The sequence below is a fragment of the Chelonoidis abingdonii genome, chromosome 2 (assembly GCF_003597395.2).
Source record: "Chelonoidis abingdonii isolate Lonesome George chromosome 2, CheloAbing_2.0, whole genome shotgun sequence".
Lineage (NCBI taxonomy): Eukaryota > Metazoa > Chordata > Testudines > Testudinidae > Chelonoidis > Chelonoidis abingdonii.
This window is the reverse complement of record NC_133770.1, coordinates 237,482,335-237,554,423: the sequence shown is the minus strand read 5'-3', so window position 1 is coordinate 237,554,423 and position 72,089 is coordinate 237,482,335. Positions and strand designations below refer to the sequence as shown.

The window sequence follows — 72,089 nt, the reverse complement described above, 5'->3', positions numbered from 1 at the left end:
CTAGAGATCATCCACTCTGGTTACACAATCAAGCTTCTCACTCCCCAAGAAAAAAACTCCTTTCTTGGTCCCTTTTCAGGACCACTCTTATGAGGAGATCCTTCATCAGGAGGTGAACTCTTGTCCTCCAGCGAGGGGCCATAGAGCAAGAGCCCTCCCAACATCAAGGGAAGTGGTTCTACTCTCCATATTTCATGATTTTCCAAAAATAAGAAAAGAAAATGGAGACATCTTTATATGCGATTAAATTTTGAATGGTAACAGTGGTATCAATAATCCCTCCTTGAAGGATAACACATGGTTTCGGCCCTTGACATGAAAAAACGCTTACTTTCATGTGGATATTGACCATCCCACTGAAGATTTCTCAAATTCGTGGTTGGACAAGAGCACTGCCACTTCAGAGTATTCCCATTTGGCTGTCAACTGCACGCAGAGTCTTCACAAAAGTCCTCTCTGTAGTGCTGGCCCATACGTGAGACAATGGCTGCATCATCTTCCCCATATCTGGATGACTTGCTACTAATGTGTAGATCAAGCCAGGAGGTCCAGTCAGCAACAATATTCTACTCACTTTCTGATGACATTGGGGGTGGGGGTGGGGGGTCTGTGTAAACAAAGAAAAGTCCACACTGATTCCCACAAAGTATAGATTTCATAGGACAACCTCTAGACATGTGCTCAGGAAGGCAAGTCCCTACAGACAAATTTCAGACTATGGCAGCCAGATAAAATCGAGTCACCCTCAGATCTTGCACCACAATCAGGGTCTGTCTTTCTCTACTAGGTCACATGGCTATAGGTACATATGTAAAGCATATTGCCAGTCTGTCTTCGATCTGTTTATTTCTGGACAAGGACAACATGAATAAACAGGGTAACAATCCCACAAAAGATCAGAGCCTCTCTCATATGCTCCTGGTGCAAGCAGGAGTCCCTTCTTTCACATATCAGTGCAACCATAATCAAGGATGCATCCCTCAGAAGGTGGGGGACCTGATGGACAATCATACTGCACAAGTCCCCATGGGAGGCTAGAATGCATATCTATCTGCTGGAGATGATGGCAGTTCTCCTACGCTGGCAATGCATTCCTCCCCTCATATGATTCTGTCACATCCAGATTGTCAGACAACATGACAACCGTCTTTTATATAAACAATAGGGTGGAGCAAGATTGCTTCCTCCACACAGAGGTAGTGAATTTGTGGGACTGGTGAACCAGGAACTACATCACACTCTCAGCAACATACCTACCAGATGTCAGAATACTCTGATGACAATCTCACAGGCACTTCTTCGCAGGCCAAGAGTGAGAAATTAACAATGCTGTCTTGACCAAATTCTTCACCTAGTGTGGAAAACTATCTTGTGACCTGTTCACCTCCCAAACAGAAAATAAATTCAATCTTTATTCCCCAAGATCAGCATTAGGCTGAGACTCCAGGGGCAATGCTGTTCTGTTCTATATTAGATAGTCTGTCCAGGGTACCTTGCCCCCCACATTCTCCTGCTACCCCAGGTTCTCTGGAAAATTCACCACTACAGAACCAGGGTTATCCTCATCACATCCAGTTGGTCCAGACAACTTTGGTTTCCAGACCTTCTATGAGTGTCATCCCATCCTCCCTTCTATATTTGCCCTTTTTTGGATCTGTTCACCCAGGATAAGGGCAGGATCAGGTACTCCAGCCTACACCTGCTTTGTCTCATGACTAGTATTTAGATGGGTGTCATACCTGGAACCTTTGTGTTCAGAGGCTGTCTGAAATATTCTCTGTCACAGCACATACAATCTCCATTAGAAAATGCTATCTAGCTAAATGGAGGCATTTGTCTACCTGCTATCTCCAGTCCCTCAAAATGTAATGACTTTCCATTAGCTCATTGAAGGGCTACCAGGTAGTAATCAGTATCTTCCGTGCTCCAGGGAAAGGCCAATGTGTCTTTACTCATCCTACCATAATTCAATTCCTGAATGGTCCTCTTTAGGACCTTCCCATGTCACACCTTTCCATGTAGGTTGCTTTCTCAGTTGTTATCACATCAGCCTGATGGGTGAGAGAACTGGGAGCACTCATGGCTGACTCATTGTACAACATATTTCATAGAGAGACAGTCTCCCTTCATCTCCACCCAAAATTCATCCCCAACCTAACTGCAAAGTTTCATGTGAACCAACCTATTTGCTTACTGGTAGTCATCTCAAAACCTCATGCTTCTACTGGAGAAAAGAGGCTACACTCTCTCAATGTCAGTCAGACCTTGGCCACCTCTCTGCACAGAACAAAACCAATTAGGAAGACACCAAGACACTTTGTTGTTATAGCAGAGTGATCATGACGACTAGCTTTATCAGCCCAGAGACTCTGTAAGTGGATCTTTGGATGCGTCATTCAATTATATCAGTTGGCACATATTCCTCCCTGAGACAGAGTAAGGGCCCAAGCACAAGCAATCTCAGTGGCTTCTCTTTGAGATGTATCCATAATGGACATCTGCAAGGTGGCCACTTGGAGATGTGTCCAGACATTTACAAAGCCTATTGCAGTCATCTTCGGCAGATGCAGCTGTGGGATCAAGAGCATTAAAGACATCCATACCAATTGCATCCTCACACCCTGTTTGAATACTACTCTCCAATCATCCATATGTGGAATGCGCACAAGGACCAGCACTCATGGAAGAAATAGAGATTATTTAACTGTAACTCAAGGTTCTTCCAGATGTATGGTCCCTATTTCAGTACCTGCTCTCCTTCCCCTCTACTTTGGATATGATTCATGGTAAGAGAAGGAACTGGAAAGGCATTGGTCTGTGCCACATTTTATGCCCTTGGTACAGAGCACTAGGAGAGCAACTGCACATGTGCAGACAAACAGACATTACTCACTACAAATCTCAGTCTCAGTCATATGGAGTGCATGTGTATTCATGTGTGGAATACAGATAGGGACCACGTATCTTGAAGAACCTCCAGTTACAGGTAAGTAACCTCCATTTTCTTAACCTGGTCAGTTCAGATTAATGAGATCACTTGCAGAGTAAAGTGATACTCACTGTAAGTGACAGTGTAAGATTCTGGTCATTAGTCTGAAGCTATGTCTGGTACGTTTTCTTTTCAATCAGCAGTGCAGCCTTAGGTGCAATCCAGAGGATGAGTTAGTATAAGATAAAAGTAATTTAGCTGTGAATTTAGGTGGCCTATAGGTGTCAGCAAACTTTCACTGTTACTCCAAACTGTTATACTTAATCTGTAACATGTTGTTTAAGTACTGTTAACTGTGCTTTTTGTACTCAAAAGCAGTTGAAATGGTGTGCTCAAATTTTACCAAAGAAATTGCACCTTTGGGTAGAGAAAAAGAATGGAAAATTTCACTTGAAAGGGAGAATCTGAAGAGTTCACAGTGAAAACAGAGAAGTAGAATGGAAAATGGGTGATATGCAGCCTTAAGCATAGTGCCTGCTATCGGTATAACATAGCATATGTTTCCTGGTAAAAAATTAAATATGCATTTTGTAAAGACTAATAAATTAAACTAGATTACTTCCATAATTCTGAACTACTGTATTTCTGGTGAGAGAGTGTCATAGACAAGAATCAGAGGGGTAGCCATGTTAGTCTGGATCTGTAAAAGCAGCAGAGAATCCTGTGGCACCTTATAGACTAACAGACGTTTTGGAGCGTGAGCTTTTCTGGGTGGATACCCACTTCGTCGACGCGGTGTGGAATTTCCGAGGGCAGGTATATATAATGCTAGCAGCAAGCTAGAGATAACGAGGTTAGTTTCCATCAGGGAGTTGGGCCCTGTCTCTGCAGTAGAGGTGTGAAAAACAAGGAGGGAGAAACTGTTGCTGTATGGCAAGCCATCACAGTCTTTGTTAGTCGCAGAGCTTGGATGGGTGTTCAATTTGCAAGATGAACTTGAAGCTCAGCAGTTTCTCTTTGAGTCTGTCCTGAAGTTTTTTTGTTGCAGGATGGACTTAAGGTCTGGCTATAGTGTGCCAGGAGGTTGAAGTGCTTCCTACAGGTTTTTATATATTGCCATTCCTGATATCCTGTTTGTGTCCATTTATCCTTTTCCGTATGACTGTCCATTTGGCGATGTACATCGAGGCAGGGGCATTGCTGGCATATGATGGCGTATATTACATTGGTGGACGTGGCAAGGTGAGATGAACCAGTGATGGTCTGGCATGATTGGTATGAGGTCCTGTGATGGTGTCGCTGGGTAGATATTGGGCAGGAAGTTGGCTCGAGGCTTGTTTGGCATGGAATGGTTCCTGAGCTGGTTTACTATGGTTACGGTGTGCGGTTGCTGGTGCGATACGTTCAGTTGGCAGGCTGTCTGTGGCAAAGGATCGGCCTGCACCCAAGACCGTGAAAGTGTGGGCTATTGTCCAGGATGGGTTGTAGTCCTTATGATGCCTTGGAGACGGTTTGCTGGGGCTGTAATGTGATGGCCAGTGGAGTCCTGTTGGTTCTTTCTTGGGTTTGTCTTGCAGTAGGAGGTTCTGGGTACACGTCTGGCTCTGTTGATCTGTTCGCTAATTTCTGCCGTTGCGGGTATTGTAGTTTTGAAAAAATTGCCTTGGTGGAGATTTGTGTAGGTGTGGTCTTCTGTCTGAGGGGTTAGAGCAGAATGCGGTGTACACTATGCCTGCTGCTGTGGAGCACAACTGGATCTGTGATGTGCCCGCGGGATGGAAGTGGAGGCATGACAGGTAAGGCGTAGCGGTCGGTGGGTTTTCGTATAGGGGTGTGTTAATGTGACCATCCTTAGTTTGCACGCGTAGTGTCTAGAAAGTGGACGCTCCGTGTAGATTGGTCCAGGGCTGAGGTTGATGGTGGGTGGATAGTGTTGAGATCGTGGTGGAATTTTTCTAGAGTCTCTTCCCATGGGTCCAGATGATGAGATGTCACTAATGTGCGTAGGTCAGAGAAGGGGCGTGACGTTGGCGAGATGCTGAGGAAGCGTTGTTTCCAGGTTCAGCCTAAAAATATTGGCATATTTGGGGCCTGGGTGCCCATAGCGTGCCACTGATCTGGAGGTATATATTGTTCATCAACTTGAAATATATGTTGTGTGAAGGTAAAGGCAGCAGAGCTCGAGCAGCCAGTTGTGATGTGCCTCATCAGGGATACTGTTCCTACAGCTTGTATTCCATCTGTGTTGATGAGGATGTTTTGTTAGAGAGCCTCTTCATCCATGGTGGCTAGGATGGGTCGTTTTTGGGAGGTGACCAATCGTTGTTACGTTTCTCAGGAATCAGTGGTGTCACGGATGATAGCTGGGAGTGCTGGTGGCATGGGTCCTGAGTAAGAGTCCACATATCCAGACAGTCCTTGCAGTAGTGCCAATGCCCGCAAGATGATGGGCCGTCAGGATTTACCGGGTTTGTGAATCTTGGGTAGAGAGAATGAACACCTGGTCGGGGCTTCTAAGGTCTATGCTGATTTGTTCGGGTTAGTTGTATGGGAGTGTCCTGAGTAGATATCCGTTTCTGTAGTTGTATTCTCAGTGGGTCTGAGGAAGTGGCCTGTTAGAATTTGGTATGCAGAGTTGTCTGGCGGCCTCCTTTTGTAGTCGGACCTGTTCATGATGACACACGCACCTCCTTTATCGCCTCTTCATGATATGTCAGCGGTGGTTCTGAGGCTGTGGATGGGCATTGCGTTCTGCACGACTTAGGTTTAGGCAGCGTGTTGTTTTTCACGATTCTGCCTTGCCATGGTCTGGCGAAGCATTCAATGTATAGGTTTCCAGGATGTATCTTCGCCCCTCAGGGAGGAGTCCATGTGGAGTTCTTTCTTCTTGTGCTGTTGGTGGGTGGGTAACCTGTGTATCGGCTTGCCTGTTCAGTGTTGTCCTGGAAGATTCTTTTGAGTCGCAGACGGCGAAAGTAGGCTTCGCAATACACCAGAACTGTATGCAATGTTGGTCGCGAAAAAAAGGTGGCGAGGGAAAGTAGAGTCCCGAGATAGGAAGACTTTCTTCTGTTAGGCTGAGTGTGCTAGTTGGATAGACTTGACGATATTGCTGGGTGGGTTAGCGAGGGTACCATCGCTTGTGCCCATGTGTAGGTAGGAGTTTAGACAGCTTACAGTCCTTTCTTCTTCTTGTCAGAGAGTGTGAGTGAGTGCTGTATGATTCCATGTCTTATTTTAGTGAGTCCGTTTTTTATGAAGTTTGGTTATTAATGAGGTCTCAGGTGAGAGCTCTTTTTTGATGTTTCCCTGTTTGCCTGTATAGGGATGCTGATCAGAGTGGTTCCTCAGTTCTTTGACAGTGTATGGCATAATCTCTCACTGTGTCTGCTTGTAGTATGTAGATAGCAGTGGATATTTTACCTTTAGTCCATTTGGTTGATGTCCATCCGTTTGCATTTGAAAGGAAGATGATATCGTTCTGTATTTGTGCAAGTTTCTTCATGGGTGATATCCACTCCATACGGCAATGCAGTGCCTTGGCATGGTGTCAAGTATCAAGGGGTAGCCGTGTTAGTCTGATCTGTAAAGCAGCAGAGAATCCTGTGGCACCTTATAGACCTTATAGCAGACCTATAGGTGGCCATCCTGCAACAAAAAACTTCAAACCAACTTCAAAGAGAAACTGCTGAGCTCTCAGTTCATCTGCATTTGACACCATCAGCTCTGGACTAAACAAGACTGTGAATGGCTTGCAATTACAGAACCAGTTTCTCCTCCTTGGTTTCACACCTCTACTGCTAGAACAGGGCCTCACCCTCCCTGATTGAACTAACCTCGTTATCTCTAGCTTGCTTGCTAGCATTATATACCTGCTCCCTGGAAATTTCCACTACCTGCGTCTGACGAAGTGGGTATTCACCCACGAAAGCTCACGCTCCAAAACGTCTGTTAGTCTATAAGGTGCCACAGGATTCTCTGCTGCTTTCATAGACAAGAGTGTCTCTAAAACACACTTCTATATTTTGCCTGAAATAGATATTAGTGGGGCTAATCTTAAATTACTAGTGATCTGAAAGCTGCTAGATTTCATCCAGTTGCTATGGAAAGAAACAAAGTGGGTTCCACGGAAATCATCCCTGGTTTTAAACCTCAATTAAAAAACAAACAGAACACTCAAAATTAAAAGTGAGGGACCTTTAGTTAATTATCTAAAAGTAGCAGATATCTTGAAGGAATAAACTCTATCAAATGCCCATGTAACACTTGTTCAATGGAAATAATGTTGTCCCCATTATAAGTAAAACCTATATATCAGTAGGTGACATTTGTAACATTCATTATCTGGACTTACACATAAATACTAAAAGAATTACTCTTAACTGGGAAATTAATGACTAGGTAAGTACCTGCAAAACAGCTGGAGTTACAGTAATAGACAATATGCAGCAAAGGAAACTCCAGTACTTGGTGTCAGGAATTTGTCATGCTAGATCCCTGTAGAATATGTGTGTACAGATGTATATACCAGGAAAGGATACATGATGGTATGGTTTAGACTGGAGGATTTATCGGCATGAGTCTGGGAGGGCTGCATTATTCACAAGTACTTGTTTCTTATGAAAACTGATTTTTAAGATTCTGTTGCTTAGGTATAGACTTTGATTATACTCTTGGTCATATCTTTGTCATCTCTTTTACATTGTGTACCTTTGGATCTGTTTCAGAAGATTTGTTTATGTATTTCTCAAAATAAGATTTCTGTGTACTCGCATTTCTTGCTTAGTCCCATGGTTACCAATTTAAGGGACCTAGGTGCATAGAACTTTCTGGCATCAGGTAGTCCCCAGCTCCATCAATGACTTTATAAACAAAGGGAGCCTTTTGCTTCTACCATCTCTCTAACCTCTGAGACAAGAGACTAGGGTGGGGTGTAGCAACAGCAGGCACCAGTGTTCAGAGGAGCAGTGGGGACAAGGACACTGGAATATTACCTCACCACAGTGAAAGTAAAGTACTCACTGCTTCGGTTAATGTTGACAGGGGAAAGAGAAGAGAGATGTCAGATGCTGTTGTAAGATCTACAGCATGATGGGACATGAAGGAGGATTGCCAGCCAGAAAGGTTTACAAGCCACTGACTCAAAATGTCCTTTGTGGGATACTCTTCCTTTTCAGATTTTTTTAAATGGGTTGTGTGGGTGTACATGAGGGCAGAATGTTAGCTCCCAATGTACTTGTTACGGGGTGTAACCACCACATTAGTTCTGAGAGCCCAATTAACCCACCTACTGGCATTCATTAAGTAGGTCAGTTAGCAGGCCCACCTGGAAAGCAGTCAGGTTTCCTCAGAAGGACTGAGAAATTTCAGTTAAGAGAGAGAGAGACTCAGGAGAGAGGAGGTTGAGAATGCTTGCTTTCTGAGAACAGTAGTCAGAAGAGAAGTGGGAAAGCCAACAGAAAGGGAGTTAGCTCCTGTGATGGGTCTCAGAACAGAGTGAGACTCCACGAAGGCAGCTCTGGGGTGTTGTCATAGCCAGCTGAGGAACAGAGAAGGTTCGTGAAAGACTGAAGTTCAAGCTCAGGAAGGTACAGAGGCTGGCTCTGGTCCCTGGAAGGGGCAGGTCCTTGGGTGGAAGGGGCGGGGCTGGGGGGGTCAGCCTCCCTCTGCCAGCCCGCCCACACTGCCCAGGGCTCTAGTGGCAATTTAAATGGGCCCAGGCTTCCTGCTGCTGCTGCAGTAGCAGCAGCTGGGAGCCCCAGGCCCTTTCAAATCATAGGTCCTGGGGCAGCTGCCCTTTTGTTGATAGCCCGGGAGGCCGGGGGGGCTGTTAATGTCCCTGACCCTTTTGCCTCCCCTGTCAGTGGCCCTGCCGGTAGGGTCCCTACCAGCAGGGCTGCCAACGGGTGGGGGAAGGGGCAGCAACGTTAAAACACTGCTGCAGCAGTGCTTTAAGGAGGTTTCTTTGCCACATCAGTGCTTTAATGTGAGCTGCGTATTCGCCAGTACCAGCTTCTTACCAATATGCTGTACTGGCTCATTTTCACCCCTGGGTGCAAGTGATGTAAGTTTGCACTCTTGGTCTGGGACTTGGAGAATTCCAGAGGGGAATCCTGTGAGCTGCAGCGCTGAAGGTCAAAGCCTGAGATCTTAGGGAGCCTGAGAGGAACATAGGTGCATGGTGTGCCCAGGAAAGGGCTCGTGGGAAAGGCCTGCAGACAGGCTCAGATAGGAATAAGCCTAGGGAGGAAGCATGGGGCCTAAATAGACAGGTTTTGCCTACTTATTACAGGGTACATGGGCTGGAACCTAGAGAAGCAGGAGGGCCTGAGTTCCCCTGCCAGTTACTGGAAAAGGTGATGCAAAGATCCCAGAGACTGGAGTAGAAGGACTATTGAGTCAGGACTCAGGCCATAGACTCGGCTGGAGGCAATGGGACTACTGGTTGTTGGCGGTAGTGTAGCTAATGGGGTTCAGGGGAAGCAAACACTTCCCCTCAGCACGTTTTCAAAAAGTGGCACCTGCTGGGCCAGCGCTGGCGGCAGCACGGCTGGAGTAGCCATGCGGGGTGGTGGCAGGCGTGGAAGCGGCACCTGCCTGCTGGAGGAGCCATGGGGGCAGCAGGCACGGCCAGAGGAGCGAGGGGGACGGCTCCTCTGCCATCGTGCCCCACGCACAGCATGGCCCCAACATCACCGCAGCCACCTTCTGTGGTGGCGGCTCAGGGCTTGGTGGTCAAGAGCTTCCTGCTCCTTGCTAATGCGGTGGGCGGGGGGAGGCGAAAGGGCCCCTGCGCCTTTAAGGCCTCCTGGTTGTTGAGCCCCGTGTGGAGTGCACTGAGCGCCGGGAGCAGGCCGGGGACAGGCAGCGGCGCAGGACGGAAGGTGAGCGGCAGGGGTCTGGTGCCTTGCATTGAGGGAGTCCGGCCAAGGGGCTATCCGGGACCAGGCCATCAGGGCAGGGGCACAGGCCATGCTGTCTGGACGGGGGGCCCTGGCGCGGCGCAGTAGCCTGGAGCATGGGGCGGTGGGGATGGAATCCTGCTGGTGGGACCATGCGGCACAGCCCTGCAGGGGAAATCTGCAGAGCATGCTGGGCAGGAGAGACTTTCCCGGGGACGGTGGCAGGGGGTGGTATCCACACCCCTGGGAAGCCCACAGGAGTCCTGAGCCAACCCTGGAGTTAATCTGGTGGGGAAACGGGATGAGTCGGGGAGGGTGGCCAGAGAAGGAGCCAAGGGGGCATGGCCAGAGGAGGAGCCAAGGGAGGCGCCTTTTTTCTGTTTGTTCCCCCTACACTTAGAACCTGGCTATGCCACTGGTTGTTGGACTTTTGGTGTCCCTGGAATAGGAGAGATTTTAAAGTGACCAGGCTGGAGGGCCAGAGTGAGTGTCGGTAGGGGCTGGTAGACAATGAGAGTCTGTGGGGGCATGCAGGCCAGTGAGTCACTCTTCTACAGTACATCTGTAGAGTGCAGCAATAGCAAAAAATGTGTACAGGTTAGAGAAGCTTCTGCACATTGAATAGATGGGCCTATATACAATACCAATTAATAATCATGGTTTACAGATGGGGTAGGAAAAGAAAACAGAACCTGCATTCTCAGCTCTTTGTAGTGAGCCTCCCGTGAGCTGAGTTAAATTAACTTCCTTTGCAAGCTTAGCTAGAAGATCTGGGCCTGTATCTCATTTACACTAAAGACCCTTTTATACTAACAGAGAGGTTTTAAATGGCCAATAGTGTAAATGAGAATCAGGCCATCTATTCGTATAGTCCCATAAGCTCCTTCAGATCTGCTGTGATAAGTGATGCAGTATCATTGTCAAGCAAGAATTGGAGGAAATGTGCCTTTGGAACTTTTGGGGAGAGGAGGAGATACCATCTGCTTTACTTGTCACTATTCTTGTTTGTTTAAGACACGTATTGCCAGAAATGTGGAAAGATGGTGAACAACGACAAGTGAGAGAGTAATTTTCACACTGGACTTATCGGAAGCATGTGTTGCCCATCTGTGTAATTCTCATTTTATGCAAATTTAGGAAATATAGTCTTATTGTCCCAGGGTAGTTCTGAACATAAGGGAGTGCAGCGCACCTCATGCCATGTTACCAGAAGGCCTTCCTTTGGCTGTGTAATATGCCAGTGAAGAAATGCTGCTTGCCTGAAGTTACAAATCATAATAAATATTTATATTTGGGACCAAAGTAAGATGCTGTTTCAGAACGCCACCGAACACTCTAATAGATACTTATGTGTTACTGGAAGTGTAACAGGATGCCAGAGTTCTTCTGATCCACTCTAACAGGTGACATAACCCTGCATGCAAGGTTTTCCTGCTAATTCATTGTGGTAGGCAGTTTGCTAATTCCACCCTAGATATAAAAGAAGTAGGAATGACTTTCTGTCCAGAGAATCCACCCTTTGGGACAAACAAGTCTTTTAAGAAAATGGCCAAGTCTCTGGAGACGGTTTGGGTTGGAATACATGCTGTCTTTTACCTTCTTAATAAAGTCACGCTCCAGGGAGGGGGTGAGTTTGGGCTTTTACACAGTGTTTCCTCTTTTACACAGCAGGATGAAAATGCTATTGGTTTCTAGAAATTGTGATGTCTGCTATCAATACCTTGGCTTAAGCAGTAATTATTAGAGGTCGGGAAAAGTTCCCAACAAATTTGTTTTTAATTAACTTTGTTATTTCCCTGTTCATGACTTGTCTGTGTACTGCAACTAGCTTAAAAAAATCCTGGCATCTATTATTTGTTCATAAATTTGCCCAACAAATAATTGTTAATCTGAAGATCATTTTCCAGCAGATAACCACAAATTCTGCATTCTAACTTAAAATGCCCTTTAAGTTAATGTCTGTGGCTAGTGATGCTGAAGTGCTGGAATGTTTGTGGTAAGGAAGTCAAAAGGTTCCAAATGCAATGAAATGGAGATTCACTTTGAAATTTGGAACAAACATATACAGAAAATGTGTTTGTGCTCTTTGCTCAGTCCCTAAAATGATAACTAGGACACCAGCAACTTCCCAGCATGGTCAGTGTTGAAAAATGAGTTGAACATAGTGTCCTTTCCTGGAGTCCCTTGCCAAAAGTCTGTGGCTTTACAATCACAGTTTCATATTTTTAAAAATGGTGACTGCTTTACCTTGTGGTGTGAAAGACTTTAAGGGGAACTCCCCTTTGTGCCTTTGAAATCTCTCGCAATATACACGGTGAACGGCAAATGTGCTGTCAACTACACAGACTGAAAAAGAAAGTAATATTTTTCCTCCTCTTTTAGTTATAATGGCTCTAAGCATTACCTGTCACAATAGGTTAAAAAAAAAATCAGAGAGAAGTGTAACTATTACTATGTTGATAATGACCATATGAGCTTTAGGGCATTTTCATGATTTGGCTGGGACAGCCCTGGGGCATTGCTGTCTCAGCTTATCCAGCACTGTTAAGAGCAAGTCTTGAGAAACCTTTATGGGTGAAGAGGTGAGCAAAGTGGAAATGTTGCCTGGGTGGATGTGCTGGGGAAATAGTCTCTCTCACTGTGGAGGAGAGTGGAGAGGGATTGTGTTTCTCTCTGTGCACGTACGCAGGGTCTGAATGAGTTCTGCCAGGACAATGAATTGGTGGAAAAATGACTTCGGGAACAGCTTGTATTTGCATAGACACACCTACTCTGCTTAGGTGCTCAGCAGATGGAGCTGCTTTGCTTTGATCAATTTTGGCTGATTTTTGGGTTACAATTCACTTTAGGATTGAATGAAGGGAAAATGAAATGTCATTATCCTTATCATATGAATTATAGGCACTGACTATCCATGGGTGCTGACTAACCAAGGAAAAAAATAGTGGGTGCTCAGCACCCACTGGCAGCCCCACAGATCCCACCCACCAGTGATCAGCTGTTGAGCAGTGTGCAGGAGGCGCTGGAGGGGGGCAGTGGGGTCAGGAAGAGGCGGGGTGGGGTGGGAGCTTGAGGAAAGAAGTGGAGTGGGGGTGGGGCCTGGGGCAGAGTGAGGGTCGAGCATCTCCTGGGAATTCAGGAAGTCAGTTCCTCTGGTATGAGTACAGGACAGCAAAACTGTACGTAACATGCCCTGGTTGAGGGGATCATCCTAAGCTGAACCTCACTTGTTAAACAGGGGTAGGGATGACAAATCCTAGTGAAAGATGAGGTGGGTGTGGGTGTTTGTGTTCCTATACATATATAGAGTTTACCCTGAGTCCTACACCCCTTGTGGCTCTCCCATCTCCGGTGTTTAAAGGTGGAGCTGATTGGACTCAATTGAGAGTCTTTGTTTCTGTTCAGTGATTACTAGAGCTGAAATCACTGGTGAGTAGGTCTAGTGCAGGAGTAGGCAACCTATGGCACACGTGCCAAAGGTGGCACACGAGCTGATTTTCAGTGGTACTCACACTGGCCAGGTCCTGGCCACCAGTCCAGGGGACTCTGCATTTTAATTTAATTTTAAATGAAGCTTCTTAAACATTTTAAAAACCTTATTTACTTTACATACAGCAATAGTTTAGTTATATATTATAGACTTACAGAAAGAGACCTTCTAAAAACATTAAAATGTATTACTGGCATCCGAAACCTTAAATCAGAGTGAATAAAATGAAGACTCGGCACAGCACTTCTGAAAGGTTGCCGACCCCTGGTCTGTCTAGTGGCTAAGCCTTAGACCTGATATGGTGACAGTGTTGCAGTAAAAGACAACAAAGATGTAGTAGCAAAAAGGTTCCTCACTGCATAGTGAAATCTATAAGAGTCGAAATCACTAAGAGCTGGGCTAAGTGGAAGAACCTTAGAACACAGCACAGATGTGGCAGTGAACAGCAGCAAAGATGAGCGGTGGCAGAGGTAGCAGACCTAACAGCAGCACCAGTGAGCCAGAGGCAAAGGCAGCAGTGAAGGCATTGCTCCGTAACCCCTCAACCCCTTTTCTGGGTGGGAGGTGGTCCTATCTGAATGCATTTTTGAACCCTGGATCTTAACTGATTAAGGACAATTAACCAACTATGAGTGGGGAGCAACAGAGGAAAAGAAGAGTGGCATGTTAAAAGGGACATTTGTTCATTGAACTTTCACATCACAAGGTGGGAAACTGAGCAAAAGGACACAGCCCAACATACTGTGGGGTGAGTGTTTGCTTACGGTTACATGCTTTCAATCTAGGTTGTGGTGTTTTACCAAATTAATACCGGGTTCCGTTTCCCTTTTAATAAAAGTTTTCTTTTGTTATACACTGGCTCAGTGCTGGTAGGTGGGGAAGTATTACCTTTTAGAGGCGCCAACAGTGGTGTTTAGTTTTCCCAGAATTACTGGGTGGGGGCTGAAGCAGGATCTGTTTTGGATTGTTAAGAGGAACCCCTAAATATTGAACCTGGCCCTCATTGAATGCCTCAGATATCCCTGTTACTAGAAGACAGTTCTTAGGGTCAATATTCATTCATTCTCTTGCACCAATTCTCTAATGGCTGTATACGTATTACAAACGTAGTTTCCCAAAAATATAACAAAATGTTTCCCCAAATTAATGGTTTACTCAAGATATGCTTGTGTGGTGTGCTGAACCAGGCATCCCAGATGATCTTACAAAAAATGTAACTCTTCTGTCAGGTGGGGTTGGCAACAACAAAGGTTGGGTTCAATATCTAGGGGTTTCTCTCAACAATACAAAACAGACTCCCACTATGACCTCAATTAAGTGTGTCTCTGTGCCTCAGTTTCCATCGGTAAATTGGAAAGAAGAGTACTTCCCTACCTCACAGGTGTTATGAGGATAAATCCACTAAAGATTATGAGCTGCTCACATGTTACAGCAATGAGAGCCATAAAAGCACTTTAGATAGCATGCAGGCAAGTAAATAAAAATAACAAATGGGGCAATGAAGCATATTCTATATAAAGGGAGTATGCAGAACGCCTGGTGGAAGTAACATTTCTGCATAGCAGGTTCCCAGAGATTTTCTATTATCTATTGGTGCAAAACATATAAAATGCAATTGCACTGCATAAAATGTGATTTTCTATAGCATCTCATATGTTCCCAGTTTCCTAAAGTGCTTTCCTAAGTAATGGTAATGATGTCTGTATGCAAATGTGTCAGCCATTCTGCACTCAGCAATAGCTCAAAAACAGTCTTGGACATTCAAACTTCTATTCTTTGACAGAAAAAATGTGGACTAGGGCTTTCTGTCTATTCTGTACTCTCTTCGCAATGTGCTACGGGGAAGAGCTGTGCAAAGTACCAACTTTTCAGTTTCAGGTTGACCCAAACTGAAAAGTTCTTGACTCTTTTATTGAACTAAAGAAGTAACTGTGATGCTGGCAGACGAGTTGCCAGCTCATGTGAAGGCCCCTGGGCTTCACTGAATGTTGACAAATGCAAAGCCGGAAACCAGTCTGGCTCGCCTGTGTGTTAGTATTGTTAAATAGATATTAGAGTTATAAGAATGTGTTTAGACTTTATGAAATGCTTGTAGGATGCTGCATGTAATGATCCTACTTATAATATCTATCCCATGTTATAAGGTAATATTTAAGTATTTTCTCTGTAACTATAAAAATGTTTGCTAAGGCTGTAAACCCCACAGTCAGAAGAGAAACATTACTAAGTGTGAAATACAAGTTTACCACAAGAGGTGTCATATCCTCCTCAACAAAGAATGTCCATAGACATCAGACAAACCATTGCGGAATATCAGTGGACAAAAGACTCTGTAGATTGCTTCCCCCACACCCATGAAGATGGTAGATGCACAAGCACATCTTAAATGCTGCAGGAAGGGAATAAAAATCCCTGTTAAGGAGAAATTATCGTCACTATGCTGCTTGAAATTTGGGAAGGGCAATATTTCTAAGCATAAGCAAGGGATCTCCATGCTGCTTAGTTTGGGTTAGCCCTAAAGGACAAATAGAGCTTGCATATATAGCAGCTACTGTCAGTTTTTAGAACCTGAGACTGTAACTCATTTATGTGTGTATGGTTACCTGCTTTAACCTTGTAAACAACTCTCATTGCTTTTTTGAGAGCAGGTCTGTACTTAAGATGATGCATAGGCATTGCTGTAGTGCTTAAATGAAGACGTTCTCTGCCTATGGGAGAGTGCTGTCCTGCTAGCATAGTTAATCCACCTATGTGAGAGGCAGTAGCTGTGTCAGTGGGAGAAGCTGTCCAGCTGACTTAGCGCTGTCTACACCAGGGTAAGTTAGGTCAGTATAAACTACATTGCTCAGTGGTGTGGATTTTTCAAACCCCTGAGTGATGTAGTTATATTGAAGTAATTCTATAGTGTAGCCTTGGCTTGAATTAATAAATCTTTAGTTAATTACAGGGTTGGATACAAGCATTGCTTTTGTTGAGAGATCTGGGGTAAGAGACTGCTCCTTTGGGATTGGGAGTAACTTGAGTATTGTTGTGATTTTTTGGTGTAAGGGACCATCTGTCACTAAATCCGGCTTGTCAAGATAGACAAGAGTGCCCTAGGGGATGGTCTGTGACTCCATGGTAAGGCTGTTGTAGTACATGTGGAGTTCACACTTGTTACTTGGTTAGAGAAATCTAATTACAGAACATACAACTACTTTGGGGTTTGTGCCCTGCTTCTTAGTGGTGTGCCCTGAGGATGGCACCCACATTCATAAGCCTCTGCAAACAGCCTGACATAACAAAAATGTCATTTTAGGGCAAACAAACTGTTTCATTCTGAGTTTTATCTTTAATAAAATGAGGAAAAATTCAAAAGCCATCTCAAATTGAAAAATCACGTTTTGAAAATGTCAACACAAAAAATGGAGGGTTTTTTTTTCCAGATTTTTGCCCCAAACTAACAATTTGGCAAAATTTACAAAATGTTCTGGTTGACCCAAATCTCAATTTTTCAGATGGAAAAAAAAATTCAGATGAAAAATTTCACATGCTCTAATAATGAGGTCTTTAAATTGTAGCTCAATAGCTGTCAGAAATCATCTGAAATAACTTTGGTTTTCCACTGACATTCATATTCATGCAGTATCACATTACTGGGAGACAGAAGTGAAGTTCAGTGTATTGGCATTAACTGGCATTTATCTATATTCTTTCATTATGTATTTTAATCAAGGAATTATGTAGGTGCAAGACCTTGCTATATCTTTATTTCCTTTTGGGAGGCTATGGATAGGGCTCACACCTTTCTATCCCATTCCTGAAATATGGAAACTACAACAACTCCAGAAATTCTTACACTTTGCTGGAGGGAGGTAACAGCTTTCATACTAGAAGTACTTTAATTTGAGCACTAAAAAACAGAACAAAAAAAAATCCAACATATTGCCACCATGGAAAAATTCCATGTGTGCTGAAAAAACAACAGCATATGGTTGGATAGGGTGTGACCAAACTGAACATAGTTATCACATTTTGAACTTTCCTTTTTACAGACTAATTTTTTTAAAAAAGTGTTCTGGGGCAGAAGCTGGAATCATCCTAAATTCTGCCTTTACAAAAGTGCAATGGTTGTGTGGGCAACTGCAAGGTTCCTCTTGTATAAACGACAGCTTAAAATAGGGGATGGACATTTTGTCTTTACATACAGAGCATGCACAAAAGAAACCAAAAGGATAAATGGTAAAGAGAGAGGCAAGCTGTCCCTGAGCTGTGCTTTGGATGGGAACAGTGCTGAGCTCAGAAGAGAGGTGAACAAAGGAACTTGAACTCTTTGTGATTACTGCTGAAAGAGCAGGTGTCAGATCCACTTATATAACAGAACCAATTTAAAATAGACTAGCATGGTGGGACTGTGTGTTCATAGTCTAAAAGTAGCCTCTGGTTTTGCAGGCATAGTTTGACTCAGTTAATTCTGGGTGCAAATGCTAGAATTTCTAGTCTAAATGTTCATAAGTGAGTAGTGACTATGGATGGCTTAGTTTTTGGTGCTGTGCTTGAGACAGCCTGATTTTTCAGACAGCCAGGGCTGGATTAACCTTTTGTGGGCCCAGCGCCAAACATATTTGTGGGCCCCCATGGGGGCAATAGGACATGGCATGAGGGGCGTGGGGCAAAGTCCCCAGAGGTGGGGCTGGCAGGGGGCAATGGGGCATGGCATGGCAGGAGCGGCCCTGCTCCACCCAGCCCAGCAAGAAGGCACTGTTTACAAATCAGCAGCTGCCAGATGCACACTGGCCTGCCCAGCCCTGCTCTGCCATTGTGCTTCTTCCCCTTGGGGGTGGGCCCATGCCACACCATGCTACCGCTCTGTACCCCTTTAACCCCCTACACCCAGTGCCACACTGCTCAGAGACCCCCACAAACCCCTACGCCCAGTGCCCTCCCACTGACCCCATGCCCAGCACCCCCAACCCACTATGCCCAGTACCGCCCACCCAGAAAACCACCCACAGCCCTCCCACCGCAACTGCACAGTGCCCTGCACTCCCTGCCCAGAGCATCCCCCACAGATTCCCTCACTGCCCAGTGCCCCCCACAGCCCCACTGCCACAACTGCACAGTGCCCCACACAGAACCCCACTTCCCAGCACCCTGACACACACAGATCTCTCCACACCCCAACTGCCAGATGCTCCCCAAATTCCCCCACTTTCCAGCACCACAAAACAAGCAAACTTTCCCCACTGCTGAGCGTCTCCCTACCCTTCACTTCCCAGTACCCTCCCAGACTCCTAGAGACCTACTCCCCCATGCCCTGACCTCCAGCCACAATAGTCAACCCTAATGAGAGGTGACTGTGTCTGCCAGGCTGATCTGGCAGAGCAGCCAGGGCTGGTCCCAGGGCAGGATCAGTCCAGCCCCTTGGGAATGGTGCAATCAGCCAGGCCAGAGCAGGAGCAGGGCCTGCCCAGGCCAGGCTCCCTCAGGACCCACATGCCTGGCAGGACCAGCTGAGCCCCCACTCACTGACCCCACAATTGGCTGAGACTGGTCCAGCCTCTGCACCAGTCCCAAGTGGCTCTGCCCCTGGGGAGGCAGGCGGGGCCTCACAGGTCCCAGGCAGCAGAGACCACTCAGAGCTGGAGCCATGCTGAGGAGCAGGGCAGATCCCTGGGATGTGACTCCCGAGATCCCACCCAGCCGAGTCACACCCACTGGCCCTGGAGCCAGCAGCCCTGCCCAACCTGCATAGTGGACCTCAGCTGTGGGGTGATGAGCCCCCTACAGGTGAGTGGAACCTGCTGTCTGAGAGCTGCTCACACACCAAGACCTGGGTGCTGGACTGCCCTGGGCCAGGGACCAGACACAGCTATGTGGATGGGTTACAGGGGTCCCAGTGTGGACCTGACACCATGGCGCCATTGGCACCATTGTAAACCTGGTACTGCAGACAGCATTCAGAACTTCAATATCAGGACCCTTGAGGTGTCCCACCAGAGATACCTAAAAACTGAAGCACACAAAATTGCTAGTCATTTATGAAAATTTAGGCCTCTGTGTCTAGCTACGTGACATATGTTTACAAATCCACACCTCAAAACTGGAGGTTGGATGAGAGCCCTTTAATTAAAGAAAAAAAAACGGCTGGTCAAATATGAAAGATGACTCCAAGCCATTCAATAATTTACAGAGGCCACCAGTAGCATCACCTATTCTTAGAGTTGCCCAGCTGTCTGTGACTGGGACATGGGCACTTGTGGCTAGTGATTGGAACAGGAGTTGGCTCTCAGGATCAGAGCTGAAAGTCAGGAATCAGAGCCGAGGCTCAGAACTGGGTTACCTGGAGTGGGGCAAAGCTGGGTCTAAGACTGGAGCAGGAGCTATCTCAGCCATGTACTTTGAGCAACCACTGAACTGTTGCTGTTCTGCTGACCCACTCTGCTGACTCTTCCAGCCAATCAGGCAATGTAACCAATCAGGCAGCCTAACACAGGCCAGCTGTGCTCGTTAGGTTGCCCGGAGGCTGGCTCTGCTGCAGGCCCTACTTCCTAGAATAAGACTGTGTTTACAGTTTCATATAACTTTTGCCAAACATTCACCATTTGGTTTGCAATTTTCCAAGCTGGCCATCTGCCTAAGATTGATTTTTGGAAATTTTCATCCAAAGCGGTTCTGCTATTTACAAGAGCTTAGAGAAAAATGCATTGTTTTGCCATGTTAAAAAAAAAAAAGTCTAGTGACCTTTTCTTTGAGAAGTTGTAGAGTCCCCATGCTTTGGAGCAAGGGCTTGGGGCACGGCCTTGGTGTCAAAGATAAGCCTATTGCCATCTCCATGAAAATCCAGGCAGATCTGGCCAAGTTATGAGCCTTTGAAAAAATCACAGATAGCATATGCTCATTAGAGACTTACTAGAGTGCGGCTTAATTTCCCAAAGATGCTTTTCACACTGAGCATGCTCAAGCCCAGGGCAGCAGAGGCTGAGCAGGACTTTTCCTGCAATTGCAGCTCTGGGCTGCTGTGGACCAGAGCTGAGCACCAGAATGGAAAGCAGAGAGCCTCTCTCCCCTGTGCTGTCAGTGCCCCCACTTCTCGTTAGTGCCCAGGTGGCATAAAGGAGGAAGTTGGGCAAGAAGATGGGACTTGGAGCTAGGGGGGGAAATGCTTAGTGAGGGCAGACTGAGACTGGATGAGGAGCTGGGGGAAACTGAAACTGGGAACCATTGGGGCAGGGGAAAGGCGAAGGATTTGATGAGGAGCCGGGAGGGAAGACTGGGACAGACTGAGAAAGGAGAGGGTGAGGGAGCTGCAGGTGGCAGGGGGAACTGGGAATGGATGTGACTGGGAGCAGGGAGGTGAAGACTGGGACCTGTTTCATGTACTGCATTAAAGGACATAAAAGGGTAATTATATGAAGGGGCTCCATGCTTTTAAAACTAACCTGTCTTTTTATTATGTGACCTATTTACAAAGGTGCTGCAACTGTAGGTGGCATTCTAACCATGTGAACACAGACTGACTTCCTGGTGCCTCCTCTAAATTCTTTCCTCCTGCAACCTGTGTTCCTTCCTTCAGGCTCCTTGCAGGTTGCTACAGGAGTGGTCAGGGAAGACTCAGACTTGGATGAGAAGTCTGAGGACTGGAGTTTGGAAATGGCGAGATGAGAATGGTACTAGGATGAGGGACTAGGACAGAATATATTGAAGGGGATGCAGCACAAGGGATCAAACTGTGGAGGAACAGGCAGAAGAGTCTGTGCTCACTAGCACACACTTTGCTCCAGAACCTAGAACAGAATCTAAGATTCTTGAGTCTCATAATTCCTGTGTTGTCAGCAAATATTTATAAAACCCACAAGCACAGATTGTATGTGCCCTTCTAGTAGTGGTCCACAGGGAGGATGGTAACCTGCTATCAATAACTCAGATCAAGTAGCAGAGGTCTTTGTGATGGATCTAAAGTTTCCACCCCAGCTGATGACCCACGTGGGTGTCAGTATGATGCCACAGGATGGCCTTTTCTTTTCAATTTTCTTTTTAAATACCTAGGAAATTACAGCTCCTTCCCCGCTCTCCCCATAACAAACCCAAAACAACCCTCCTCCCGCCACACGCACGCACACACACACTGTAAGAACATTATTAAGGTTGCAAAGTCAAGTACTGACAAGTTAGGAAATGCTAAATAGTATGTGATCATACCATAAAAGAGTGAATCATAATGCGTATGCACAAGGGGGACAGCATTAGGTTTTACAAGGATTCTTCATTATAGCATTTCCTGAATGTTTAGTGCTTGATTCTGGAACATCAGTGCTCTTTCAAGGTGGCTATTTTGTGTGCAATTTAAATGTAAGCTGGTAAAACTTGCTTTTTGCATAAGTAAAGAGATGTGAACATCACTGGTATCCTAATATGGTCATTTGAATAGTTTGGGATATGGATGTGTAATGGCCTCAGTCTGGCATTTGGCTCAGGATTCTGAATGGATTGCAATTCAGTCTTTTTCAAACTGTTCTATACAGCTGCTAAGAAGTATCAAAGATGTCTCTTGAGCCTTCCCAATGCCCAATACTAGCCCTGCAACATGTCAAACAGCCCATCCCAGGCTGCCAACCGTGACTGGGAGGAGGGGAAAGTGCTTTTTTACACTTTTTTCCTGTATTGAGCATGCAGAAAAGGGATTCCTAGGTAGATGATTCAAAGGAAAACAGCTGCTGTGTCCTTGATTCTCTAGGTCTTTTAAATTTTGCCTACTGTCCTTAACACCTTACTGCTCCCAGATGCATACTGCATGCTGGTACTTAGACGGATAGCAAATATTATTTTTAAAGCCTTATTGAAAACAATTGGAAAACATGGCTAGTTTTGTTCTCTGGGAGAGCAAGGTGGAAGGTTTTTGAATATGTGAGGTCATGGACTAGTCTGCCTTGATATCTACCACAAGCCCTTGTGAGAAAGTCTTCCACTTATGTTAGTGCCCTGCCCCCTCTACCTAGCAGTAGGACTCAATGTTTCCAACTCTCATGGTATTTGATATTTGTCTTAGCCCCTGTCCCTGGAGCCATGCGATTAGGTGGGTGAGACTCTGACTTCATTTAAAAACAAACCATGTCTAACCTTAATGGGTGTGGAGAAAAGCTGGGGAATGTGAATGCTATAAGAGGTAGACAAGGTAAACAAACAGAACCCACAATTTATTTTTAAAATCTCATTTTTGAGCCAATCTCTTGATCTTTTCGGGGCCTAACTCATGGTTTTTGAACGCTTGAGGCTGGCAATACTAGTGCTGCTGCATCTTTCACCTCTAAGGTGTTACAGAGCTGCTGATCTTCCCCAGGCTGCGGTAGATTGATAACAGGTCTGTTTTATACTTACGGTTTTTCTACCTGGGGAAATTGACCAGTATACCTATAGCTATTATTATAGTGCTATACTGTAGTTCTGCTGGTACATTTCCTTTTGTATACAAGCCCTGATGCACACAACACCTCTCAGAATTGGCTGGTACTTGGGTACTGATATTATTGTACAAATGTTCTGAGCTTGGCTCCTTAGAGTTCTCCCATGATTTTAACATGGCTACTAAGTAATGTGAACACTGTGGTGGATGCTCTTTCCCCTCCTTTATCCTTTCCCACCCTTCTTTAGGGTCTATTAAAAAGGACAATGTCTGGCTGTATTTTGGGAGAGATGGGAGTTAATTTTTTTCAGGTTTTGCCCATTTCTGTGGGGTTTCCTGGGTGTGTTATTTCCCAGTTGTCTTTTCTTTGTGTGTGTGTGTGTCTGTCATTGGTGCATATCTCTCCAGCATGCCCTCTTTTGGCCTTGTAGGTGCACTGCACTTCAAACAATTACCCAGACCTGGTGAGTTCAATGCCTCTTTGCGGGGTCTGACGTATTCACAGTTCCAGCATATACCCCTTTACAGAGTGGGATTCATTCACTCCTTCTACAGACATAAGTCAGGATCAATTTCCTTTCCAGTTCAGGAGGCGGCCCGCAGACCCCCTCCCATAGCCAGGCTCTACTTCAGACTGTCTCCCTGTCCCTCTCCTTAATACAGGAGCCTCCTAGCTCTCCTTCTTGGAGCAGGAATTAAGGCTTGTTTTCACTACCATGCTAAATTGGTGCCGCTGCATTAATGCAGTGGCACTGATTTACCACATCTGGTGAAGATGTGCTATGTAGACAGGAGAGCATCTCCCACCGACAGAGCACAGTGCAGACCCCACTTTAAGTCAATGTATGTTATATCACTTAGAGGGGTGGGGGGTGGGGGTTTCCACACTCCTGAGTGATGTAACTTACATCGACTTAAGTGGTAGTGAAGACAAGCCCTTAGACTTTAGGACAGCTGTAGAGCCTCATGCAACCTCTTCCAACTGGCTCTTTTCCCAATCAGTCCTTCTAGCCGCAGTCTGAGGCATGGTTCAGCCAGGTATAATGTCAAAAACTGCTGCTGTCTTCTTCCTGTTAACTCAGGGTCCTGTGGGAACCTCCTTACTCCTGGCAGCACCAGCAGGCATCTGCTCTCCTATGGAGGAGGAGGCAACATTTATACTGACCCCTTCTTATTGTCCGTGTGAGAGAGGAGACTTGCCTCACCCTCTCTGCAAAGCCCCGGGTCCCTGGTTTGAATGTGAATTGGAGATATCGCTCGCCAATACCTGCACGTGCCTCCATGTATCTACCAAAATACTTTTCCCACCCTTAGGTGAGATCATGATTAATCCACCTTTCCCACCTCATTCCCAGAAATACTGATGTTATGCAGATTTGACTTTAAAGGAGTTATGACCATTCATACAGAAAGTCAATTTGGCCCTAAGACTTTAACTTGAATGTAGCATAGGGCACAGTCCTACAGCTATGGGGTGAGAAGATAATCTGACTTTGACATTCTGTGATTCCATGAGCTCCTCACAGAGGGCAGCTTTATATCTGTTAATGTAAAGATATGGGTTGAGGGATTATCATTTAAAATTCCCCCAAACAAATGAGAGGATTTTTTTTTAAAGTAGGGACAAATCTGGCTCCTGATTCTGGCCTTTAGCAGCAGAACTGGTGTAGTTCAACTGTGCCAGAGGCTGTGTAGTTGCAGCATAGAAGGAGAGAGGGTGACTAGGCAGTACTGCTCAACTTATAAACGGAGCCCTGCTCTGCACAACCTCCCTGCATAGCGGTGAGGTAGGGCACTGTCAAGGGCTGAAAGATCAACAAGTACATACTCATACACCCCAGCAAGGTGAGAGATGGGGAAGAATTTCAACACCTTTCTTACCTAAGACTTTTGGCCAGCCCAACATCTCTGGACAGATACTGAGTAGAGTAGTTGTCCTCTAGTGTGTTAGGTCTGAATGCTGGAATATGTTAACAGAGGGCATTCAGATGTACATAGGACCCACAAAGTATTTGACATCTTCCAAGTGCAGATTGGAGACAATGATTGGAACAACTAGATAGCAAGTCATTCTGAAAGACTGCTGTGTTGAGATCATTTTCATAACAGATTTTAGGGTTTTAGTGTTTGAAATGGTCACTAGATGGCACCATACAGCTAGGTTGTCCAAGTGAAGTCTCAAAAAACAGTGATGAAGAATGTGTATATTTTTTTGTTAGTTTTTTTCCCCTTCTTAAAAACACAAACAAACCACTAACAGCAAACTTCTGACACTTTCCTTTGTCATTATCAGTGAGATGCAGCCCTGTCTTTTAAAGACATAAAAACTAAGAAAAATGTTGCAAGAACAGTGATGTGAATATAACGTTCACAGAACTGAAACTGCCTATGGAAAAAACAAAACAGACTTCCATGTGGCAAATGTAATGTATATATGTTATGGCTGCATATTCTGATAACTGTTCAAAACTGAACCTGAAAAATGTTTTTAGCTTAGGTGGGGTAGAAAACATTTCTTTTGCTATAATCATTGTTATATTGAGATTTCATAATTCTAAGCAATATGGTATTATGTTACATATTAGTTTGATCCTGTACTATCAGATTTTGTCACTGCCTAAATTATCAGGATTTTATGTTCTACTTTTTATTTATTACTTAATGTTTCCCTAATACAAGGATTTCTCCACCATGTAGTGATTCAGGGAATTTTTCATGAGAAATCTAATTAAGAACATAAGAATGGCCATACTGAGTCAGACCGAAAGTGCATCCATCCCAGTATCTGTCTACCGACAGTGACCAATGCCAGGTGCCCCAGAGGGAGTGAACCTAACAGGCAATGATCAAGTGATCTCTCTCCTGCCATCCTTCTCCACCCTCTAACGAACTGATGCTAGGGACACCATTCCTTACCCATCCTGGCTAATAGCTATTAATGGACTTAACCTCCATGAATTTATCTAGTTCTCTTTCATTCTGTTCCCTTCTAATTCTGTTCTGCTCTGTGTTCACAGTTTAGGCTCTGATCCTGTAATTGACTGCATATAGGTGGACCCCTCCACTCGTGTGGAGTTGCAGACTTGAGGCCTCCTGTTGCAGAGTGATAGCAGGGTCACCTGAAAAGGATGATCTGGCATCTCTAAACATATGTGCTGCTATTCCTAGGGCAGTATTTCCAGAGCTTTTTTCCTTCAGGAAATTAAAATCAAATTTGTACCCTCTGCAGATCTATCATATGATGTTTAAAGGCCCAGTCACCTTACCATATTTCTATGTAAAGTATGTATTTTGCTCACCATTCCTCACTCCCCAGCTTGTCCTTTGAGAAACTCTGGTGTAGAAATTCATAATATATTTTCTTTCAATTTTTACCTTATTTGAGCAGTAAAATAGTTAAGAATGCTGACAGTCAAAGTGTCACCATTAGCATCTGATTTAGCACCTGTTGAAATGAATTGAGGCAGTTCTCACCTCAGAGCTATAGTTTCAGGCTCTCTCCAAACTCCGACAGATGTTTCTGCATTAGTTACAATTGCTTCATGTTCTGAAGTTTGTTTCTTTGCAATCTAAACCATATATACTTTCTGTTACAGTTCTATATGACCTTTGTTTTAAAACAAAAGCAGAGACTCTGGAGAACAACTGAGCAGTTTGTTAGCACAGCCCAAGCTCTGGGAAACACTGCCTGGGAGTGCAGGCAGATATTCTGCTGCTGTTCTGGGAGCTGATATCTCTCTTACTAGTAAAAAGAACAGGAGTACTTGTGGCACCTTAGAGATTAACAAATTTTGCGGCCCACGGAAGCTTATGCTCAAATAAATTTGTTAGTCTCTGAGGTGCCACAAGTACTCCTGTTCTTTTTGTCGATATAGAGTACCGGGGCTGCTACTCTGAAATCTCTTACTAGTCATTACTTCTATGAAAGTATTGCTTCTTCCAACATGATATTTCTGGGAATGAAGTTCTGAGACACTGGGTAAAAAAGAGATCATGATCATTCATTTATTTAAACACATTTGTTTTGCATAGACCTGATCCAGTGCAGCCGTGCATGTAAATCAATAGCAGTGTTACTTGGGACAAGTACATATTGAAACTTTGATAGCTCATAGTTGGACACTTACAGTATTTGCTAAGTGGTCATCTAACACTTGGCTCTAAGATCTCCCCCTTTTATATAAAAATATACACACAAAGACTATGTTTAAAAGAACATTATTTAGGTTGCAAAGTCAAGTACTGGAAACTTGGGAAATGCTAGATTAATGGTTGCCAGTGCAACTTTAATTCCCCTGTCCCCAAGCGTGTCTAGCTTGGGTACTGAATGAGAAAGGGTTCCTCTGGAAAAACAGATATGTGATCAGATAATAGATTATATTAATGGTGCACATGCACATGGGGGCCAGATTAAGGTTCACTGGCAACAGTCAAGTTGGCATTCAAATGCCTGACTTTTTCAACAGACAATGTTATTTTAATGTAGTAGGTTTTGTGTGGAATGTCCTGGTAATTTTTTTAAGGAAAACGTGAAAACAAAGTCTACTATGTGCAACTGTAACAACTCCCTTTGATTTCAGGGGGACTTCGTGTGTGCTTAAACTGGAGCACGTTTGCAGGATTGGGGCCTAAAAATCTGATTATTTTTATGTCTGATTTATTTTTATAAATGTTTATTTTGGCCAATGACAAAATATTTTTATCATCAACATTAAATAAAATGTTCTACTGCCTAAAGATTTCAAGGTAGCCTAGCAAGCCCAGAAAGGAGCACATGATTCTAAATATATTATCATGTCTTACACCTGTACTGGCTGATCTCTCATTGAACTGGGTAATCTAAAAATGATGGTAACGAATTATTGGGAAACATAGGAAAATGCAAAACGTTTTTGAAATGCTGTGTTTTTTCTTTTAGAGGGCATGACTTCATGCGAACACTCATAGTCTCTGGGAAATGTAAACATCTTCCACAAGGAACACTTTTTAAAAGTCTTTTGATCTCAAGAGCTGACATCTAGCCACACATTTAGGGCCAGATTCTGCCATCCATCCTAAAACTGTGTAGTATGTTATACTCTGTGAGTAGTTCCATTGAGTTCAGAGGGGCTGTTCAGGAAGTAAAGAGACATTCAACATGAGTCAAGGTGGGAGAATGATACTGGTTAATTTCAGGAACACTTCTTTTTAAATGTATATATTCCAATGTGATTTAAACAATAAATTATTATTAAGCTTAATCTTAATCTTTTAAAAAGAATTTCAGGAACATTTTATAGTGCATGCCAGATGTGTCAATTGGCTGGCTAATTTAACACACTTGTATAATTGAAATGTAATAGCTTTCTGTTAACTCGCCATACTGTTTATGGTTATGAATGAGAAAATTTTTATTTTCTTAAGTATGTGCATAATCTGAAATACCCACTCCCAGCCTCAGAAAATAAGCAGTTCCACAAATGAATATGTTTTAATTATCTGAAACATATCCATCAACATCCTGCTTTATTTATTTTATTTAAACTAAGAAGATGATTTGATTCCTCTGGAGATACTGTATGTATTGCAAATACAAGTTTCAAAAAATAAGAGCAAGAAAATTGGTTTGTGTCCTCCTGTCAAGTGTTTGGCATCTGGAGGCTAGATCATCATAACAGTCCTTGAAGCTACCTGAGCAAGACCAATAGTTTTGAAACCTGCACTAGAAGATGCAGAGACCATGCAACCATTAGGTTTGAGATGGGGGCCCAGAGCAATGTGAAGGAACTGGGAATCACCTGAGGTCCATGGATTTAGTTTTCCAACTTTCTTGCCTCTTCTGAAAGTAGCTGTGGGTGCAAATACCACCATCATGTTGGAACAATAAGGTTGCAACTGTAAATGTGGGAACTTGGAGTTTCCTGTCCCTTATATTGGATTTTTCTGCATAGAGGCCAAATTGACAACAGGACCTTGAACTTAGCATCTGAGTTCTGGCAGAATTTAAAACTCAGCATCCTTTTGGTTTCCTTTGGGATGTCCAGTTGAGACTGGAAATATTGTCGATTTCTTGTGCGTCTCTCATCTGATCACATTCAAACTGGCAAACTGATTCTTCTTTTTAGAACAGGTGCCACAAATAGCAAGTGATCATTTAAAGCTTATATTGTAATGCATGTGCACAAGGAGCAGGGTTAAGGTTGCATAGGTGCTTTAACTCTCATTTCCTGATGCTTGTTTTGTGTCCTTTTGTATGTAACTTCCTCTAATTTCAAAAAAGAAAAATGAAGAAAAAGAAATGTGCCCAGGCACTGCTATATGCTAGACAGGAGTATGCTCTGTACTGAACAATTTGAATGATCAGTGAAGCAGGAGCTCTATCCTCATCAAACATGCAACTTTCTGTATTATCCTGGATTTTACTCTAGTATGTTGCTTTACAGAGAACCAATTACAAAGATCATATGTTCTCAGTTCTAGAAAGATTTCAGTTTTCTGCTTAACGAATGGGCGTCATTCCTAAAATCATAGAATCATAGGACTGGCAGGGACCTCAAGAGGTCATCTAGTCCAGTCCCCTGCACTCATGGCAGGACTAAGTGTTATCTAGACCATTCCTGACAGGTGTTTGACTAACCTGCTCTTAAAAATCTCCAATGATGGAGATTCCACAACCTCCTTAGGCAATTTATTCCAGTGTTTAACCACCCTGACAGTTAGGAAGTTTTTCCTAATGTCCAATCTAAACATCCCTTGCTGTAATTTAAGCCCCTTGCTGCTTGTTCTATCCTCAGAGGTTAAGAAGAATAATTTTTCTCCCTCCTCCTTTCATAAGAGAATAAAATGCTGACTTACTATGTATGGAGGTAGTTGGTTGTTTAAGGGGACACCGTTTATTTAAAATTTGTAATGATTTTCAAAATATGAATTAAGAGAGTCTACCCCAACTCTTCTGCCAATTTTTTTTTGTGGGGGGGGGGGTTATGATCAACTCTGCAAATAGTTTTCTGTTTCTGTCTTTTTTTCTCTATTACAGTATGAACTCTCCTCCCTCACCACCCCTCCACTCATCCCCCCGCCCCAAAAAACCCACAACTGGGGAAATGGTGAAACTGACTAATGTACAACAAAAATAAAGAGTAAAAAAAAGAGGGAGTGTATTTTACTTGTTTGTATGTTTGTTTGTTTGTTTGCAATCTCTTTGAGTCCTGGTAGCAAGAGTGGGAGGTTAAAAAAACAAGTAACCCACCCCCCCAGACTTCTTTTTTTAAGATGATCAGATGGCCTTTTAATCTCAGGTAAAGCAGCTTGCATGTGTTAGGAGCTTCATCCGGAACTACAAACTCTCTGGCATGGCTATACACTCACAAGTGCATGTTTGGGTCTGTAATTAACAGCAAGAAGCTGTTTGGGCTTTTATTTATTTATTTATTCTTTTTAGGGGGGGGAGGTAGAGGAGAGAACCAACGCATATTGCGAGAGAACCTTATTCTCCATTCTCACGCACTTTACACCATTGTAATTCCATTTACTTCAATAATTACTCATTTATGCAAGAGCGTGTGTTCTCTACTGTGATGCCTATAGAAAACTGGACAAGGATTAGGCAGCTGGTAGGCTGGGACCACTGTTTATCATGCTAACCAGTAGTTGTTCCTTTGCTTCCTTATGCTTCTTATGTTCATTGTATCCACCAATTGTGCCTCATCTTATATCTAAGCTCTTTTTGGCAGGGCCCATTTCCTTGTTATATATTTGTACAGCACCTAGAAGAATGGGGCACTGGCCTCTAGGTGCTGTCATGATACCAATAATAATGTGTAAGGGTGAGGAATCAGGCCCATAGAGTCTTTCACAAGAGTCATTTTTCTCTTTTGAGGAGAAAATATGTTGTATAGTGATTCAGTTTCATGGCACTAGTAGCCTGCCGTAGAGAGTCATATAATGAACTGTATTGTTCAATATGTCAAAATGATTTTATTTAATAAAATTAAATCCCATTATACAAAAATATATAGACAAGACTCAATTAAAGCAGAGGCCTTACAGGCCCATGCCTAAGGCTTTTGCTTCTGAAGTCACATAATATAACAATCTCTGCTATCGTTTAATGAAAGTTTCTAGCCCTCACGCTTGTGAAGAAAAGTTCAAAAGTGTGACCTGAGTGTAATCAACACAATGGTGTCTGCCTGAGCCTAGGGCTGGAACAAAAGCTCGGAGAGATGTGAATTGCCTGTGGATCAAAATGGTAATATTAAGACCAAGACACTCTGCTCCCTGTGGCCCCTTTTAAGGGGTTCCCAGGTCATTAGAGTGGAGCAAAAGGTGGGGAAATGCTGCTTTCTCCATCTCTCTGGTACAGGAAGGGAGCTCCCTGCCCCCAACACTCTGATTGGGGCACAGATCCACAGCGTGGTGATGGGCCATGGGTGGCCCTGTGTTGGGTGATGAGCATTGGGCCCTGGATTGCCTTAATCTGGCCCTGCATACAGGACTGAATTCTGCCCCCAATTACATCCCTACAATTCCATTGAACTCAGTGGGGTTCAATGGATATAAATAAGAACAGAATATGGTTGTCTTTGTAACAATAGCTACGGGTTATAATTTGCTTTAAATAATGGTGTTGCTGAATCCTCTGTTAGAAATATTTGACTGATGCTTTGTAGAACAGGCTTTAATAAATGCTTAATGTAGTTCCCTATAAACTGTGTTATTAATTAAGGTAATGCATTTACAAATTGAACCTTAAATGCACAGTGTCAGCTGTGAATCTGTGTATGTATGTCTGCCTTTTTCCATTGCTGGGTAGTCCAGCATGTTGTACTGGCTAGAGTAAGAAGCATCCGCTACTATAGCAATGGCTGCTTTCATTCAAGTGAAATTATTTTTCATATTTTCTTTAACAAATGTAATTCTGTCTCATTTACTAGCGTGTTTAATGGAGAAGGTGCTGTAAAACTGCTTATGGTGTCGGTGACATTGACTGATCTACTTTTGTGGGCATCATTGCTAACTAAATGCAGTTCCTCAGGACATGGGAATTTGCTAAATGTTACCCTAGTGATTCCGGAAATAATAATAATAGAAGCAACAGCAAAGGTAGCTGCAACAAAACAATAACCAGACATAGTTACGGCATGTTTCCCTAGTTCACTTTTGATGTTGCAGAGGGACTCGGATTGCAGAGGTCCCAATTCCTATTCATTTCCTTATGAATGCATTTCACTATTCTCTTTAGAGAGCTCAGACTGAGACTAGCAGGAGATCACAGGGGACTGGCTAACAATGACAATACTTAGTATTTTATGTCTGAGTGCTGTACAACACTGGCCCACTCTCCCAAGCCCATAGAACTACTAATCAAGTCTTTATTATACCTGCCCTTGAAGCCAAGTAAGAGCCTTTAACCCAGCTAGTCATTTGCTGCCAGGAAATCCCTATCCTGCGGATCATTATTGCTATTATAAACCACAAAAATACAGTAATTATCTTTTTGTACAGTAAGCAGAGCTGGTCAAATTTGTGGTTTGTGAATAAAGTACCCAATGACTTTAGCCCTTCTTTTTCTGATCATGAATCAGTTGTGAACCCATCCTTATTTCTATGAATGTATGCGGCAAATATGGGCAAACTACTAACTGTTTTCAGCTGATGGGTTCATTTTGACTTTTTGTGGTGCATGACTGGTCATGTGGCCACAGTGCCTCAACTGGGCTGAGGGGAGTGTATAAAGCAATTCAGGTTGAGCGCAGGGAGCAAAGCTCTTCTTTGTACTCTTCCTCCAAACCTAGACAGGCTGTGTGCTGGGCCAATAGCTCTGAGTGTGACTTACAGCAATTTGAAGGCTGCTGTAAATTGTCAGCTGCCAACAACCCTAAGAGATTGATGCAACCATTGGAGATGAGCAGGATATATGATAGCACTGGCTGTGACCCTTTCTCTCTTTCAGTTACCCCTTCAGTGGCATCTGGGGGAAGTTGTGTAGGAGATGCTACGCTTGCTCTATACCAGTGAAAGATCCCCTACTCTAGAATGATCCTTCCTTGGCTGGTTGAGCTGGCTCCAGGGCCAAGATCTGCTGCCAGTGCAGTTTGGATGAATTGGACTGAGGATTTTGGCCCAGAATGTTTGTACTTTTCTCTAATGTGACTTTAAAACTTTTTACACAGGAGACTGGAAAGTGGTGAATAGTGTTTAATGAATGCTTTTCCTTTTGAGAAGAATATACTTACTGGACTGCGACTCCCGGAATGGAGAACAGCATTCCCCAAACATTTGTGTGAACAAAAACTCATTCATCACAGCATATACAAAGGGCTACAAATATGTCTGGATCCAGCAGCTATTCAGAAGTCAAATAAATGTTTGTGAAACAGTTTTTGTGGTATTTGACCAGCTGGAGTGGTAAGTTAGAAATTGAAGTGTGGATATGATATTCTGCTTATGAGAGGAGGCCAAGATTATCAAAAGTAACTAGAGATTTTGGGTGTTCGATGTGAGATATTTTAAAAATAGGTCTGGTTTTCTGAAAATCATGCCCCTTAAAAGCATCTCAAACTGAGTAACCAAAATCTCTAGTCACATTTGGAAGTTCTGCCCCTAGTATTTTCTTTGCAGTAAGACCAACACACAAAACAATAGGAAAGCAGAAGTTCATTTTGAGCACTCCATCAAATATAATTATTATCAATAAATATTGCCTTAAAGTCTTAAGCCCTAATTCAAGAAAGTATTTGTAAGCACATGTTTAATGCTTTCCTGAGCAAGGATGTTTTTCAGAACAGGGGCTTTAGCATAGTAACTGTGTTACAATTAAAGGAAAACAAAAGGAACTGTGGGAATCAATATACCAGACTTCAACAGATCAAATAATGGAGGGGTTAGATCAGGACTGAAAGTTTTGTGAAAACTGAGGGGGGAGGGTGGGCAGCATGTTCTTGGAAAAATCCAATATGTTTTGTTTCGGGAACCTATGGTTTTAGTAGTCATATTACACTGTTATGTCTCATATTAAATAAAACAGAAATAAGTATTTTAAGTCAAGACACAGTACAACAGACAAAATTAAAAAGTATGAACTGGCATGAAAAGTTGCTTATATAGTACACTTTTCCAGCACTGTGGTTGACACAGCTTTCTAGCTTTCTTCCCATTCTGAACCATTTTAAGCTACACTAATAATGCCATAAAAGTGAAAAGCAACAGGCTAACCAATTTTTTCCTCCAACAATCTGAGAACGATAGTAGATTTCACGGTAATAAGCACTAAATAAAAATATAATTTTAAATAGGCTGCTGCAAAGTTGAGTGTCCTTCTCATTGAGTATTTCCCAATTACAACCCTCCCGGTCCCTTCTTAGAAGCTCTTTAGCAGCCCTGATCCCTGCAGAGCTCCAAAGAGCCTCCTTGCTCTTGAAGAATTTAGAAAATATGCAGCTTTAGATAAATGTCTATAATCAGGTTATGTCAATGAAGCAGCTTCTACTGTATGAAGCTGTTGCTATGGCTAGATGGATGGCTAGATGGTGGCATCCCATGGGGAATGGAAAGTTTTACACAAAATTATAGGTATTGGAAGCTGAAAAGGCCTATTATGTTTGCTCGTTCATCTGCCCTGCCATAGTACTCCACATGGATACTTTGGAATTAATCAAAACCTAAGTGGACAATAATGCAGCTTTTGTAATCACCCACCATAGCGATTTCTCAAATCCTGACCTTCAGTACCAAAAGCATAGTTAAAGAAGGAACTTTAGCTGGCAGCAGAGTAGGCTGCGGGAATAGTCCCCAGCCTATAGCGGGTGACATAACACACTTGGTGTGTAATTCACACACGCTCCTGCTAGAGCAAGCTGATCCCAAGCATCTGAGGTCAGTAGGCATTCAAACCCAAGCACAGGCCACAGTCACAGGTCATCAGCTGTGATTATCTTTTATGCGGAGCAGCCACTAGAAGGAACAAATATTGTAGACTTGACAAGTCAGCCCTCTATCTAGCAAATCTGTATGATTTTGTGTGAAACGACTAACTAGTGATCGAGGCCTGAGACCATACGTTTGGCAGATGGGTCCTTCCTACAGTGGCTGAGGACGATTGGGCAAGTTTTATCTTGCAGGCTCTCCCTATAGCTGTTGTGGTACAGGATACTGCTCTGGAATTAGTACTGTCCCATTTCTTTTATATCTGAATGTGGCAGTCCTGAGACCCTCATGCTGAGATAATTCAGTGGGGCTCTTGTTCCTTTTCTAGTGTTCTGATCTTTTAAGGATTTTCATACATAAAATACTGGATGAAGGTCTTCTCATGGTTCTTTTAAATACTTAGTGTTCAGCACATTAGGGTGTGAGAGGTTTCTAACCAAAGCAAGGTAAGTCATTTTTTCTTACTATTCTTGGTTGTCTTCTTATATTTGTTTTGCTCACAAGGTTTCTTTACATCATTTTAAATATTTACTGCTTGGGAAATTTCTTCAACTGAAGAGCTCAGATATTTTTGGTCCGTTTATTGAGCCGTCTACAGGTTGATATGATACCCATTTCTGGACTAGGAAAAAATAATTAAGGAATCTCTTTTATTCACCTTAAGCCGTGCTCAGAATGCGTGGTTTTTCAGCCAGCCCAGGGACAGTAACCTGTTCCTATGGTATTTACCATGAAATAGACCTAAGTTTGATTTCCAGTCCAGATGTCTTGCTCTTCAGGTTAACAGGGCTGAATTGTGCAGTCAGCACACTTAACCTATAGGTGGAAGGAATATGTCATGCCACTTTGCTTTTTCACTGACCAGTGTTGATTAGTGTCTGCGGGAGGCCCTATTCTGTCCTCCTTGGCCAGAAATACCGTGACTGTAAGTGGAAAGAATTTCTGGAATTCATAAACTATTAGGCATATATATACTCCACAGGATCCAAACTTTGGGATACGAGAGATACCCAAGGGAAACAAATATTTGATTTCTGAAGAAAGTGTGAAAGCAAGAGAGGATTTTATACGGTACAATTTTGCATTATAATAATTCAGTGTGGGGGGGGGAGTGTAACATACATGTTAGTTTAATATTTAGGACACTTAAACTTTTGGTGCAAATTTGACAAACTCAGAAAAGCTAAATTTGCACTTTTGTTATATAGGTTGTTTTGGAGGAAGTGTTAGAGAAACTTTGTAGCGAGTTATAGCTTTATAACCTTCCTTCATCATCAGTTCATCAGCCCATCATACCTTTTTTTTCTCTTCTGTATATCCATAATTTGTGTCCCTCTAATTAGTAGAAAAAACACCTTTAACCAATCCCTTAATAGCTCATCTCACTCCTCTGCTCAAAACTATCATTCTTCATTGTCAGGTTTGTAGTCCATACATTTAAAAAGAGACTCCTGGCCCCAGTGAAGTCAGAGAGTTTTGCCATTTATTTTAATGGAGCCAGCAGTTCACCCATTCTCTTCCTTTTTTGGTCTGCAAACCTGTTTGCTTTCACCTCTGAAATATCTAACACTATCTCAGTGATGCCACTGAAGTTGTCCATGTCTTCATCTTCTGTGATCTTGACTACTGCAATTCCCTTCATCATGGTCTCCGTAAGTTTCAACTCTCCAGATTTCAATATTTCATTTGAGTAGCAGCTGGTCTGTTATGCAGAAATGGAAGCAAGAGTTTGTTTTCCTCATCCTGTGAAACCTCTCCTGGATTCTTGTTCATTTCATACTTCAGGATGAAATCTCAATCCAATCATTCAAGACTTTTTACCTCCCCACAACCTTTCTGACCTCATCTCTTCACATTCACCATCCCATCCACATGTCTCAAACACCAAACTTCTTTCTACATTCTGTTTAAAGCAGAATAAATATTTTACAATAATTTATTCTGGCAAATGTATGAATAGATCATTATGTCCTCAAATGTGTTCACTGGACTTTTTACTTTTTTTGGATTGATCAGGAACAGTTCTTTATATATATTCATCATTCATTCATTTGCTCTGCATTGGTTACTTTCCAAATGGAATTGTTTAATCTCCCTGATTGGATAAGTGCTCAAGCATTTCCCAGCATGAACACTTACATGTCAAGACATTTTTTTTGTTTTTATGAATTTGTGCCCACAGAATGTTGAATTTTTGATTTTCAGCAAACTACAACTCAATTGCACAAATGTCAGCAGAAGGCAAACATAAGTGATGAGAATATGACTGAAACAAATGTATTTAAAAAATTAATAAAATAATCACAACTTTTTTTGCAGCTGTATTCCTCTCTATGCTAAGTATTCTTTCTGTGGTCCTTCCCATCTCTTCCATCCAAACATCTGAAATAGCTGGTTGTTTCTCTTCATCTAATTCATTCACTTTGTATATTGTCTTACTCCTCCTTTCTTTTCACTGGCCCATAATTTCTAGCTCTTGCTAATATATCTCATTTCAGTACTAATCTCTTTTTCTGGCACATGATTTATTTCCTTATAATAAAACAATCAAATTCTGCTCTCCCAAACTCCCAAAATTCTAGCATTTTCCTTGCACCTTGAGAAGTACAGCCCCTCACCTCTGCTCTTTCACATCCATAATATGAGCTACATCATACAATGTGCATTACAGGAGCATGTATTCTACTGGGCCTGTGGCATTACCTGTATAACTAAGGGTGTAAGCAAAGTTTAAAAGTTTCTAGACTCCTGTGTTTACAGTTATAATACTCCAAAATGTTCTCATCTTCAGATGCAGTTGTCCATGATTGGCCTCTGCCTGAAGTTTGAGGAAAAATGACTTGAGGTATTTTTTACAAGAAGCTTGGGTTGGACATAATTTTCATTGATGATTAATACCTTGGTTGAAAAAAATTGGTGATGGTGTAACAAACCTGAGTGATGCACAATTTTCAAATAATCAGGCAGCGGTGTTTAGGATTCATATATATTGTGGTACATGTGTGTTTGTGTATGTATATGTAAGAGAGTGTGTGTATGTGAGAGAAAGAGAGATCACTATTGATGCACCTGGAATTTTTGTGGACCTACAAAAACTATGCAAGTCTACAGATTTACATTTAAACATGAATGTACTGAATATGTATGTGAAGCTATTGTAATTAGTGTGTAGTTCGCTAAATGTAAGCGATGAAGTGTTCTCTTGTTAGTTCAAAGAATTTACGAGCAGACTACATTTTTATTTTCTATTCACATTTCACTGAAACAGGTCCTGAAACAGAGGGTACGTCTACACTGCACGATTATTTCGAATTAGCTTAAACCGATATTACAAAACAGATCTAATAAAATCGGTTTAGCGCGTCCACAGTGGGATCCCGAAATCGATTGTTTGTGTCCATGGTCCAAAGCTACCATCGATTTCAGGAGCGGTGCACTGTGGGTAGCTGTTCCTCAGCTATCCCATAGTTCCCACTTCCGTGTTGAGAGCACAGTGCCTGATGGGGCAGAAAACATTTCCCCGGGTGGTGCTGGGTACAGCCTCACCCCTCCCTTTGTGAAGGCAGCAGACAACCCTTTGGCGCCTTTTTCGCGGAGTGCATTGAGCAAACGCCATAGCACAGCAATCTTTCCCTTTTTTTTTTCACGTGGTGGTGGGGGGAAATAAACTGAGGAGCTGTTCCCTGAACCACGCCAGACACTGTGTTTGAACCTACAGACATTGGGAGCTCAGCCAAGAATGCAAATAATTTTCAGAGACTGCTGTGGACTGTGGGATAGCTGGAGTCCTCAGTACCCCCTCCCTCCCTTCATGAGCGTCCATTTGAGTCTCTGGCTTCCCGTTACGCTTGTCACGCAGCGCTGTGTATCCTGGAGTTTTTTATTCAAACGCTTTGGCATTTCGTGTTCTGTAACGGAGCTGGATACAACAGATTTGTCTCCCCATACAGCGATCAGACCTAGTATCTCCCGTACGGTCTATGCTGGAGCTCTTTTTCGATTTCAGACTGCATCGCCAGCCGTGCTGATCAGAGCTCCACGCTGGGCAAGCAGGAAATGTAATTCAAAAGTTCGCGGGGCTTTTCCTGTTTACCTGCCCGCTGCATCCGAGTTCAGATTGCTGTCCAGAGCGGTCAGTGCTGCACTCTGGGATGCCGCCCGGAGGCCAATAACGTCGATTTCCGTCCACATGAACCCTAATCCGAGTTATCACTATCGAATTTAGCGCTACTCCTCTCGTTTGGGAGGAGTTCCGAAATCGATTTAAGGAGCCGTTTAACTCGATATTAATGACGACGTCGTGTGAACGGATACAGCGTTAAATCGGTATATCGGCCATTAAACCGATTTAAAGTCGCAGTGTAGACCTGGCCAGAGAAATTATCAGGGAAAAAAGGTTTGAAACTGTCAACGTCCCACTTTGACATTTTTGAACTGGAAAGTTCTTTGTTTTTTCAAATCAAGATGACTTTTTTATTTGAAATTGTAGCAAATTTATACCAAAAAAGGTGGGAAAATGAAGGGGACGGGGAAGCAAAATCAAACCAAAACATTTCAAAATGATCAAAAGAAAACATTGTGAATGACATGAAATGAAATTTTCAGTTTAAAAAAAAATGAGATTTTGACTTTTCATCTTTATCTGGGTTGGAAAAATCTTATGCTATCTTGCCAGTTTTCACAGGATGGGAAAACCATTTCTTGTCCAGCTCTGTTTTGCACGAATTTGGTCACACCCTTAACATTACATTAATGTTGTCTTTTCTTTGTATTCATTATTATGGGGGGGTACTTTGAAATGGCTGTACTAGGCTATCGAATGATCTGTATATAATGAGAATGTAGGTCTCAATCCTAGCAACGCTTTTACATGTGAATAACTTTATGCATGTGAACTGCCCCATTCAACAAAATAGGCACATGCATAAATGTTTTGGGGATATGTCAGTCATGAATGAGGAAAGCATCCGTACTCTGGACAACACTTAATAACTTGCTTAAATTGAAATCAGTTGGATTTAAGCAACTACTTAATTTGCAGCACGTACTTAAGTGCTTTCCTGAATCAGAATCTAAGATGGGGTTATATTGTCTATTACTGTTATGAACTGCTTTGTTTTGAATATTACTTTTTTGCCTCTATGTCATGTGCAGGTGTCTGTTTTGAATATTCAAACCCAGGTAGTTAGATGTACAATTACCCAAATTGCATTTCTAAATCTGGTCTTTTACATGCCTTAACTGCAGGGGGCTGTGTGGACAAACAGATGCAGCAGCCTGTTTGGAGACCAGTTAAAAACTGTTTAGATTTTATGCTGAGAAAAACTAAGACTAACATTTCCCTCTTGTAACCCAATAGATCTAGGTTTCAGGTGCCTGGGCAACTTTTCCAGGATATGGAAATATTTCTGATCTGCAGCCTTTGCATTTCTTAGTTTGAGTATAGTAGAATATCTAATATTTAACCTGAGCTCAAAATGCAGACAATAGAGAGGTCAGGGAGACCTATACAAAGCTATTCATTTTGTATTTTGTCTTTCAAACTCAGACTGTTTGCTCTGATATGTGGGATATTGTACACAACAAAGGGTGGGAAAACTTGACTCTTTTTAAACGGTTACATTTTTAAAATTCTCTTTTTAAATACTGAGGACCAAATCCTGATACTTTTACTTGTTTTTCACCTAATTCATACAAATTCCCATAGAATTCAAGAGGCATCTGCTTGATGAAGGACTGAGGATGAACTCCTGACCCTGTGAAGTCAGTAAGAGTGTTGCTATCTGTTGCAATAGGACCAGGATTTCACCCTGTATATCTGAGTATCTTAAGTCTCACTTAAGTAAACATGGTAAGAATGTAAAGGATACACTTTTTTAACTGTGTCCACTACATATGCTCCCTCAATTTACACTCACAGCTCCCACTGAAGTTAAAGGGAGTTGTATGGACTGAATGCAGGAGGAGTATATGACCCAAAGAAACCAACCTACTGAACAAAATTCTTTACTAAGTTTTGAGAGGAAAAACACACTTTGCGGGTGAGAACTATTTTGTAGTGACCTGTACATTCTTTGAAAACGACTTGATTGAATCTTTTGCACTCTGAGTGCTTTTAATTGTGTAATTAATTATAGAACTTAGAAAGGTTCAAAACATCTCTTCATATTAATATTTTACTATAGGTTTGGTGAACTCTGGATATTATCCCGAAGAGAGTTATACATGTGGAGAACAGCGCAAAAAGCTCTTTCATGGAAGTATTCTGTACTGTGATGTACACTAACAAAATAGTAAAATGCATCATTGTCAAAGGCAGAAAAGACCTACATATTCTAATTATTTTCTCTGTTAAAATAACTGCAAAGTAAATTTCATAGAAATGTTTGTTGTAATTGCTGAGGGAGAAATGCCCTAGCACAGACCTTTGCATACAATTTTTTTCTTTTCTGTTTCCAAATTTATCTGCTGCATTCCCTAGAAATTAATGGATATTTAAAATAGGTTTACCAATTTATGAATAATATAGTTAATTTGATATTTTCTAGTGCAGAAAATTTGTAAAAGTATAATTGCTAGGGACTGATTTAACATTGTTAAATTAGATATTAAGTATTTTCATGTAAAACCTTAGTTTACATTAAAGTGAGTATCATTAAACATTGAATACTGACACAATTTAATAAATCAAATTTTATTTCTGGAGGATTTATTATAAACCAGTCCCTCAAATCAGTGTGAACAATAAATGAACTTCATTACATCAGTGCTGATATAATTACTACATTGTATTTTATTTGAAAAAGATTCAAGTGTATTTATGGTCCTATTATAATTTAGTAAGTCAAAACATTCAAGTAATACAGCTGTACATATACACCAATTTGTACAGAACATTTGAAGAAGTGTAACTATAAAACAAGCTTCTCCTTTCCCCTATTTCCCAACTGTGCTGCTTTTTAAAAAGGAACCCTGTAAGATATTTAATTTGTGAACTAATACATTACTGTAGCACAACTGTACTATCTTCTAACTATACCTCTTAATAGTTTAAGAGAGACTTAATTTCTTGTAGATCCAAATTTACACCCTGGTATTGTATCACTGTTTATGGCAGTAAATTGACAGCAGCAGAGCTCAATAATGCAATTGAAGCAATGAAGTTTGTGTATGTATAGCAGGGATTGGGACATGAATCTCATGGCCTTCCTCTGCTAGTTCTTGTTGGACCCCTCTTTTATTTTGGGTCATTGTCTGACTGTAAAAGCTATTGTCACACTCTAGTCTTTGGTAGGTTGAAAGTTGTGCTTTATTCACCTTTTCTTCCACTCTTTGAAATCTGAGGATCCTATTCCTGATGATTTCAGAATAGGATTAAATAAATTCAAGAGGGAAAATTCTGTGGTAGAGTTTTCTTTGGTTTTCCCTCCACTTACCTGTTTAATTTCAGCTGTCCCACGCCACATTTAAAATGTCAGCACTGGAACTCTCTCCTGATTTGTCTAACTGGGCAATATCTTGCCTTCCGTCTGTTTTACTTTGTTCAGCTCCCAGGCTTTAATCTCAGTCCCATGCTCCCGAGTGACTCTGGAGGGCTTGGTACTGGTCTGCAGACCAAACGTTCTAGAATTTAGAACTCCGCAACACCTTTTCTCCTCGAAGTCGCCATCCCGCTTTGTGACCTCAAGACAATAGAGGGAAATCCTCGGGTTCCAAGCGGCCCTTTCAGTCCTTTAAACTGCAAAGTATTTAAGATTATTCAGAGTATTACGTTACTATGTAATGTTTAGTTTCGGGTTCTTTTCCTAGATGTCATCGAACACATTCGTAAATCGATGTTCTTCCTCTTTTGGCCAGTAGAGGGCGCCATGACCTAGTTAACTAACCTAGGCAGAGTACCGAATTAGTTTCAGTTTTCTGCTCTGGGTAGCTAGAGTGAAATAAGAAAATATACGTCTGCATACGTTTTCCCGATGGTGCAGCCTTGCTTCATCTCAAACAAAATAGGAGCGGATCACTGGCCATGACTGTTCTCCAAGAAGCTTTAAGTTTAACCAAACAAACACAAATCTAAATGCTTCTGACTGCAGAGGGGGCTCCAAGACACATCTCTCTGCTCGCCTCCCACAGGGAAGCCTTCATTGACTTGGGATAGGACATTACGCTGCTCTGTGTGAAACGTGCTGAGAGCAGAACTTTTGATTTCAGTTTTGAAAGAGGAAGGAAGATGGTAATAGTAAACTGGGGGATTATTTTCAAACGAGAGAATTTCTCAGTATTCCGAAGGATTCAAAAATATCATCAGACCTGGAATTATTCAGCCTTTAATAGAATTTTTCTTTATGAGTTCATGGTTCCTCTAGATCATGGCATACTGTCCAGCTGCAATCACTATATCACCACCATTTAGAAAATATCGGGATTCCTCTTGCCTCATAAAAATGGGGAAGTATTTGAACTGACTTATTAATTGGGCATTTCATGTCTATACCCTATTTGGTATTACACAGTATACATTTAATAGTATATATGACAGACTTAATTCATATGCGAAAGAGAGGCGGTTTTCACCACTGGGGTAATCTAGCATCTGAAATCCTTAAACCAATTAATTTAATGTTTCAGAGTAAGGCTTTTATGTTGCTCAGTTAACTTATAAATTTAGAATCTATTCCTGATCCGAGTTAGAATTTGCTTTGGCTTTTAATGGATTAAACAAAATAGTATATGTTCTCAGATATACATATGCAATGATGCGTAAGTCTGGATGGTTATCTTATTGTTCCAATACCTACATTTGTCTTAAATACTGGAAAGCTGTTTACAATGAATTGTAAACACAACTCATGCAGACTCAAAGCATTAACAGTTTGGGCTTTTAAAAAGGGAAAAAAATGGGCACGAAATTAAAACTTCCATGTGTTCGATCAGCTCCCGGGAAAGGGTCTGCCCCTGTCCGTTTTGACTCCTCTGTGGCAGAACGCCCGAGGAGAGAGTTCAGGTGTGAAACGTTTTGGGGAGGGCAACGGCAGGGAGGTCATCGTTCTCTCTTGTGGTAAATGTAATGGGCCGGAGCTGAAGTCTTCACTCAGGCAAAACTCCCACTGCAACCAGTGGTTTCTTTCGCATGCGTGAGGACTTGCGAAATCAGGGGTCCACTTCTAACATGCTTGTTCTGCTTCCAAAAGCCTAGAAAAGCTCATGGTGCCTATGTTTGTCATACTTAACACTTAAATGCCGCGAGGTGGCTGTGTTGGCCTATTGAATGTTTGCTAAATGAATTATTTTAATATATTAGAATAAGGCTAAACCGTAGGGAGATTAATATGCCAAAGTTAAACGGCCTCTACCACCGACAGCAGCCGGTTTCTGTTCCCACTGAAGTCCATGGGAGTTTATTCGTTGACTTCAACTGCGGCAGGACCGAGGCCCCAATGACCAAGATAGCGGGAAAAGGTCGTTTTCACCTCATCTGCAAAAGAGATCAGGGTTAGGAGAGTGTCCTGATCTCCCTAGCAAATGACTGAAAGTGCTGTGAAAAGTTATCACCCTCCTCTGTTGCTATTAGCAGCAGCATGTGCTTGCGCCTTCGGTACCCTGCCATGCTAATATTCAGACAGGCAGTGTGTAGGAGGTAATCCACTTTCCTGCCCCTATATATTAATCTAGATTAAGTAGCAGTGTGTCCTATAAAGACCTGAGCCTTCATTATCTGCAGTTATTTTGCAGACCCTATATCGCTTATTGTAATGTTCCTTTCTCCCCCAGTAGTATATTTTAAAGGCATGCACTTTCTCCCAGCGGCTGGCATCCTCTGTGAAACGCCAAGAATCAATAGATTCTGGCGCTGTAACGTTGCATTTTGTAGACAGACGCACTCTGAGTTCTATTATTCGCTTGCCAATCAATATGGTGCCTGATACCTGTTATTTTGGGGGAAGCGGTTAGAGGGCTCTAAATTAATGTCAAAATGGGTAATACAATAATCCCGCTTAACGAAATTATTTTGTTAAACGTTAAGTATGTGATAGTCACACCTGGTCTCTTTTTCACGGGTGCTTTTCAGGTATAGCCCGGATCCTGTGTGAATGAAATATACATATGTCCAAAATCTTAAAACGATTCAAGGATGGGAAAAGGAAAATAAAATAGCCCTGATCCAATCGCTTGTTTTCTCGTCAGAGTATCCAGTGCTGGTCTGGATCGCAAAGTGCTAGCTGGTACAGCCCGCCTCCCGCTATCGAATGTATTTTCCTGATGCGAATTAGTTAGCGTCAGAGTGAACCGGAGTCTTGCAGTTCCGAGCAGAAGAATAAAGCGCAAGAACTGCCTTCAGGACCATGGACAGCGGACGGGCTCCGGCTCCTGCCGATGGGACCTGAGCAGAGTCTGTCTCCCGTCTTTGTTCCTCTGCAGGCGTAGGCCCGGCTGAACAAAGACATTCAGCAAGAGGTACAGTCTGACCCCTGGCTTCTCCCCCTAGCTCAGCACTCCCATGGCCAACTACTCTACTCTCAGGCGTAGGACGTTTTAAGACCTCCACCCAAAGCATCTCAACAGAAGTCAGATTCTGTGTCCTTTCAAGCTCCCCTGTCTGTGAAACCTTCTCCTCCTCTGAGGTTTAGAATTGTTTGGCTTCTTTCATTTCTTCAGTATCATGTTACTTGGCCTGCAAGTCAAATCAGGTAGACTAGAATATCGAGAAGCCTCACACAGGGACAAAATAACAATCGGGCATTCCTAGCCTCATGCTCCTGGCCAGCTGGTAGAAAGCTGCCTAATAAACGATCCTGGCAAGAGGATAACAATAAATAATGTGTCTCTTTAATTGACTTTACACTGGTTAGCCCAGAGAAGCAAAAGAATAACCTACTTTTCCTGCTAAAGCACTGCTGCTGTATTGCGTATAATAAACCAGCACCTCCACATAGCCTTCTCCGGACAACTGCCACTTGCAAAAGCTTATCCAGTGGCAGCTTTCACTTCCTCGCCAAAGGACTTAGCCTTTCCAGCTGTGCATTCCTATTCAGTCTAGATTTTCTTAGGTGAGTGACTGTGGGCTTTTACTTCTTGTGTCTCTTCTGTTTTTATTTTACTGTTGTGTTGGGGATGGTTTGTGCTCTGGTCAGATCTTCAGTGCTGGCTTCAGGCTCCGCTCTTGGCATTCACCGCGTGCCTTAATTGTATGACATTAAATCAAGGTCCGCTGTGAACACGGAGAGTCAGACCCTCGCATTTCTCACTCCGGAAACAAAATAGCAACTGATCTTTGCAAGGAAGGTAGATCCCTCCTCCCCCACCCGCTCGTCCTCCAGGCCTGGGCTGAAGGTTAGTCATGGCCGAGTTGTCTTCCTAGCCCATCTGTTATTTCCAAGGGCCGGGGGTCTGTGAAGTGTGCCTGCCACTTCCTAAGCTGCTGCTCTAATTTGGCAAGCCTTTTCCCGTCGCTTGAAATAGAGAATCTGGTTTTGCTCTAATTTTGATTTCTCAAATTGATTTTTTTTAATGCCAGCAAAGGTAGGGTCTGCGCCCCTCCCCCAAACCACGCTGGGTTTGGCACTCTGTGCATCGGAAACAGGCCCAGCATCTCCACTCCTCTCCGCTAGGAAGGTTTTCGGAGGGGGAGCGCTGAAAAATGAAAGGGCAGGACGCGTCATCTTTCTTTGTAACGCGGAGAAAATTAACCCGATCGCACCTGCCCGTTCCCGGGAGGCTACGGACAGCCCATCTGGCCTGCCTTGAGTTACTGTGCAGTGGGAGGAAAACAACCTACGCTTTTACAGCCTTTTTAACCGTTTAAACGGGCATCAAATCCAGATGGATTCGGACGGCATCCCTGAGCCAAGGAGGGTTGCTATGCAGAGCGTTTTACCCAGTCTGAATGCGATCAGTGCCCTAAAACGGGGCAAGTTGATCTCTACCGGTGGCCTCTGAAGTTTAGCTTCAGTGGGAGAGAGAAGAGAGAGAGAGACAGAAGGCACATTGGGCTATTTCTTTAGTCGAGCGCGGCTCCATTCTGGCAAACGGAAATGGGTGGCTCCAGGAGTTTGGTTTCCCAAGGATTTCAGTACCACACCAGCTTCTGTGCGTACGGGACGTGGGGACGCGGCTCCTGCCCTGATCACCACAGATCCGGAGTGTGATCTCCTAGCAAACAGACAAAGCATGAGAATTAGAAAGGACCTGGGGTGGGGGTGGGGGGCGCGGATCGCGCTACAGCTCGCCCGCAAAGCACTGCTTAATGTATGCAAATAACAAAGGGGGAGAGGGGAGGCTGGTCAGGAGAAGTGAGAGAGAGAGAGAGTGTGTAAAAAAAAATACACTGAATAGGGAGAAATAAACGGAGAAATCGAGTTTCCTGAGCTTCCCCCTCAGCCAGGGAGAAGAGCTAGTGAAGGATAGGAGTTTCCCCCTGGAGCCCAGAGCCGGGGCCAGGAGAAGGATGGGGGAGCAACCACGCGTTTGAGTTTCTATGTAAGCAAAGCGGATTTGCCAGTCGACGACACCGTTCGAGCCAGAGAGGATCTTTCCAGAGCTCGCAAACCTCAGCCACAAACGGGCATCCAAAAAAAGGGGAGGGGCAACAAAATGTCCCCTCCTCGATCCCACTAGTTTAGGTGCATTCAGAATACACGAGCCGAGCGCTAAATCCTTCCGGAAAATCCGAGCACTCCCCATAACCGCCCCCCCCCCCACAAATGAAAAAACAGCTAAACAAAAAGAAAGGTTCAAACCTGCGGAGAGCTCAAGCTTTTCCCCTAGCAGCGCCGAAGCCCGCAGAGAACACGAGGTGAGGGTCCTCTTCGGTGCTGGGTGCTTTTTGGGGTGGGGGTGGCGCGGTCTGCTCTTTCCCCCTTGCTTGCTGATCCCGAATTAGGGATTAATGGCTCTCCAGCCAAACAAATAGGGCATCTGCCTTCAGTACAAGCGGATTACACGGGGCTGCTGACGTCACCAGCCAGGCAGATGTTGGCTCCCAAAGTCCTGATCATCTCCCCGTGTCCTTGAAACCAGAGCGAACCCGGCAGGATCTCAGCCCTGAGCTGCTCAGCCCGGGCCGTCAAGGGCGAGAGAACCTCACCAGAGCCCTGCAAACCAGCTCTGCAGCAAACTCTCCCACTTCGGAGGGGGAGGTGAAAGGTCGAGCCCAGTGCAGCTCCCCCAGCCTCAGTATCGCCTTAATCTGCACAGTGACATCAGCAAAGCGGTTCCTAATCCCAGTCTCACCCCATTCAACCCTTCCCCAGGAAATAGCTGAATTCGGTGAGATCCCCTTCACCGCGGCACCGCTTTGGGGCTTATAGAGTCATTCGCTGTGGTTTGACAACAGCTCCGCTAGCTCACTACAGCCCATGCATTGACCACCGTTTCACCGCAGAGTGCAACCTAGTTATGAGCCAGTCTCCTAAAACTCTCTGTATTCCGAACAGGCATCCCTCACCCGAGTCCTCCAGCGGACTGATTCATCAGACCGAAACAGACGCTGTCCTAAATGACAGAGATCTGAAATTCAGACCCACAAATGGCCCTACGCTATGTCCTTTGAAACACTCAGGGTCTGAGCAAACCTAAGCAGGTTATGTAAAACACTTTCTCTTTATATTACTAGGAGATACTTTTTTTTTAATGGTTAGATCTATACATGTCAGCCAGAGATCCTATTCAGAGAAACTGGGAGTGGGTATTTATAGATGGCTATATTTCTGTGTCTCAAGTAAATCTGTTTAGATACTAAAAACAAAGCAAAAACCCAAATAATCTAGGTGCACTCAAGGCCTCACCCAAATGGATGCTTGTTTAAAACAAACTCGAAAGTTATAGTTAAATGACTCAGAGGGAAAGTGTATTTATATATCTTGTAGGCGGAGGCAAGGCCTTTACATCCATAACTCGCCATTTCTAAGATGGGCTATATTGAAACTCCCGAGTGCTTGTGAGAGCTTTCTGTGAGTATTTCTGCATTGCCTGGTTTGAGAGGATTTAAAAAGGTTTGAAAAGGCAGCTCAAATAAAGGCATGATCAAAATGAAAAGGAAATTTGCCTTAGAGCTATGGCTGTAGATTTGCTATGGAATAAAGTCGATGACTCATCATCCCAGTCTCTCTTCATCAAACAATTGTTTTAATAATTTCGGTATCGCAGGCAGGCAAAATAAATGTTATGATATAATGTAGTGGGGAGAGGAAAGCAGCCCTTCAATATCTAGATTATTTTTAAGGAGCTGGTTTATAGATCTGTTCCATATTATCCTTGTCTGTCAAAGTGGCATTTAATTTTTCCAATTGTGGAACCTGGTCACTGATAAAATCAATTTAATTTACACCAGTGTCACTCAGCTGATATTAGAATTGAATCGTAGATTTATTTTTGTCTCTGCGTGTAAGAAAAGCGCACAAATGCAGAGTGGCTTGGTCTTTTTAAATTCCGTAACAGCTAACAACGGTTGAAAGTCTTATAAATACTAATTCAATAGAACAGAAGGCGGATTGCTATGCAGCAAAATTGGAAATGCCACTTCCTTCAGCTTTTGTTTTTGAAACTTCTTCTGTTACAAGAAATTGAAACCACATGTACTGAGAAAGACAGAGCAGCTAGTTTTCTTATCATTTTCACGTGTGTATTTTGAATATTATCCTCTGGTCGCTTTACTCTCTATTTTCTAGCGTGATATTCCTTTCCCATTTTAGTTTAATATCCGTTCGCTGTCCATGGTTTTGATCTGCATGATGGGAGATAAATGCTACATTTTAAAGAATGTAAATCGCTGTGTATTTGCACAAACTCAATAATGCATTTGAAGTTGTTGTCAAATGGCGAAGTAAACTGTAAGTTTCTCTAGGGCACTTTTAAAAAGAAGTCTTATTTTTTTCCCAGTCCAGAACACTGAACACAAGTGGGAGAATTTGCATTTATTTATAGTTTATTGTTTTTAATCGCTGACAGATGTCGGATACTTGGAAATCATAATTAAATGTTGATTATTAAGCACGATACTCTTAAAATCTAGGGGTCTTTAACCATTTCTTTAAACGGATTAACGCGGAAATGAAGAAGTGATTTTCAGCTATGATTCAGGGAGCGAATATACATAACTTTTAATTGAAGTTATTGGAAAACCACCGTTTCTTTATATTTTATAGCGGACATAAAATATGCACGAATCTAAAATATTACTCAGAATCTAAGAATCTAAAATACTACTCATAATCTACAAATACTACTCACAGACTCGAAGTGCAATCGGTATATAAAAATCCCTTTCCCGTTTAAAAATGGTTGATTACAACTACAGACTTTTAAAGCTTTAATAAGTTGCAAGAGACATTCAGGACCATTTCATTGCTGGGTCACCCTTTCCCGAGTTGATTTTTTCCCGTCTGAGTTATTCAGTGTTCTTGCTTAACGTATAAAGACAATAAAACAAAATAAAATATAAAACATCGCCCGCGCTTTGTAATTTCTTTCATGCGAAGAAACTCATCTGCAAACGCGCCTGCAATTCCCATTTCAATGCAAGTGGCTTCGGAGCCCTGGGCTACCAATTGCCCCCTCGCCCTCTCCGAAGAAAATAGGTGCAATCTCAAACGCGCAGTACTGGCGGCGGGGTAAAAAGCAGTGCTGCAGACATTCACACTTCATGGGGTCGGTGGCTTCTTTCAAGGGAGCCTTGAAGTATTTAGGATTTGGGGGGAACCCTTGTACCGGAAGAAAATGGCCTAACCACAATAGGACTCGCCATTTTCTCCTGCCAAAGCACAAAGCAGCTCCGCGGCTTCAGCACCACACAAAGAAAGCATGGACCTGCTGAATTCTCCTACATTTTTCCCCCACGGATTCAAAAGCTTTTCCCTAACCGATCCGGTTTCCCAGGCGCGCTCACACAGAAAAGGCGATTAGGTGGGGGGTGGGGAGAAGGGGTGTATTGATCTCAGGATAGTGAAATCTAATCCGGCCAACACAAGGGCGTTTGCAAAACGGGAAAGCGATTTTGATCCCGGAATTCCTTCAAGCTGGGTGGACTCAGACCCCACGTTGTGCCGAAGGGGCTAGACTCAGAGCACGACCACGTTGCCTTTAAAAAAAAATTGCACGCGGGCCGGAAAAGACCTTCCACCACAGTCGAAAATAGACCTAGCAAATCCCCCCTAAAACTGCGATGCGACCTGACATTCCACTGTGTTAAGCTACTGCGGCAGCAGCAATGGCCAGCATGTGCAGGGTGGTCCGTCCCCAACCGCCCAAGGAAGTGCAGGGCTTTCCTTTCCTTTCCACCTTGGGTTCAGGTCGTACAAAATAGCAGACTCCTAAAAAAAAAAAAAAAAAAAGGAAAAAACAAAACAAAAACACCCCTCGCAGCATCGCCCTAAAATTGCAGCAGGAGGTTTTGTACTTACAGCCAGCGCTAAAGTGAGTAATCCTCATCCCAGGTAGGGTTTGCTTTGCCTTTAGTACTTGTTTGCTCCTATTCTCCATGGTTCAGAATGGATGAAAATGCAGCTCTGCTGGCTGGCAGTAATGGATGTCTCTCCTTGGTTAAATGCAGGAAAGAGACACGATGCGGTGTCTCTTCTAATAGTTTCTGCTTGGGATTTTGCGGCTCTCAGCTCAGTAAAGCAAGACTCTGTGTGTGTTTCCCCCTCCTCCTCCTCCTCTCCCCAGCACCACTTTTTTTTTTTTCAGAAGAGGGCAGGTCGCTCCCTGAATCCCAATGAGTTAAATCAGTCACTTTCCTTCTCATGCATCAGCAGGCTCTTTAACAACCCCAGGGCTGCGGGCACAAAAGAGCATTTAGCTGCCTCCAATTTGTGTAGAAGGCCTGTCCTTAATTTGTTTTCGGAGTATAATTAAATCATGTATTTCGCCCAATATAAAAATACCACGTCCCCAACTTTGGCGATTGAACCACCAATTGTAACCTTTTTAATAAATTCCTGAATTTGCGCTCGGACTCCGCGAGCCTGCAAAGACTCCACAATAAATTGACCAGCAGCATTTCTCAGCTACGGAGACCTGCACCCTGCATCGCGGAGAGGTCGGATCTGTACAAGCCACAATCACTTGCCAATGAAATCTTATATCAACAAAATCTCTCGGAAAGGATTACAAACCTTTCAAAATAAAGCTTTAATCTTGAATATACCTGGTGGCATATTCAATTGCAATCAGCTATCAGGGGTGGTTTAAACAGCCCCGCACAACCCAGTGTAATCTGATGTGGATTTCATTTTTTCCGAGACACACACCATGTCATTCGATAAATATTCGTTTTGGCCAGCTGATGACGTTGATTACTGCTACATGCATGCTACCGTCTAACTGCTGCTGAGGTTGAGAGCGCCAGTGCTGGCAGGTCCTGTCATAAATAAAAGACGCTGAAGAGATTCAGCTATAGTCCTTGGCTCTGAGAAGCTAAAATCAATAGAAGATCATTTACATGTTGGGTGCTCTCGCACTTGGAAACCAAACGTCTAACTTAAGGCAATAAAGAGTAAACAGTGTCAATCGAAAACGTTAATCAGAAGAGTCTGTGTCCGTCTGTCTGTCTGTTCTTCATGCACGCTGACCACTAGGATCAGCGCTGACCCTTCGGGGCGATCACAACATCTTGGTTATATAAAAAGTTTTCCTTTGCAGCCCTGTCATCTCCTAATTCCAACTGTACTTGCTCAAATGGGCTGTAATCCGACTCTAGAGGAGATTAAAGAGCCAGAGATAGCTGCGTTTAGGATTACCAAAAGGAAATGAAGGGATCTAATCCATCGCCTCGCAAGCCCTCCACCCCTCATGTATTTTTCAGTTTCAATATATTCTCTTTTAGTATTTTAAATACCTGGAGTCATTTGAAGAAAGGGGCAGAAATAGACTGAGAGATAAGGAGTGTTTTTTCGTTTGATGAATTAATTGGCCCAGAATAAGGTGAGTTTGCAAAAGCAGCCAGTGCTCTCCCCCTGCTTGTCTTCCGCACCCCGGACACTCATTGCCTGCGAATGGCCGCAAGGCCTGCAAGCTTCCATATACCCTCTTCTCTTCAGCCTCCAGTTAATAGCAAGAATTCCATGTATGGAGCTGGCATGTGCAAGCCACCGAATAAATCCGAAAGTGACCTGAGTTGCCGCAGGAAGAAGGGGATCTCACGAGCTACGAGATAAAAAAACAGAACATTATTTGCACACAATAGTAACAAGTTTTAGAATCTACTTGCCTTTAGACAGAGGAACGTGAATGTGTTGTTTTAATCGCTTAAACCCGCCACGTAAACAATCAGCACTTGCTACATCGATACGAAAATAAAACCTTGGGGTGCTTTCCACATTTATCTTTAAAACAAGGAAATAGCATCATTTTGTGCTTAAAATGATACGAAAAATCTATAAAGAAGTGTAACATTTATCTAACCAAGTCTATTACGTTGACCAATTTGTTCTGTGAAAGGTCTGTAGAATAAATATTATGCAGCTGAAAAAATGTGCTTAGAGATTCTAAATCTCTCTCCTTATCTGTCAGTTCAAATATACCCTCATACCCCGATAGGTTAAAATTGATGTAACCTAGACTGTCTAAACCCTGTTTTATTTTGTATGAATTCCTAATTTTAATGTGCCTTCCTTTTGTTCTGATAACCACTGGAGTAAATCAGGACCACCTAAAAGGGTATGCTAATATACTATAAGGGCCTGCATTTGAAAAAAAAATGGCTAGTCATCCTTTTCAAAGATTTTGTTGTGTAGACTGCATGTCCTGGTCCTTGCAAGCCTAGAAGGATGTTGAATCAAGTGCCTTGGAAGGAGCTACATAGATAGCGGCTCCACATATAGCCCGCATTAATTATTGAGGTTCATTTCCTGATGTAGGGCTCTGTTTTCCGTTGCAAGCCTATCACCTGCCACAACGCAGACCAGTATGTTTGTTCAAAGCTTATGAAAATGTAACCCAACTCATTTGCAAGAAAGTTGTTGCTAATTAGTTGATAATAAACTTCTCTGGACAGGACACAAAAGTCTTTTAAAAGTGCAAGGTGTTCTTTGTTATGGCATCACAAGAGGAATTAGCATATCAATGTAGAAGGGGAACAATAGAATAGGGTTTGCCCTCCACCCCCCACCCGCTTTAACATTTTAAGTGAATCTAGTAGTCATGAAAGTGAAAGGCTGCGGTCCAGTCGGGTTTAGCAAACCCTCCATCTCCCTCTGGGTCTGTCAAACCCGTTGTTAATTCAGTTCTGGGTCTTCCCGGAGCAGAGCTGCCAACTCTGCACCGCTCATGTTCAATTTTACAGGAGATAGGCAAATGGCTACTAAACACTGACCTGAGACCACTAGATTCATTTCACTGGAAACCAAAGCCTACTTTGAATACAAGTCTCCATGAGTGAAAGTCTACTGCATTTGAACCATTGGACCAGGTGGAAACTCAGACCCAACCCCAATGGTTTTATGAGCGCTCTCCCTGAATGGAGCTAACAAATCCTAAAACTGTGGCCTTTTGGATTTTTCTCCCTGGTTGAAGTTTTACTGTTGAAGCATTTGCAATTGCATCTTTTACAGGACAAAGGCCATCCACTTAGTTCTGATATTCAGTATCCTTAATAAAGTCTAGGTTGTTGTTCCCCTTCTGTCTTTATGGTGTTGAAAGGTCATCCTGGCAGACCCTCATCCCCTTTGCTTTCAAATCCATGCATCTGAGGAAGTGGGTATTCACCCAGGAAAGCTCATACTCTGATATGTCTGTTAGTCTATAAGGTGCCACAGGACTCTTTGATGCATTTCTAGATCTTTGTTGGGATGTGTCAACATCCTGGCAAAGCAATGGGGCATTTGAAAATTGTCCAGCCAGTAGGAAAGTCATGGCATTTTTTCTCATTCTTAGCTATTTAGCAGAAATCCCTCCATTCCCCAACATAGGAAACCCAAGGAACAACAAAAACATGCTGGACACTACCAGAATCTTCCAGCCCTTTGGTTACAGATGTAAGTAGAAGCTATGTAGTAGTAGAAAATAACAATAAAAATATCCACAGGTCAGTGGAACCAATTAAACAAATCTCCCCAACTCTCAAGCTCCTGGTCCGGCTAGGTGTCCAGGCTTGACAGCCTGTTTATGTTATTTACCCACATGGGTAGAGTGCAGCGAAAGGCATGGAGGCGAATTAGAATTGGAGCTTGGGCCCCACAGGGAAAGCACTATGGACGCTTTCCCTGGTGGCGGGCTGCGAACTCCTGGGTTGTAAGGCGGGAGCAGAAGGAGACAAAAGCTAGGTTTGCCTAATCAGAGCAGCGACAAACCGAGCAATGGCAAGCTGGGAAAGGAGCCGCGCTCCAGCCGGTGGCCTTAGGAGGAGAAGCTGCTAGATCGCAGCTATTTTTAGGGATTGCAGGGCTGTGCAATATACATTCAAGTACGGCGAGTTGCCAAAAATAAAGGCAGCCCCGATTTTCCTCGCACTTTCGCTGGGAACGAGGAACATAAAAGTGTCCTTCCCAAGAAACAGCAGCAGCAAAATAAATAAGCGCGTACGTTAAAAACAAAACCCAGAAAAGGTATTTGGTTCTCTGGTCCATGTAGGGCTGTTGAGAACTGTGAATAAACCCCGAAATCGTTGGAGTTGACGTCAAATCCATCTTAACAGCCACCAAGGAAAACGGCCAAGACGGGGTTTCCCTAAATGCAAACCATCAGCGAGGCATCTGAAAGGAGCTTTACTTTCCCCATTGTTGTCTGGCAAACAATGGGAGCCCCGGGCGACTGTACGGCTGTGCGAATGAATAGGGAAGCCGCAGGATGTGTGCGGGTCAGTGCTCGGGGTCTCTGTCCTAAAGCCCCTTTCTCAGCTTGCCACAATAAAGGAGCACAAGGTTTAGGCTTTGTTGGGTCACCGGCCATCTTCTATTATTCACCACAGCCGCAACAAAAAACGCTTATTAATCAGCGCTGACCAGAGGCCCCTTTTGAAACAAAGAGAGGGGGTGGGAGAGAAAAGAAGACAGGGAGACCCTGAACAGCCCCTCCCAAAGCCAGAGCAGCCATAGGCACTTTTCCGCTGGCCAAAGCGGTGTGTGTGTCCCCCCCACCCCGCTCTTCATGCCACAACAAAGTTTCAAATCAGGCCCCAGAGGACTGGTCTTCACTCCTCCCTCTCCTTCTTGCTCCGGAGAGGATGGAGACTTTGTTGCAAGTAAGGCTGGCTCGAGGTCAGATTGCCAAGGCCTGGGTTTACAGGTATAGGATTGCTCTCGGAAGAGAAGCCTGTTTCCCATCTGGGCCTCAAGTCCGGAGATGGCGCAGGAGAGAAGAGGTTTGCTTGTGGTGGGCTGCTGCTCTTGTGCTTGAAAGCTGATGGATGAGGTGTCAGGCCAGGAGCTGTATGAGGACTTGTTTCAAAATGGTATGAGAGGGAGTCGAATATGCCCCTGATTGACTCTGCTGAGAACAATCCTCAGGGTGGTGGTGGCTGTTCCCGATTTCTAGTGCCGTGTATTGCTAAAATGGTGAGCTTTGCTGAAGAGGAGCTCATAGGCTTAAGAGGGCAACATTTATTCCTAGGTGTAAACAAGAATTCAGAGCCAATGGAGTGCTGAGTGATCTTAAAGGATGTATTAATACCGAATAGGTGGTTATTTAATTCTAGGTTAGGAGGGAGGGATTTTTTCTTTATTAATTTCTGATAATTTTGCAAGATTAATTTAATTATTGTCAAGCAAGCCAGTGTTTTTGTGCAATTAGCTATGCCTATATTACCATATAATACACAGCCTTAACATATATATGTTCACAAATATATAACACCTGAAAATGGAATCGAGTAACTTGGCACAAGTAAGTTTAGTGTAACTGGAATAAAACTAACCATTTTTGGATGGAGAACTTTTCTGGAAAATCCTCTCTATCTAGACAGTTGGGTTTTTGTTTAAGTGCACGGATGTATCTAAGTAAACAAAGCAATTTGTACTAGTTTATATTTACCAAATGAGCAGAGAAAGCAGATATTGAGTCCCCTATCAGCTGAGAAAAAGAAATTGTTCTCTTAAGAGGAAAAAAATATCAACACAGAAGATAGATTCTGCTTTAAATGTTTGCTGACTATATTGTGTATTCTTTCTTTCTTTCTTTCTTTCTTTGCAGTACACACTATATCTGGGGGAAAGCACTAAATAGTAATAGCTAACTGAATCTGATGAAAAGTTTCCCCTTAACTTTATGAATATGATTCTTTATGGCATGTAGGCTGTAACTTTCTGAGCTGTGAAACGCCTAAATAAGGGCATTGTTAATGAAAACAAGAATAAAGAATGCTTTGGTATGTAGCCCCCACTGGTATTTGCCACAGTTTACACTGCAAATACAAGACTGTATTGCATGTTATGTTCTCATGACATGTATTTTACTTAAGTGCTTACAGTATTCTTAGGGTAACTGTATTTCTCAAAGAGAAAACAGGACACGCACAGCTGCTTGCCTGAGGCCCCCCTGCTACCATGCTGTTGCTGGTCACTGAAACTCTGCCTCCTCCCATGTACCAGGCTGTTGCCTGGTCACTGAAACCCTGTGGGGAGGACCCTTGCATGCTGGAACGCTGCTTCCCTCCCCAGCCCTACCTCCCCACTGTGGAGGGCTGGCATCTCTGCTTGCCTCCTCTGTACTGCTCCCCACTTTTTTTGACAAAAGTGGGCATTTGTCCTATTTGCTCTTGCAAACTGATCAAGTCAGTAAGAGCAAATGGGGCAAATGCCTTCTTTTGGAAAAAAAGTCAGGATGGCTGGGACAGGGCTTAAAAAAGGGACTGTCCCAGCCAAAACAGGACATATACTCACCCTAAGTAGTCTCTCTCTTCTCTCCTTGTCCCAACCCCAGCCTCAAATATTGTGTGACTCAGATTTTGCAGAGCTTGACGTTCCAGCAATGAGTAATCAAGTGTTACCTAAATTATTTAAAGCCTGGGATTAAAGGCCTTAGTGCTGAGTGCTGACAAGCTTTCAGATATAGACTGGAGAAAGTTTTGTATTCTTTCCTATATGTATACACTTCGAAAATAATTTGGAAAAGTGCAGTGAATTATTCTCAAACTGTATGCACAGAGAGAATGAATAATTCTTTTACAAGTTGTTCTCCAAAGGAATTAATAAGACTATTCAAAAGACAGTGGAAACCTATTACACACACAATATTGTGGGATCTCCAGTGTCACTCTTTTAACTACTCTGTTCCTTTCACGGGTGCTTTTTGAAAGCAGATCCATTATTTTACTCTGGTTTGGTTTGGCACACAGAGCATGCATTAATTCAACAAATCTGGATGTTTCAAATGTTAATCTTCTTTACGTGTTGAGGCCTGATCCTGCATTGCTTGCTCTCCCTAAATTCCCATTGACTTCAGGTTCCTGTATCTTGCAGATGAGTGATGATAATTAATAATTCAACTTGTCACTTAATTTATAGAAATTTCATTTAAAACAGCTAAACTAATTCCATTTCCACATCTGGGTTTGGTGAACTGGACATAGGATTATTTAACAGTACCATTCTTTTCAATAGGTTTCCTTGTGAATGGTTTCAACATTGATGGGCTATCTGTGTTACTCTATTAAACATGGGAAGAAATCTTTAAAAGAAATGGTTTATTGCATTCTACTCTGCTATATTGTGTAGAAAAACAGACACAAAGTATTTAAAAAAGTATTTTCTGTTGAGCATTCATTGCACAGCATCATAATGATATCCCCTTAAACATACCAGTTAAAGCTAATGCTGCTCATGCAAATTAGGAAAGATTTTCCAAGTTTGTTGAAAGAGAAAAGACACATGTCAATGTTAGATTTAGTTCAATGTTAGATTTAGTAAAGGTTCACTTTTGAATAACATTAGCACATTCTTTTATGTTACCAGTATTGTTTATTTTTTTACATGTATTAAATAAATTATTTTATTAGGTCAGAGTCTGTTACTCTTACAAATGCTGAGTAGCACCTGACTATATGAATAGTCCCATCAAAATCTGTGGAAAAATGCATGGAATAAGGGGACGTCTATACTACAACAATAGACCCGTGGCATGGCCACAGCTGGCCTGGGCCAGCTGACTCAAGGTAGTGGGGCTTGGCTGCAGGGCTAAGAATTGCAGTGAAGACATTCACGCTTGGGTCTGGAGCCCAGATTCTGAAACCCTGTGAAAGGGGCGGGTCTCAGAGCCAGGGCTCCAGCCTGAGCCCAAATGTCTACACTGCAATTTTTAGCCCTGCAGCCTGAGCCCCATGAGCTTGAGTCAATTGAACCTGGTTCAGAGACTTGGTGCTGTGGGTATGTCATTGCCGAGTAGATGTACTTTAAGATACTATGCTACATAAGAAAAGACAGCAAAATTTGGCCCATAGGAATGAACGGGACTATTTGAAGATCAAGGTACTATTCAATGAGGGGAACGGTGGTAGAACCCATCCTTTATACAGCACAGTATCCAGTGCTTTAAAACCATATTTTAACAATTTGTGGGTTAAGTAAGAAAGATAGAGAAAGACAAGACACTGGAACAGCTGAGATGAGTGAGGCTGGTGGAGATTGTTGGTGATGAGCAGAAGGAAATATTGATTGTAGGAAGAAGTAGGGCTTAATGGAGGGGAGGCTGGAAGGAAGAGGGCAAGTGTGCTTGATTGATGGAACCAGGATAAGTGTACCGTGCATAGGGGACAACATGACAAAAAGTGTAAAACTGAGGATGGAGGAAGAACACAAAAGAATCATCAAGTTCAAATGACTGTGAAGAGCACAGGGAGCAGGAGGTGTTCTTGAGTTTTTATATTTAAATTGATATTTTAAGGTAAAAAGCCATTTATAGCCAGAATAACAATCCAAAATTTGATTTGGTACATAATACATCCTGGGCTTGGATCCTGGACTTCTTATTAAAAATAACCCCTCCTGATGTCCATAGGCATTTGGTTGTGCCTGGACTGAATAAGAAGAGCCAGCCCAGACTCAATAAGGATTGTTTTACTCATTTGTGAGTTGTATGTGCCCTGTGATGTGTTTTATTAAGGGCTTGATTCTGCCCTCTGATACATTCGTGCAAGTAGTTGTGCATGTATGTCTGAGGGCAGAACTGGGCTCTAGGTTTTCAATTCTATACATGTAGAACAATTTTTAATAAAATGAAGTGAGTCTGGTAAAATCTGGTGATGAAAGCAAGATATATAGTCTTTGCACAATGTGCGTTGCCTGTAGATATTGCACATGCATGTACACACACATACAGAACCATACTTTTAAGTGGGCGTGCGACTTCTGGCTTGTATGCACATATCAAAATCTACCTGGGAAAAATAGAGATTGCAGGTGCACATTTTACATTGAGTACCTGCAGGTTGGATGTGGGCAAGAGTAGTAATAATACTTAGGTATTATATAGCATTTTTAATCAGTAGATCTCAAAACGCTTTTCAAATGCAGGTAAAGATCAATATGTTCATTTTACAGATGGGGAAACTGAGACATGGGGAATGACTTGCCTAAGGTTACCCAGGAGGCCAGTGTAGAACGAGGAATAGAATCCAACTCCTCTGAGCCCCCATGTGCACTGCTCTATCCTACAGACCACACTGCCTGGTGTATTTGATAGGCAAATATGGCCCATGAAACCTAATGCAGAAAGCCATGTTTATTCAAAGTTAAGAGCACACAGTTAACATTACAGACACAGGAAATGCAAAATTAAGTTCCAATGGAAATATGAAATTGGTCACACTGGAAATTGGAAGCTCAGACATATTTTATAGTGCTATTGCTGTCTGAAGACAGTTTTCTGCAAAATTGGATTCAAAGTGAATCAGTACATTTGTTAAAACTGGTGGTTGTAAATTCACAGTTGAAAAAGATACACATTTTGTTCAATGAAAGCCTCTAATTTTTGGAATATTGGAGAATGCAGAAAAAATGATGCAGACACTCTAAATTTACCCGCACTCTTATTCACATCGGTGATTTTTTTTTACTGAACCTGATGGTAAGGCAGGTTTCAGTTTTGTGGAAGATTTTACTTGCACTGATTTCAATGGAAGTTAGGAGCCTAAATACTTTGTGTGAATTTGAGCCTCCTCCCCCTGTAATAGAGCATGCTGGTTCTTTAAGGGCAAGCATTGCTTAGCATGCCTTTTACAGGGCCTCAGATTCTTTAAGGTTAAGACTGTGGGAAGTATAATTTTGATGGGGATGCGGAATGTCACATGATGGATCACATGGCTAGTCTGAGTGCTAGGCATGCTGGGAGAAGAGACTAGAAATAAAAGCAGGCCCTGTTGGTTCATCTGAGAGTGAGTGAGCAAGTGAGTAAATATACGTGGTAGCTGAAAACTAACAGCTATAGCTGTGTCCTAATAAGGGAATTTGACTGGGGCGACTGCCAGTATTGTAAAGTCCATGCATTAAAAAATCATGAGTCTGGACCTCCCAAATTTAAACATCATGAGATTTTTTTTCTAAATAATAGATCTTTTGTTTTTCTTTTTTGTTTTCTGAGGCTTTAAGGTGCATCTGTTTCATATTTTCAAGTTTTTGCCTGCAACCATGAAGGCTAGAAACTACTTAAAAAAAAAAAAAGGCAAAAAGCTGAGATTCTCATGCAAATCTTTTGAATGCAGCTGCTGGGACATCAAGGAAAACTCCAAATATTGCAAATGGTGAAACTAAGTGGTGGCAACACTATGGAGCTGATGAAAGGGCCAGGAATTGACTGGAGCGATTATGTATTCTTGTGGCTAGGAAGGATTAAAGGATGACTATTTACAGACCCTTCCTTAGCGGACTGTGGAAGCCTATGGAAAAGGTATAGATTGGAGCGGGTTTCTAGTGGAAGTATTGGAAGTTAATTAGTCTATCAGTTAACCAGACCCAAGAAGGGGAGATTTTATTTTGCAACTCTAATTGAGTGGTGTGTAATTGCTACATAGGCAAAGAATAAGGGTGGTGGGGACTGAGGCATGGCTATGTATCTGATGAGTGAGCAGATAAGCACCACTAGTCTGAGAAGAATAAGCCTGTGGGGCTAATTTAGCTGTGAAGTAAGTAAGACTAACCGCACCAAAGTCACCGGAGTAGCACAAACTTGAATCAGGGTTGAATTTGCCTAGCTGAGATTACTGTTATGAGAGTGTGCTATAGCTCTATATATGTAAACAGTTAGCCCAGGGGTCGGCAACCTTTCAGCAGTGGTGTGCCGAGTCTTCATGTATACACCCTAATTTAGGGCTTCGAGTGCCGGTAATACATTTGAACGTTTTTTAGAAGGTCTCTCTATAAGTCTATAATATATAACCAAACTACTGTTATATGTAAAGTAAACAAGGTTTTCAAAATGTTTCATAAGCTTTATTTAAAATTAAATTAAAATGCAGATCTTATTAGTTTAGTGTGATCCTTGCCCTTACTGAGTTTTCCTGTGTCTGGTGGCAGGTATTTAGATACTTTAAGCTGCACACAGGCTTCTGAGTTATAAGTTGATAACTGGCTGGAAGGAGGTCAGTGGCTGGAACCCCAGATCGGTAGCTGAGGTGAGTGGACTGGCAACTGGTAGGGCTGAGCAGGGCCGGAAGCCTGGGGACCCTGTCTGGCCGGGGGCCTGCGTTGGAAGCAAGGTGAGTGGGGCTGCGGCGAGGACCCCAGCCGGTAAGGGACCAGCAGCCGGAACCCCAGAATGGCAGCAGGCTGAGCGGGTCATTCCGCTCAGCTCTGGGGTTTCAGGGGTGGGCTGAGTGTCTCAGCCAGCCCCCTTCTGGGGTTTCAGCTGCCGGCTTCTGCCAGCTGGGGTCTCAGCCCGCTGCCAGCCTGGGGTTCCTTCCCCCAGGCCAGCAGTGGGTGCTGAGTGGGACCCCCACTGGCAAGGGGCCAGCAGCAGGAACCCCAGAGCGGCAGAGGGCTGAGCAGCTCAGCCCGCCGCTGCTCTGGGGTTTCGGCTGCTGGCCCCTTGCCAGCTGGGCTAACAGTCCACTGCCAGCCTGGGGTTCCTTCCCCCAGGCCAGCAGCGGGCACTGAGTGGGACCCGTGGTGGGAGACTGACTGGCAGGAGCCGACTGTGGAAATCCCAGAGCAGTGGTGAGCTGAGCGGCTCAGCCTGCCGCTGCTCTGGGGTTTTGCCTGCCGGCTCCTGTTAGCTGGGCTCACAGCACGTTGCCAGCCTGGGGTTCCTTCCCCCAGGCCAGCAGTGGGGGCTGAGTGGGACCTGCGGCGGGACCCCAGCTGGCAAGGGGCCAGCAGCTGGCAAGGGGCCAGCAGCAGGAACCCCAGAGGGGCGGCGAGCTGAGCGGCTCAGCCTGCTCCGCGTGCCATAAAAAATCAGCTCGCGTGTCACCTTTGGCACACGTGCCATAGGTTGCCTACCCCTGAGTTAGCCAATCAACATGGTGCCAGTAGATGGTGCTCAAGAAAATGCAGCATTGTTTACAGGCTTTTCAGGACTATTAAAAGTTGTTGTGCATTGCAAATAGCTTCTGATATGGGACTCTTCACAATGAGATCTTAATAACTGCCAGGTTCCAGTCAAGTCCAGCAGGAAGAACGTGTATGTGATGTCAAAAAAGTGCAAGGTTATTAAATTAGGCTCTCCTACATCTACATACTCCCCAAGTGACTTTTAATTACAACTGCTCTTTTTATTATTCTCCCAAGCCAGACAGAAGCACAACTATTTCTTTGATGAAGTTCAAACTTCAGTCTGCTTGGCTGTAGCTCTGGTCAGAACAAGGGATTAGGTTTTGTTTTGTTTTGAGTGGGTTTTATCGTAGGATTTTATTTTCACTGCTTTTCTTTCCACTTGTGTTTTTTTTATCCAAAACCTGCTTGAAGGGTTTTATTCTGACTTTGGAATGAAAATCACCATCAGACCAAGCATGGGACATCTCAGCCCAAAAGGCGAATGTTTTGGAAAGTTAAGAGTTTATGAAAATGGGTTTACAATGGAAACTGTTTTGCATCTTTAATTATAGTTGGTGTGAGCTGTCTTTCAGTCTTGTTTAATTTTATCTAATCTTTTGTAGAACTGGAAATATTCAGTCTAAATTAATTTGTTTTGTGAATTTGTAAAACCAGCTAAAATTAATTTAATTTCCAGCAATTATTTCTAGTAACTGTCAATTGGCACCACTTGCCTGCAGAGGTGAAAATAACTGAATATGTGTGTGCAGCTACCTACTCTTACACTAAAAATAAAAAAGGGTGCTAAGACAAACACTTTTTAATGATCAATGATCATAGGTGCAGCTGTATGTGTGTAAAAGTATGTGTAACAAATCATATTTAGTATGCAGTTTTGACCATCTCCACATTCTGCCCACTAGTGGTCCATCTGCAGCAGGACTTAGTCCAACATTCCATACTCCGGACCAACTTTAAACAGCCACCATTTATTTTAAAGAATCAAGTTGTCAGAGAAATGTTTCCTTCTTTCTCCCCAAATATATAGTTCCAACTCCCACTCCCCAGTTACAGTAGAATGAATTCTAGGCTGGTCAATTTTGAGTCATGGCCCAGTGGTAAGATTTGGTCTAATATCTTGCAACTTTGCAGAGCTAGAAGTGGGAGCTTTATACCATAAGAGAAAGGATGTTTCCCACTTTCAGATGGGATATACAGTCCTTGTTGTTTGTTCTAGCCTTAGAATGTCCTGAGACTCTGAACCTGTAAATCGTGACAATTTTATTTATAGAAAACTTATTTTAGATATTTTTAAAACTTAAACTTATGTTTTCCCTCTTTCTGAGTTTTGTGTAGTTGTCTGCTTGATGCTAAGCTTGTTGTGCCTGTCTTTACAGGTAGAAGGTTACAGAATATAGTCCCAATAAAAGAAAATAAAACTAAAATATTTCTCTATTAATTTTCTCATTAGGTAAGTGGGCTATACAGAACATATAATGTGTGATGTATTATAAAGGCTTTATTAATGCTCATTTGCAATGATTTGAATAATTGCTCTTGATTTCACTACTAGACCAGGACAAAAGCTTGATTTTGGATATCTTGCATTTATCTATTCCTGTCTATTGCCATCCTGGGGCAAATCCACTTATTTTATTTCCTGCAAGTAGGTACACTGGTTTTAAATGTGTGAGTAAAGCACAAAGGATTAGTTTTCATATAATGTTTTAAAATGTCATTGCGTTAGTTTATTTTAAGATCAAGCTTAATTATAATTTGTATTATAAAAGTATCAAAGGGCCACAATTGAGATCAGGGCCTCATTGTGCAAAGCATTGTATTAAACACAGAATAAGAGACAGTCTCTGCCCCCAAACAGCTTACAATCTAAGTAGACAGGATTTGAGGGGAAACAGAGACTTCCCTTAGGTCAAACACCAGCTCAGTAGTAGAACTAGAATGGAATCTAGGTCTCTCAAGTCCCAGTCAAGGCTGATACTTAAATTATAACTAGTAGTAATAAATATTCATGTTTCTTTCGGTCTTTGAACATGTAAAATGCTGAGAGTGTTAAATATTATTAAGAGTTATATACCGAGATATGGTAGATTTCATTCTACATTGTGGGCTCTGATCAGCAGATTGTTCATAGATTCATAGATTCTAGGACTGGAAGGGACCTCAAGAGGTCATTGAGTCCAGTCTCCTGCCCTCATGGCAGTCTCCAGTATTGCCATTTCAACACACAAGTGTAAAATACAGCATTCTCCAGTAATACAATGGTTTAGCATTAGCCATGTTCATGCTGTATGGTTCAGATGTATCAATGCAATACAAATGAATAAGATGCTGTTACTAATCAAGCCATGCTAAAGTGGTGTGATCTAATATATGTAATATTATGTAACAACACCCAGAACACAATGCTTTCATTTTGTCCAGTTTTATTATTGGAATGAAACCAAATTGTAACCACTGTATTTCAAAAGTTCATCATAGAAGGAAACTTTCATATCTCGGGTACCATACTGTGGTAACCACTGATGAATGTTGACCTGTAAATGACAATCACCACAAGTGCTTATATATAAAGATCTATTTTTGGCAAATACACTGCAATAGTAAATTGCTGCTGTACAGCAAGACCATATTCATGCTAGTATATAGGGCCGTTGTATATACAATGAGAATTGTGTACAGTGAGGGTAGTTAACCACTGGAACAATTTATTAAGGGTCGTGGAGGATTCTCCATCACTGACAACTTTTAAATCAATATTGGATGTTTTTCTAAACAGGAATTATTTTGGGGAAATTCTATGGCCTAGTTTACACAGGTGGTCAGACTAGATTATCAGAGTGGTCTCCTCTAGTCTTAGAATCGATGAATTGTGGGTTTGGGACAATGGCAGGGTATGATCCTCATATCACTCACACAGTAGCACCCTTCACTGTGATATTAACTCTTTCAGGTGCATGATGGTTTTTATGTCTACGCTTACTCACCAAATCAAAGCCCTGTAAATTCCCTAATGCTACATGGCCAGGAACAACAATGCAGAAGTGCTGTGGATCTAGTATTGGCAGGCTGTGCAGAGATGAGAGTCTTGTGTGTCACATGGCTACTTCACGCCAGCTGGCAATGCATGACCAGACCTCTGTGTGATTGTGAGGATGATCAGCAGGAGGGAGGAGTCAAGGAACAACCACTTTATGTGGCATGTTCCCCTTGCTGGACAATGTGCCGTATGATGCAACATGGATCATAAGTAGGGCCCCATACATTTCATGATTGCAGAGTCTTCCCTTTGCTGGATAACTGCTCCAGAATGCAATGTTTCTTTAAAAGCAAAAGTTTATAGATTTTAAAGCCAGAAAGGACCATTATGATCATCTAGTCTGACCTCCTGCATAACACAGACCATAGAATTTCACCAAGTAATTCCTGCATCAAGTCAGTAACGTCTGGCTGAGCTAGTGCATATCTTTTATAAACCTGAATGTAAAGATTTCAAGTGATGGAGAATTCACAACATCTCTAGGTAAGTTGTTCCAATGCTTAATTATCTTCACTGTTAAAAATTCTAGTCTGAATTTGTCTAGTTTCAGCCGTTGGATTGTTTGATGCTTTTGTCTGATACATTAAAGATCCCTCTACTATTAGAAATCTTTTTACCATATAGGTACTTTTAGACTGTGATCAAGTCACCTCTCAACCTTCACTTGGATGAACTGAATAGATTGTACTGTTGTAGTCTTCTGTAAGGCATGTTTTCCAACTCTCCAGTCATTCTTAGTGGTTCTTTTCTGAATCTATTCAAATTTGTCAACATATTCTTTAAGATGTGTACACCACAATGAGACACAGTCATCTCACTAATGCCATATTCAATGGTAATAAATACTTCCCTACTTCTGCTTGATATGCCAATGCTCTTAAACCCAAAGATCATGGTTGTCCTCTTAGCCACTGCGTCACACCAGGAGCTCATGTTCATGGTTATCGCCCATGAAGTCCCTTTATAACCCTTATGATTATAGGAAGAACCTTGAAAATATAACCTGAATGTAATGGATGGAGCATTGTCTTCCTACACCTACTGACAGCCTAATACAACAGCTCTGAGAGACATGAACTGGATCATTCATTTAATGGTGATTTAACTCTAAAACCTAAAGATAATATAAATATTATTAAATTATTAAAGATAATATAAATATTATTACACTGCTGACCAACTGAATTTTAGCAAACAACTAGTTACTATATTTATGCCAGAATCCCAAACTGTTGCTCAAGCTCCCACCAGGTGCCCTAATATTCCATTTCTATATTTAGCTGAAGGTGCTGTAGAATTTCCAACACAGTATCTGAATCCAGGGGCCAAGCTTCAGAATTTAGGTCAAGCTTGATGCAAATTCACAGGGACTTAATCATAAGTTACTTATAAGTAACTGGCTCCGTGATCCATTGGGAGCTAGTCAATGGCAGCATTGCAACATTATTACATAGGCTGCCACCACATTGGGGAGGTGTGGAGGGCGGCAGTGTGCAGATCATTCAAGATCCAAAAGGTCCTGCACAGCCCCAGCTGCTGAGCTATCGCACCTTCTGCCTGATCCCTAGTGGAACATGTAAGATTTTGAGTTCTTTCAAAGAGTCACAGGACGCATTGCAGAGTCACAGGTTGTGGACAGTTGTGATGAATAGAGCCTCTGTGGTCAGTGGATTCTGGGGTATGAACAGTTTGTATAGTCCATGAGTGAAAATGGGGTGGACAAATCCTACCCCTTCTCTTCCATGCTCCATGGAAACTCTACAATAGGACTTTGTGGTATCCTGTAGGTCGTTTCTTCTGTGCAGCATTAGAACATGAGCCTTAGGAAAACAGAGGTTTTGAGCCAGAATTTTTGTGCCAAACTATGTGTTTTTTCCTTTCATTTCCTCTGTTCCTGCACACTTTATCTTACACAAAAGTAATTATCCCAAGATTCTCCACATTATTTCCTTCAGACAATAAAGCCTTCTGATGCTTCCACCAAACACAAGAAAACTGGGCTTTGATTTTTAATTGTCACTCCTAGGGTCTGAGCAGATTCTGTGAAAACCCTACTTCTCTCTGTAGTCTAATTGAGATCAGAATAATAATCATATCAAACATGCCCTAAATCTGCATTAAATATACCATGCATGAGATATTGTGGTGATATTAATACACTCAGCTGTAGCTGTTTCTCTGATCGCCTAAATTGTAATTAGCTGCCTTAGGGCAGGTTTGCCATCTTATAGTAACTTTTTTCCCAGCATGCCTTTCTAGGGGCTGATCCTTTAAATTTGGCAGAGACCAGCAGCTGTTGCCATAAAGTGGCCATTTTGTTACTGGCTGCTGCCTTTTCCTCTCTTCCAGCTGGTAAGTGTTCTTATCTCTAGGTATATTTCCCCTTACTGGATTTGTTTTTCTTATTCTTGAGACATGATGATTTCTCATAATGCATAAGCACAATTTGACATACAATTAAGTATTTTCTTAGTGATTTCCTTTTAAAGCAAGTAATATCACTCTCATTTAAGAACCACAAGTGTTGCATAGAATTGCATAGATAAATGGGAGACAATCCCTTCTCCAAAGCATTTACAATTCAATGTCAGATTTCATGGTCCTGGGAGTATGGGGAGATTTCCTTTCTTAAGGACCACTGATATTGACTTGAAGGCTCAATCATAACATACGAAGAAATAATGTATGGAAGAAAATCATGAATTGATGCAGGGAAGATGAGGCAACATGGCTCACATTTTGCTGTACTTAATAGAACAAAACTGCAACTGAAGTCAATTGGAGTTGAGCATGATTAGGGACTGTGGATTTAGCAAATAAGTCATTGTTTTCATATTTATTTTGATGAGAAGGTTGTTTTGTCCTTAAACTGAATAGATTTGTTCTTAAACCCTGTTCCTGCAACTAATATTGTGTTAGAGGATCCCACTGATTTCAGCTGGGCTCCACATGGAGGCGAGAGTCTATCTGTACAGAGCTCTTTGCAGGATTGGAGTCTTTAGTAGAACAAATTCTTTATGGTAGGGATCATGTCTATATCCAAGGCCTTGATCTTGCAATCTTACAACAAGAACTTCACAGAACAATAAGATCTTCCACCCTGCACCGTGGTGGAGTTCTGGTAAAGTCAGTGGTGTCTACATGGGCACAAGGTCTGTTTGTGTGGATCTGCAGGATCTTAGTTTGCATAATGCTTAGCACAACAAGGTCCTGGTCCAATATTTTATTTTAACCTTGGAAAATTATTACTGCTTATAGAATTATTTTTAACATTTATGGTGGCCCTTTGGGGAGGAGATTGGAGTGGAATTTTGGGTGTCCAACATGAAATACCTTGGCCCTGACTTTCAGAGGTACTGAGTACCCACAATATCAACTGAAATTATAGGGAGCTGCAGGCACTAAGCACCTCTCAAAGTTGAGCCCATGGTATTCTCTCTCTCTCTCTCTCTTTCTCCATTTTGGAGTCCTGTGCCCTGGCCTAGGGATCTATGGGTGAATCTGGCAATGTGTTTCAGGGCTAAAGGGGGTTTGTTTGAATACTGGGGGAAGGTACCAGAGGCAGAGAACAGAAGGAGTGAGGAATACAGAGGGAACATGGGTACTTAGTCATGTCTTCAGTGCCTAAATATCTTTACAAATCTGGCCATCAGTGACTTACCCAAGATCACACAAGAAGTTTGTGGTGGAGATGAGAATTGAACTCTGGTCTCCCAGGGTAGTGTCCTAACCATTGGACAATTCTTTCTCTCCAAAAACACTTTTTTACCCCAGGGAGAAAACACTGTGGCTGATCCTGGACTAAGCTAAGACCAGGAAGCACCGAAAAGCTGGGAAACTTGATGACCTAGAAGGGTTGCATAACTACTCATCAGATTTTAAGTTAGGGACTGGTTGTTTCTCTTTTTGCCTCTCTTTGATTCTTGGCTGAAGCAAGACGTCACTGGGCTAGTATTTTTCCCTCTTGTTGGAGCTGGCTGAGACAAGCCGTTCTGATTTTTGTACCTTAGGCAGGGCAGAGAAAGACTTTACATGGAGAAACAAGTTCATTGAAAGGACGTGCCGTATTGTGTCTTCCTTTTCCCCCATTTTTCCTTGCACATAAGGCTATGTCCCTGGAGTACACTGGGATAATAGAAAATGATTGTGAGGGAAACTAGGGCACTGAAGAAAAGATGTGTTAAGCTATAGAAAAGATGAGGGGACTAGTGACATGTATACTTTAAGAAACTTCTTCAGGTTTTGAAAATGTTTCACTCAATGTTTTCAGTTTATCATTTAGTTGTGGTATGACTCTTTCCAGTAAAACAGAATCTAAAAATGTTCTGGCCCTCGGTGGAATGTGGGAGGAGTGATACCCAATCCCAAAACCTGACGTTTTGTAATCTCCATCCTAGCACAAAGGAAGAGATTTTTCTAAACACAGATGGCAGTTAGGTGCTTAAACTCCTGTTGGCTTTTGGTGGGAGTTAGATCTCAAACTACTCTGTATGCCTTTGAAAATCTCTCCCATGTTCTTCATTCTGTTTCTGAGACATTGACAGGCATGTGAGACAGCATCAGTCCCCACATTTGGGGAAGTTTCTGGAGATGTGTTTGCAGTTTGGCTTCTTTTCTGGCAGAAGGTTCTGTCATCTTTTGTGTTTAGTAAATTTCTTGGATCTCCTGCTGGCTTATGTGTGTTTTTTTTTCTTAAAAAGGAGATGCTCTGACCTTTCCTGGTTAACATGTACCAGGCTGAATTTAAATATAGTTCCCTTCTTCTTAAATACATGACACATTTTTTTCTTCTAGATAGCTGTGTACCTCAAACACGAGATTAATTTCCCTTAATTCCTTTACAGAGAAAATTGCATACTACCATAGTAGATGTAAAGCATTAACATTAGTTTTTTGACTGAAATCTTCAATGATGACCAGACATCTTGATCAAATTCACCTGTAACATAACTCCATTGACTTCATTATAGCAACATCAGGGATGATGTCTTTGTTCATTAGTTCAGAAGATATCCAGAGTGAGGAAGGATTTTCTCATAAAAATCAGGTTCTGTTTACTGAATCTGGGCTGTATTTTCTGTTAAGCTGTTACAAAACCACTGAAGTCAACTTCCTCATCAAGCAACCAGGGCTAGGATTTAAAGTATTTTGCGTTTGTTTTAATTTAAAACCAAGGTGGGGCTGGGAGGTGGGATCTGTGTCTCCCACGGTTGGAGACTATTCACAGGGCGGGTGCAAGGATGTTTCACACTCTAAGCGAAACTTCCACCTTGCTCCCACCCCGAGCCCTGGGCAGCTCTCCACCCCCTGCCCTGAAGTACCCCCCGTCAGCTCCTCCCCTCTGCCCAGAGGCGCCCCCCCCGGGGCAGCTCCCCCCAGCCTGGGGAGCTGTGTGGCAGCTCCCTGCCCCAGCTCACCTCTGCTCCGCCTCCTCCCTGAGCACGCCATTGCCACTCCACTTCTCTCACCTCCCAGGCTTGCAGCACCAATCAGCTGTTTGGCACCACAAGCCTGGGAGAGAGAGAAGCAAAGGGGGGCGGTGTGCTCAAGGGAGGAGGTGGAGCAGAAGTGAGCTGGGGCGGGGAGTGGTTCCCCTGCATGCTGCGTCCCCCCATTACTTGCTGCAGGCAGCCCTCCCCATGCCCCCCTGCCCTAGGTCCCTCTGCCTAAATGCCGACGACGACCAGGGTGGCCGAAGATCTGGTTGCTGCTGAAGGACCTGAAATGCCGCCCCCCAAATGCTAGCACCCTAGGCGACCACCTAAGTGGCCTAATGGGTTGCCCCAGCCCTGGCTATTCAGCAGGGGTTCCTGGGCAGCCCCAGCACAAAGTGAGAGAGACAGGCCAGAAACAGGGAGTTGTGCTGCTCAGACAGTAGGGATGTAATTTACATGAGCTCTCCACCTAAGGTCTGCTATTCCCACCAGTTGAATGGGTGACTTGGAGAGGCAGACTGGGTTTTGCACACCAGGGTAACTTCTCTGTTGAAATTACATCAATGAAGTCTTCAGAGACTTGTGTGACCCAGTTGGT

At 42.9% G+C, this 72,089-nt stretch overlaps 1 long non-coding RNA gene across 1 annotated transcript; it reads right to left on the bottom strand.

Annotated features, from left to right (window-relative positions):
- Nucleotides 1–41,318: 41,318 nt before the first annotated feature.
- On the bottom strand, nt 41,319–51,177 carry LOC116823073 (uncharacterized). Its single transcript, XR_004373324.2, has 3 exons — nt 51,002–51,177; nt 46,480–46,754; nt 41,319–44,079 (listed from the first exon to the last, which is right to left on the bottom strand). It is a non-coding gene; the product is annotated as an uncharacterized LOC116823073 (long non-coding RNA).
- Nucleotides 51,178–72,089: the final 20,912 nt, after the last annotated feature.